General features: G+C 42.9%; 1 protein-coding gene across 1 annotated transcript; it reads left to right on the plus strand.

Moving 5' to 3' along the window:
• Positions 1-43,284: 43,284 nt before the first annotated feature.
• On the plus strand, positions 43,285-44,592 carry nkx2.4a (NK2 homeobox 4a; the record flags this gene model as incomplete). Its single annotated transcript, XM_079832739.1, has 2 exons — positions 43,285-43,654; positions 43,949-44,592. 2 exons carry the CDS (start codon positions 43,285-43,287, stop codon positions 44,590-44,592), a joined length of 1,014 nt encoding a protein of 337 aa, XP_079688865.1.
• Positions 44,593-67,611: the final 23,019 nt, after the last annotated feature.

Below are 67,611 nucleotides of genomic sequence, written 5' to 3' on the forward strand. Positions count from 1 at the left end.
CTTAGAAGCCTATCATCTTCGAGCTTAGAGAAAACGCCCAATGGCGTGCCAATGCCATGGGGCATGCGGAATTTGCATACGTAACTCCGCCTCACCGCTTGAGTATAAAAGGGAGTACGTGGCAATATCACATTATTTTTTCTGCTTTCAGAGCCAAGAGAACCTACCTCTTCACTCCTACAGCCTTCTGAGACTCTGTCAGCTTCTTCGAGACGAGCAGCTTTCCAGTCGGTGTTGGTGTTATGGTTCGTTTGACAGCTGGTGTGTGTTTCCCTGGGCGCTTCGGCATCGACTGCGAGGCTTCCTCTCACAAAAAGAGCTTGTGCGTGGCACGTCCTTTTCAGGATGTCTCGCCCGTGCACTTCTGGGTGCGGTAGATCTTTGCAGCCTTTCGACGGGCACGAGCGCTGTTTGACGTGTTTGGGCTTTCAGCACGCTCAGGCGGTCGCTCGTGGATGACTCATGTTCTCTCTGCGGGAAAATGGCCATCTCGGTGTTACGGTCGAGACTCCGTGCGGATGCCGGAGCGAGAGTCCCCTCTGCCACACCCCAATCTGCGGTCTCCACCGGAGGCTGCACTTTGGCTGGTGGCCAGGGTGACCTGAGGTTGACGGTGTGGAACAAAGCTCCGACACTCATGCCTCAGCCCACACCCCCCTCTCATGCACCTGACCTGACATGCACGCCGTCTCGACTGTGGCGTTTGGTGTGGCGGAGGATGAAGAGATGTCTATCGCCGCATCACAAGGTGGGCTGGAGTCATCTGAGGATGATGATTCGGCTGTGCTGCCACCTTCGGGTGCGCCAGCATTCCCCGAGTCGGACCCAGAATTGACAGCCATGCTGTCTCGGGCCGCCGCAGCACTTGGGTTGGAGTGGAACCCTCCGCCCCGACCTGAGCGTTCGCGGTTGGATGATTGGTTTTTGGGGGCGGTGCGCTCGGGCACCCGTCCGACCGCCCCTCCAATTCCTTTCTTCCCCGAGGTGCATGAAGAGATCGCGCGGTCCTGGAAGAACCCGTTGTCTTCCCGTGACCGTCCGGCGAACTCTTCCGCCTTCACCGCCCTCGATGGAGCCGAGGCTCGTGGGTACACTGGGGTCCCCCCAGTCGAACGCTCTGTTGCGATGCAACTGTGTCCGCAGAGTGCTTCGACCTGGCGCGGTGACCCAAAACACCCCTCCAAAGCCTGTAGGTTTTCGTCATCCCTGGTGGCGAAGACCTATAGAGCTGCGGGGCAGGCTGCCGCTTCTTTGCATGCCATGGCAACTCTTCAGGCTTACCAAGCCAAGTTGCTGTGTGACCTGCACGAGGGTGGGGCTGATCCAGGACTCAGCAATGAGTTGCGTGCCACCACGGACCTCGCTCTCCGGGCGACGAAGGTGGCCGCACGTTCCCTGGGTCAGGTGATGTCCACAAATGTGGTCCAAGAGAGACACCTATGGCTCACCCTGGCCGATATGCGCGATGGCGAGCAAACCCGGTTCCTTGACGCTCCCATATCCCAGGATGGGCTATTCGGTGGGGCGGTCGAGAGCTTCGCCCAACAGTTCTCGGCCGCTCAGAAGCAGACTGAGGCCATAAAACACATACTGCCCTGGCGGTCAGCTGCTGCCTCCACCCCACCGCCCGCGCAGTTGCCTCAGCCTGCTCGCCGCCGAGGGTGCCCTCCTGCGGCTCCCTCAACCTCTGCGCCACCCAAGCAGCAGCCTCCACCCGGGCCGCGCAGAGGTAGCCGCAGGAAGGCGTCCCAGTCCGCTTCAGCCCCGCAGCCCACGAAGAAACGCCAGGCTAAGCGGTGCTCCTGACGCGGACAGCTCAGGGATGGGCAGTTCTTTCCAGGAGACGGCAGCAGTCGGGGTTCTACAGCCCCTACTTCATTGTACCCAATAAAACCGGTGGGTTACGACCAATCCTGGACCTTCGCATCTTGAACCGATCCCTTCACCGGCTTCCATTCAAGATGTTGCCTGTGAAACGCCTTTTCGAATGCGTTCGTCCTCACGATTGGTTTGCAGCGATCGACCTGAAGGACGCCTACTTCCATGTCTCCATCCTTCCTCGACACAGACCGTTCCTGCGGTTAGCTTTCGAGGGGCGGGCATATCAGTACACGGTCCTCCCAATCGGGCTATCTCTGTCCCCTCGCGTCTTTACGAAGATTGCCGAGGCAGCCCTTCTGCCCTACGGCAGCACGGGGTTCGCATCCTGAACTATCTTGACGACTGGCTCATACTGGGCCACTCTCGGGAGCAGGTTTGCGGATACAGAGATCGGGTGCTCCAACACCTAGCCCGTCTGGGCCTTCGGGTCAACTGGGAGAAGAGCAAACTCTGCCCAGCGCAGAGGATCTCTTTTCTTGGTATGGACATCGACTCGGTCGCCATGTGCTCGCAGCTTTCGAGCGAGCGCGTGCAGTCTCTGCTGACTTGCCTCCGTCAAATCGAGAGCAAGAGTGCGGTTCCACTGAAACTATTTCAGAGGCTCCTGGGGCATATGGCATCTGCAGCCGCGGTGACGCCGCTCGGATTGCTTCATATGAGACCGCTTCAGCATTGGCTTCGCTATCGAGTCCCGAGATGGGCATGGCAGTCTGGCACGCTCCGGGTCCAAGTGACTCGGGCCTGCCTACAGACGCTCACCCCATGGTCGAACCTCAGTTTTCTACGGGCCGGTGTGCCCTTAGAACGTGTTTCCAGGCATGTTGTCGTATCGACGGATGCCTCTGCCACGGGTTGGAGTGCCATGTGCAATGGACAAGCAGCCGCGGGCTCCTGGACAGGACCCCAGTGCCTTCTGCATGTCAATTGTCTCGAGTTGCTGGCAGTACGGTTCGCCCTGCACCGCTTCCAAACGTTGCTGAAGGGTCAACATGTGCTTGTCCGGACAGACAACACGGCCGTAGTAGCGTACATCAACCACCAGGGCGGTCTACGCTCCCGCCATATGTCTACTCGCACAACTCCTGTGCAAGATCAGGGAGGACAAGGAGCAGGTCCTTCTGGTCGCCCCGTACTGGCACGGCCGGACCTGGTTCCCCGAACTCATACTCCTTGCGACAGCCCCTCCCTGGCCTATTCCTCTGAGACCGGACCTCCTCACTCAGAGACGGGGCACCCTATGGCACCCGCGTCCCGATCTGTGGAACCTTCACGTGTGGCTCCTGGATGGGACGCGGCAGGTTCGAGTGGCCTGCCACCTACGGTGGTCGCCACCATCACTTCCGCTAGGGCAGAGTCCACTCGGCATGCCTATGCATTGAAGTGGAACCTCTTCGTCACCTGGTTCTCTTCTCGCCAAGAAGACCCCTGGGAATGCCCGATCGGGTCCGTGCTCTCGTTTCTCCAAGAGGGGTTGGAGCGAAGGCTGTCTGTCTCCCACCCTCAAAGTTTATGTGGCCGCAATATCTGCCCACCACAATCTTTTGGAGAACAAAAAGGTAAGTCAGCACGACCTGATCATCAGGTTCCTGAGGGGGGCGAGGAGACTGAATCCTCCTCGCTCTCCTCTCGTACCCTCTTGGGACCTCTCAGTAGTTTTAAGTGCTCTGCAGAGGCCTCCCTTTGAGCCTTTGCGGTCGGTTTATATTAAGTTCCTGTAGATGAAGACGGCTCTGCTGACTGCATTGGCCTCCGTTAAGAGGGTCGGGGACCTGCAGGCATTTTCGGTTGACGAAGCGTGCCTAGAATTCGGGCCGGCTAACTCTCACGTGATCCTGAGACCCCGGCCTGGATATGTGCCCAAGGTTCCAACCACCCCTTTTAGAGATCAGGTGGTGAACCTGAAAGCGCTGCCTTTGGAGGAGGCAGACCCAGCCTTGGCATTGCTCTGTCCAGTACGCGCTCTCCGCGCTTACATAGACATGACGCAGTGTTTCAGGACCTCAGACCAGCTCTTTGTCTGTTATGGTGGAGAGCGGAAGGGAAGTGCTCTCTCAAAGCAAAGGCTGTCTCACTGGATAGTGGACACCATTGTTTTGGCTTACCAGCAGCAAGGCCGACCATGTCCCCTTGGGGTTTGGGCTCACTCAGAGTGTCACCTCCTCTTGGGCTTTAGCGCATGGCGCCTCGCTAACAGACATCTGCAGAGCTGCAGGCTGGGCGACACCTAACACATTCGCCAGATTCTATAATCTCCGAGTGGAGCCAGTGTCCGACTATGTGCCCGAGGGGCCGGTAATGGGCCAGGCTCAGGTGTCTTCGCTTGCTCGCCATTCCACTCCTCGGACTGGATACGTGCGATATTTTCCTCAGGTGAGCTCCCTGAGAGCCCTGAGTTCCTCCAGCTCTGCTTACGCCGATACGTCGTAGTGACTGAACGAAAGGGAACGTCTTGGTTACGGATGTAACCCTCATTCCCTGAGGAGGGAACGGAGACGTAACGTCCCGTTGCCACATCAGCTGTGCTACCTGGAACGCAGGAGTTCAGTCTTGGCTCCTCAAGCAGGTAACATAATGCGATATTGCCACATACTTCCTTTTATACTCACGCGGTGAGGCGGAGTTACGTATGCAAATTCCGCATGCCCCATGGCATTGGCACGCCATTGGGCGTTTTCTCTAAGCTCGAAGATGATAGGCTTCTAAGCGAAACCCCCATTCATTCGTTAGTTACTAACGTTACGTCTCCGTTCCCTCCTCAGGGAACGAGGGTTACATCCATAACCGAGACGTTTTATTGTTAGCTGTTTGAAACTGTTTTGTTAACTGTTAGTGCATACAACCTTACAAAAAGTTGTTTGTATGCATCTTGTGATTATTTGTCCACACAGCTACTACAGAGAAACTGCAAAAACTCTTGTCATTTTGCCATTCAAGAGCCTGCAGGTTAGAGTATGGAAGGGGAGATTTTTCAAAGCTTCAACCTGCAGCAGGACCCTGATGCTTTTTTCTTCTTTTTTTATTTTTATTGATTCACATATCTACAGTTCTTCCAGTAGACAACTGTTTCTTCCTTGCAGATAGGGGATTTATTAATCTGCTTAATTTAGGTTTGAGGTTTTAGCTGTCTACCATAAGTCATTTAAAATCTTGTACAAACACAGCATTGATTGTAAGGAGCCGTTCACATATCTGCATTTCTTTTTGTAGGCACCTGTTAGAAATGTTTCCTTGCACATAAGGGAGTTATTAATTTGAAACATTTACATTTGAGATTTTCAATGTTTACAATAAATCATTTAAAATTAACTACTTCAAGAAATAACATTTCACAATACATTTCTTGCTCTCCCAAAGTAGTTGTCTTTATTGTACATAATTCTCAAAATTCTTTACAGCAGTCTTAAATGGTCTTTGGATAGTTTTTACTTCATATACAACTATATACATATATACAAAAGTAGTACAATGGGTGTCTGGTCATTTACAACCTTGCTGTCTTCTGGTAAATCTATCTTCCGTCCTAAAGGACTCCGACACTGCTTTAACATTCATGATGAAGGAACAAAACAATTTGAACTGCAGAAAAACACTCAACCAAAGTCTGAACATACATGAGAGTCTGGAGGTATATGTCTACACCAAATGAATCAGACTCTTGCAATGGGTCAATTTGAGACAAGCTGCTCATTTGTGAGTTGTGGGCTCTGAATTGTAGGCACGTTGACCCCAAAGTGAACGTCTACAGCATCTCCCCTCTCTTGTGAAACTGCAGCAGAATCTGAATACTGCATCTAATTGTAAACAAAAAAATCATCATAAATGTGATTCTGTTCATCTTAAACCAGGGGTCCACAATCTTGTTCCTGGAGATGTACCTTTTTGCAGTGTTCAGTTCCAACACACTTATCTGTAACCATCAAGGGTTCCTGAAGGTCTTTATTAACTGGTTTAGGTGAGTTTGATTAGGGGTGGAACTTTGCAGGAAGGTAGATCTCCAGAAACAGGGTTGGGCACCCCTGTTTTAAACTTAACATTTCTACCAACAGAAGTCAGTAACAGACACAATTGTAGGGTTTCCCTCTGTACAGTAGGGGATAAAAGAATTAACAGATCAAAACCAAGAATGCACAGTAAGAGGAAATAATTACCTCAGTGTTACTTATTGGATTCTGATACTGGCCGGCCTCCCATAACTGATTTGGGGTTAGGTTTCTCTGTCCTCATGGAATGGTTATCCCATGCATCCCTGAAAGCATCAAGGCTGGCTTGTATGCGAGGTAAAAAAAAACATAATGACAGCAAGAGGTGGGTGAAGTTGCTTAGATGAAGAAGTCCACAGTCCACAAGTCAATGTAAAATTGTGTAGTACACAGTGGTGACACACATTCGAACATCCCGCCAGAGACGTTCAACCCTGATTAAAGAGCCCATATAAAAATAATGACTGACATGGTTCATGCTGTGTAGCAACTCGTAATGTTATAACTGCACTGTAATATTACATTACTATTGTAATGTTCATAATGTAATAATTCTCAATGTAATAACATCTTGTCATCATTTTTAATTTGTCAAATGTTATTATGGAAGAATATTTCAATCCGTTGCATTTCGCAGATAGCTGACGGCTGGACTTTATTAGAATTAGAATATACTTTACTTTTTTTTTTTTTTTTTTAGAATGTACTAAAAAAGGAAAACGTCTCGGTTACGGATGTAACCCTCGTTCCCTGAGTAGGAGTTCCCTGATAACGTTAGTGACTAACGAATGGGGGTTTCGCCTTGAAGCCAATCATCTTCGAGATCTTAGAAAACGCCCAATGCCACGTCAGTGCCAATGCCATGGGCATGCGGAATTTGCATACGTAACTCCGCCCCACCATGTGGGTATATAAGGAAGTACGTGGGCAATATCGCATTATGTTACCTGCTGAGGAGCCAAGACTGAACTCCCGGCCGTTCCAGCAGTACAGCAGATGTGGCAAAGGGACGTTACATCTCCGTTCCCTCCTCAGGGAACGAGGGTTACATCAGTAACCGAGACGTTCCCTTTCGTTCAGTCACTATGACGTAACGTTAGTGACTAACGAATGGGGGTCCCAATACAATCACGCCACTCGGCTGTCTTCCAGTGCCCTGCGTAAGTGCGAGTGCCCTGTCGTAAGACTAGTACGGACAAAGGACTCCCACTTATCACAGGAATACCAAGGTACACTGGGATGCATATTCCAGTGAGGAAATGCCAAGATGCCTACCCGTCGGGAGGACTTAGAGAGTACACACATGACCCGCTATTGGCTGCATATGGGAAAACTCTGGGGTACCAGCCGAAGGTGGATTTTTAACCCCAGGGGTGGCAGGGACTTGCCAAGGGAAAGACACCTGCTCACAGAGGAGGCTTACGGTGGAAATACACGTGTGGGGGTCGCCGGAGGGGAACTATGCACACAGGGCACCTGGCCGAACACGAGGGTCTGGGCTCGAGAGAGGGCAGACTGAACTGGTGTCAGCTTAAGACAGTGCTGGAGGAACTCAGGGCTTTCGGGAAGCTCACCTGAGGAATAATCGCACGTATCCAGTCCGTAGAATGGAATGGCGAGCAAGCGAAGACACCTGAGCCTGGTCCATTACCGGCCACTAGTAGAGGCGAGTACATAGTCGGACACTGGCTCCACTCGGAGATTGTAGAATCTGGCGAATGTGCTAGATGTCGCCCAGCCTGCAGCTCTGCAGATGTCTGTTAGCGAGGCGCCGTGCGCTAGAGCCCAAGAGGAGGCCACACTCAGAGTGGAGTGGGCCCTAACCCCAAGGGGACACGGTCAACCTTGCTGCTGGTAAGCCAAAACAATGGTGTCCACTATCCAGTGAGACAGCCTTTGCTTTGAGAGAGCTCTTCCCTTCCGCTCTCCACCATAACAGACAAAGAGCTGGTCTGAGGTCCTGAAACACTACGTAAGCGCGGAACGCGCGTACTGGACAGAGCAGTGCCAAGCCTGGGTCTGCCTCCACAGGCACGCTTCGTCAACCGAAAATGCTTGCAGGTCCCCTACCCTCTTGATGGAGGCCAATGCGGTCAGTAGCGCTGTATTCATAGACAAGAACTTAATATCGACCGACCGCAAAGGCTCAAGGGGGACCTCTGCAGAGCATCTAAGACTACTGAGAGGTCCCAAGAGGGTACGAAGGGAGAACGAGGCGGATTTAGTCTCCTCGCTCCCCTCAGGAACTGAATAACCAGGTCGTGCTGACTTACCTTTTTTTCCCCCAAGAGGTCGTGATGGGCAGATATTGCGGCCATGTAAACTTTAAGGATGGAGGGAGACAGTCTTCGCTCCAACCCTTCTTGGAGGAATGAGAGCACGGACCCGATCGAGCATTTCCAGGGGTCTTCTTGGCGGGAAGAACACCAGGTGACGAAGAGGTTCCACTTCAACGCATAGGCATGCCGAGTGGACTCTGCCCTAGCGGAAGTGATGGTAGCCACCACCGTAGGTGGTAGGGTACTCAAACCTGCCGCGTCCCGTCCAGGAGCCACACGTGGAGGTTCCACAGGTCATGACGCGGGTGCCAAAGTGTGCCCCGTCTCTGAGTAAGGAGGCCTCAGAGGAATAGGCCAGGGAGGGGCTGTCGCAAGGAGTAAGAGTTCGGGGAACCAGGTCCGGCCGTGCCAGAACGGGGCAACCAGAAGGACCTGCTCCTTGTCCTCCCTGATCTTGCACAAGAGCTGTGCGAGAAGGCTCACTGGGGGGAACGCATATTTGCGTAGGCCCCGTTGCCAGCTGTGCACCAGTGCATCCGTGCCGAGCGTGCCCTCGGTCAGGGAATAGAACAGGCTGCAATGGGAAGAGTCGTGGGAGGCAAACAAATCTACCTGTGCGTCGCCGAACTGTTCCCAAATCAGCTGGATCGTCTGGGGATGGAGTCTCCATTCTCCAGGAAGTGGCTGAAGCCGTGAGAGCTCGTCGGCTGCACGGTTCAGGACTCCCGGAATATGGACAGCACGAAGGGACCTCAGGCGCTTCTGACTCCATAGAACGAGATGGCGGGCGAGTTGAGACATACGGCGGGAGCGTAGACCAACCACCGCCCTGGTGGTTGATGTACGCTACAACGGCCGTATTGTCTGTCCTGACCAGTACATGTTGTCCCTTCAGCAACGCCCGGAAGTGGTGCAGGGCGAACCGTACTGCCAGCAACTCGAGGCAATTGACATGCAGAAGGCGCTGGGGTCCTGTCCAGGAGCCCGCGGCTGCTTGTCCATTGCACATGGCACCCCAACCCGTGGCAGAGGCATCCATCGATATGACAACATGCCTGGAAACTCGTTCTAAGGGCACACCGGCCCATAGAAGCTGAGGTTCGGCCACGGGGTGAGGGTCTGCAGGCAGGCCCGAGTCACTGGGACCCGGAGCGTGCCCGAATGCCATGCCCATCTCGGGACTCGATCGCAAAGCCAAAGCTGAAGCGGTCTCATATGAAGCAATCCGACCGGCGTTACCGCAGCTGCAGATGCCATATGCCCAAGGAGCCTCTGAAAAAACTTCAGTGGGACCACACTCTTGCTCTCGAATTAAAGGAAGGAAAGTCAGCAGTGACTGCGCGCGCTCGCTGGTAAGCAGCACGCATAAGGCGACCGAGTCAGAAACCATACTGAGAAAAGAGATCCTCTGAACTGGGCAGAGTCACTCTTCTCCCAGTTGACCCGAACGCCCAGACGGGCTAAGTGCCGGAGCACTTGAACTCTGTGTTCGTACACCTGCTCTCGAGAGTGACCCAGTACGAGCCAGTCGTCGAGGTAGTTCAGGATGCGAACCCCGTGCTGCCTGAGTGGCGCAAGGGCTGCCTCGATAGACTAGGTGGAGTCACGAGGGGACAGAGCTGGCCCGAATGGGAGGACTGCGTTACTGAATGTCCGCCCCTCGAAGCAAACCGTAGGAACGGTCTGCATCAAGGAAGGAGACATGGAAGTAAGCAGCCTTCAGGTCGATCGCTGCAATCTACCAGACGAACGCATCCGAGGAGGCGTTCGCTACCAACATCCTGAACAGAAGCCTGTGAAGGGATCGGTTCAGGACGGGCAGGTCCAGGATTGGCCGTAACCCACCGGTTTCCTAGGGTACAATGAAGTCATGGCTGAGGAAGCCGGACTTCATTTTGGCTGGAGGGACAGGCTCGATCGCACCCTTCGCCAGTAGTGTGGCAACTTCTGCACGCATAACTGGGGCTTTTTATTGGCTCCCACCATGGAGCGCAGACTCCCCGGAAGCGGGAAGGAGCCTGTGCGAACCGAATCGCGTAGCCGAGCCTGATGGTCTTCGCGACCCAGCAGACAGTCCCTGAAGCTGTAACCAGGCTCCCAGGAATTGACCAGCGGATTCACTCGAACCACAGACGTACCCACAGAGGTGGGGCAGTGAGGCAGCGTGACTGGCCCGGACATGGGAGGTGTAGTGTCCCGGTGTGGGGGCACAGTCAACAGCTGCGTCCTGACAGAGGAGACCAGGGAAGGACGCACGTTCCACTGGGGTCTGCTCTGAGAGGAGGCTGGCGACAGAGAGGGACGAGAGCGGCGCAGCCCGGGGGGCGGCACACACTGCCATCACCGGTCTCTGGGACCTCAGAGATGGGAAAACCAGTTCTTTCCAAGTGCCGCCAGCCCGGGGGCCAGCAGCAGAAGGATTTTCCCCCGGCCCTCCACCGGGGTAAGGAGAGGCCCTGCTACCATCCCCTGGAAAGAACTGGGACCCATCTCTGAGTTGTCCACCTCCAGCCTGGCGTTTAACCAGGCTGGGGAGCGGACTGGGCGTCATCCTGCAACCCCCTCCACGGAGCGGCCCAGGTGAAGGCTGCTGCTGGGGCCGGGCGGGAGGGGGGAAGGAGCCCTCGGCGGCGAGCGAACTGAGGCGACTGGGTGCAGCAGCTAGCCGCCGGGGCAGTACGTGTTACAGCCTCAGTCTACTCTGGGGCGGCTGAGAACCGTTGGGCGCAGTTCTCAGCCGCGCCGCCGAAGAGGCCAGCCTGGGATATGAGCGAGTTGAGGAGGCACATCACCAGGTAAGGCCAGGTGTTTCTCCCGGACCACAGCTGTGGACATCGCCCAACCAAGGGAGCGTGTGGTCTCCTTCTCCGCCCAGAGGGCGGGATCGGTGGCGGCACGCAGCTCATAGAAGAGCCCTGGGGCGGCGGCCTGCCCCGTAGCTCTGCAGGACCACGCCACAGAAGTAGACTAGCCCACAGGCTTTGGGAGGGTGCTTAGGACAGCGACGCCACGTCAAAGCCCTCTGTGGACACCGTAGTGCGCAACAGAGAGTTCAACAGTGGGGGGGGGCCCCATCAAGGGCAGAGAAGGCGGAGGTGGCCACCAAATGGTCGCGGGAAGCACGGGGACTTCCGGGACCGCGTGATCTCCTCATGCACCTCGGGAGTGAAAGGCATTGGGGGCGGGGCCCAACAGCTGTCGGGTGCCGCCCCCAAAAACCAATCGCGCAACCACGAGCACTTGCGACAGGGCGGAGTTCCACACCAGCGCGAGGCTTGCGGCTGCCCGAGATAACACGGCTGTCAACTCTAGGTCGGATCAGGCAGCGCTGGCACACCCGAAGGTGGAGCACAACCTAATCGTCATCCCCAAAGGACTCCAGCCCACCTTGGGATGCGGCGATCGTCATCACAGTGCTATCTGGAGTGTGAACGAAACGAGCGAGGCGTCAGAGACGGGCAGCTGCTTCAGTCCAGCACTCGCGGAAAGCATGGTGGGGCGGAGTTACGTATGCAAATTCCGCATGCCCATGGCATTGGCACTGCCTTTGGGCGTTTTCTAAGATCTCGAAGATGATTGGCTTCTAGGCGAAACCCCCATTCGTTAGTCACTAACGTTACGTCATAGTGACTGAACGAAAGGGAACTAATATTTTTTTTTACACTGCGTGCAAAATTGTTAGGCAGGTTGATTTTCTGATCATATTTTTTTTCCAGGCGCATTTTACCAATTCCAAACCACATTCATCTTAATAACTACTATTAATTTTGTATTTAATCATTTATAAGTGATTAAACTTACATGTGCTTTATCTATCATTCCAGTGTGTGTAAAATCAAAGAATTGGAAACAATGTGGTGATGACGTATGTTTTTCTTGATTCGGGAAGATCTGCTTCTTTCTGTAGTATCTCACTAGTATGTGTGCCAAAGGAGGATTTCATCTAATAAAATGGATGAGTGATAGCCGTGCTGTATTGGGTGCTATACCTGAAAAGGACAGAGAGAAGAAGGTAAAGGACCTGGACTTGGATTGTGACACTTTGCCACTTGAAAGGGCATTGGGAGTGCAATGGTATAATGAATCAAATGCCTTTAATTTCAAATTGGTTGTCAAAGATAGACCTCTTACCAGGAGAAGAATTCTCTCAGTGGTCAGCTCCATCTATGACCCTCTGGGGTTCTTGTCACCTGTGATTTTGTCTGCAAGATCTATGCAGAGAGGAAATAGGATGGGACAATGTTATTCCTCCAGTCTATGTTCAACGTTGGATGAACTGGCTGGATGATCTGCATCGCTTGGGGAGTTTTAAGGTCAGAAGATATTTGAAGCCTGATGGATTTGGAGAAGTTACAACTACTGAATGCAAGCAAGCAAGGATATTGTGTGGTATCATATCTGCTCCTTCGTAATGACCAACAACTAGTATATTCTACTCTTCTGGTAAGTAAGGCAAGAGGTACACCATTAAGACCCATTACAATCCCTCACCTGGAATTTACAGCTGCCACACTTGCTAGTCGTATCGACCAGATATGGACAAAAGAACTCAAGACGCCCTTTCAGGATTCTATTTTTTGGACGGAGCACTTCAGTACTCAAATATCTTCAAAATAAGACCTCAAGATTTAAGTGCTTTGTGGCTAATAGAGTGTCCGAAATTCTGAAGGTTTCTGACATAGCACAGTGGAGGTACGTGAATTCATCATGGATTTCTGGTCCAACATTTCTTGTCCGACCAAAAGAAGAGTGGCCAGTGGATCCCACCGATAGGGATGTAATACCGTCTCATGATCCTGAGATCAAAAGGAGATCAAAAGAATCTGACTCTCTATCATGCCTCCTCAATTACTTACCTTCGTGGATTCAACTAAAGATAGATGTAGCATGGATCCTTTGTCTGAAAATACCTTAGCAAGGAAAGGAAACAACTGCAGACTGCTCTTGTTTTCTCTGGTGCAGATCCATATCAACAAGGGATGACTATTATTAAGGAAAAGGAAAGTTCAAATCTACTGTGTGTAAGGACTTGCTTTCTTTGGGAGAATTAGAGAAGGCTGAAATGGAAATCATCCGACTTTCTCAAAGGAAGAGATTTCCTGAGGAACAGACCAGTCTACAACAGGATGGAGTAGTCAAGCAAAACAGTCCTCTCTATAGTCTTAATCCAATACTTCAGTCTGATATCATCAGGGTTGGATCAATCATATTGGCTAAAGACTTGCACATCTCTACCTTGATTCTGCGACAAATTCATGAAGTGGGACATGGTGGACGGAACTACATGTTGGCTACCCTTCGACAGCGATATTGGATACCTAGAGCGAGTGTAGCCATAAGAAGAGTTTTATCAAAATGTGTAGTGTGCAGAAGGTTCAATGGAATTGCAGTTCATCAACAGATGGCTGATCTGCCTCTAAATTGATTTTCACTGAACAAACCACCCTTTACTCATGTCGGAGTGGATTGTTTCTGCCCTTTTGAGGTAAAGCGAGAAAGAACCATCCTAAAGCACTACAGAGTCATCTTCACCTGCTCGGCCATTAGAGCTGTTAATTTTGAAATGATTGCATCACTGGACACTGACTCATTCATTCATGCTCTGAGATGTTTTATTGCTTGACGAGGACAAATGACTGAAATACGCTCAGATAATGGAACAAACTTTGTCGGGGCTGAGCGTGAATTACAAGAGGCGATCCAAAATTGGAACCACAGTCAGATCAATAATTTTCTTCTTCAAAATAAAATAAAATGGACTTTCAATCCTCCAACTGGCTCACACCATGGAGGGATCTGGCAAATTCTCATCAGATCAATAAAGAAAATACTGAATTCCATTCTTCGAGGGCAAAGTTTGGATGAAGAAGGTCTTCATACATTTTTGTGTAAAGTAGAATCAGTAAGTAAAATTATAACCATGCAGCCGTCTACTACAGTATCACATCAGACAGTGCATTGTAGTGTCACTGAGGAAAAAATCCACGCATTCACTGCAATAGGAGAGGAAGAATTGGCTAAACTCATTAAATCATCTAAGTCAACAACATCTATGCTCAACCCTATACTGACTAAGCTACTAAAAGAGATGCTTCCAGAGGTCATAGATCCTCTTCTGAATATCATTAATTCATCCTTGACATTAGGATATGTACCGAAAACTTTTAAGTTGGCTATTATTAAACCACTTGTTAAAAAAAAACAACCTGATCCTACAGAAATAGTTAATTACAGGCCATCTCAAATCTTCCCTTTCTGTCAAAAATACTAAAAAAGGCAATGTCCTCACAACTATGCTCCTTTTTTAGCAAGAAATAGTATCTTTGAGGATTTCCAGTCAGGATTTACACCGTATCATAGTATTGAGATATATATATATATCAGTATATCAGATATATATAGTATATCAGAGTTACAAAGGATTTGCTCTTTTCATCTGATTGTGGTTGTATCTCTCTATTAGTGTTACTCAATCTTAGCACTGCATTCGATACTATTGACCACAACATTCTTTTAAATAGACTTGAAAATGATGTTGGCATTAATGGAATTGCATTGGCATGGTTTAAATCTTCCTTATCTGACCATTATCAGTTTGTAGCAGTAAAGGAAGAGATGTCACACCAATCACAAGTTCAGTATGGAGTACCGCAAGCTGTACATGCTACCCCTAGGAGATATCATTAGGAAGCATGGCGTTAGTTTTCACTGTTATGCTGACGATACTCAGCTGTAACGTACGTCGTACGTGTTCGGAATGGGGTGTGTGTAGTTTTCGTGTGTGTGTGTCTCTTTTAGATTTGGGGAATCCCGGCATCAGTCGTCATGGTGGGAGATGACGTTTTGGTCATTCCATCCAATCAGATTTGGCCACCCACTTCAAAGGCCGGATCTTCCTCCATTAATTACTTTTGTTAATATTTATACCTCTGTGATTATGGTATCTGTCCTTAATCATCTGAAATATCTATGCGTTTATGCGGAGCACGTCTTGAATGCTTTCATTCATCCTATGTTTTTATTAATAAAATGGGTGCATTTTATTGTTAATTTTGTGTTTTTCAAAATAAATGAATTTAATTAATTTTAATTCCGCATTCATTTACAGCTGTCATTTACTCGCCCTCTATTGTATAGGACATAAATTAGGTTAAACTACTGCATGTCCGCCCACAGAAAAATAAATAAATATAAAAATTACCTACACAGAACTATTGATCCACGATACTAACATTACGAATCTGATGCGGCAGACAAACTGTGTGCCCATGTCACAAAATGATTCCGACTGAACGTCAGCACATGTAAACACCAGATCGGTTTAGATAACGTCTCATGTAAACAGTCCACCGAATCTTTCAATCGGAATGATTTTAATCGGAATGACAAAAAAGTGCGCATGTAAACGTGGCTATTGACTGCAAGCATTTGTACATTTTGATGGTTCTTTGGTGGTTGTAGGCTTTCTTGAATATGAGGGCCAGTGGTTACAACAAAATAATTGGGAGGCAATAATAAAGCATTCTATAGTCTGTTTAGCTTCGCTACATAATATGTGTATTTACAGAATATCAACCCTTTCATGTATGGATATTTGGAAGCCAATTTGAACCATTTAGTTAAGTTTTTAGTCCCAACCACCAAGTGGTGAACCCCCAAAGCGTTGTCTACGATTCCATTTAATTATTGTCTTTGTATATCTTTGTTGTTTTACATCTCCAAATTACATCATACATTCAAAATAGTGGAGGGAAGAGGAGATGCACCAAGTACCTCAGGAATAAGTGTTAAATCCTTCTCAGAAAACCAGACAGGAACAAAAAAATATTTTTCAGCTAAATAAGATACTTTTATCCAGATTTGAATAATATTTTTTGCGTACATTTTCTTCTCCGACAGGAAATACATCTGTCCACACGTCATGCGTCAAAGGGTATATTGTGCCTATTGGGCCTATATTTAGATCTATATTCTGTTTTAGGTAACATTTTGATATAATATACACTTGAATAGTTTTATCAAACTGCAATATTAAATCTTAATATTTTATAATTTATTTCAATGCTTACAGTCTATATTTTTTCATTAGGTCATATACAAGTGTAGGCATATACTTATTTTATATATTTAATAATTATTTTATTAATAGTTTTAATTGGTGGAAGAAGGTAAATCAACTGAGATTAATTATGATACTGGTTTTAATTGGTTTCAAATAAAATGAGTTCCCATTCAGTCAGTCACGTTCGACGTTACAAAAAAGCGAAAGGGAACTTGCACTGCGTCCTAGACCGCATATGGGGAAAACCTCCAGCGTGACAGGTGTCTGAATTACTATCGAATCACTGCAATCCTATTGACCGACAGCCCATGATGTCATCAACGTGTGACCAGGAAGTATATAAGGGCGCCTTGCAAACATGACACTATCTTTTCATCTTCAGGGACTGTTCTGTCTGAATGCTTCAAGTTAAGATAATGCAAATTCATTATTTTATGCACACGAGCCGTGTGTTTTCTGTCTGAGATCAAGAGCATACACAGTCAGCTCTTATGGAGTTGTTTGTGTGAAACGTGAGTGTTTTACAATCCGAGATCGCTCCGCTCTCGTCTGGCTCTCTTCTTGAGGGAAGAGGGTTTGGCATCTGGTGATGCGGTCCGCTCAAGCCGAGGCTGAGTGCTGACGCGCATCATGGGTTTCTTCAGATGGAGCTCGCCGATCGTCGCGAGAGGGTGTTTTTCCCTCAGACGAAAGGGATGCTCTTAGGGATGGCTGGTGAGAAGGGAAATGTATCTTCTCAACCACCCTGACCGTGTATGCCGAGCCGATGAATGTTATGGAACGCGCTGCAGGCAGGCTGCGGCTGCCATATTGGCGCGTTAGAGGAGAGATCGCTCATGATAGATTGAACGATCGATTTCTCCCCGGCCAGAAACCATCGGCTCAGTTGAGCTTTCATTCCTTCTTGATCTTCTTACAGAGATCAAGAGGGCATGGAAGAACCCATATTCAGCTTGTATTCACTGACATCAGCGGGATGTCGCTGATGTTGGGAGGATAGGGGAATATGGGTATGTGTCGTCGCCACCGATTGACGGGATGTTTGCAATCTCCTATCTGGGTAGATGAGGACACTGAGAGCTCCAACCCTGCCATCTAAGCCTTTCAAACGATGTTTCGCTTAAATGGTAGGGCATACATGACAGCAGGTCAGCCTGGTGCTACTTTGCACATGACAGCGTACTAGGCAAATCTGCTGAGGGATCTCGATCAGGGGATGGGTTTTGTCCCCTGATGCGGTGGTCGAACTGCGCCGCACCTAGCGGAGAGGGCCTGAGGGCCAGCATCGCAAAGGCACATTCGGCAGCATCTAAAGACCTGCATACCACTGAGATCCGGGTCCCAGGCAGGCGGGAGGCGTCACGGTCTGAGGACCAGAGACAGGGCCTGAGGGCCAGCATCGCCTCTCGTGCGCCCTGAATCGCTAGTAGAGACCTAGCCACCGCTCTGTTCACTGTGCGCAGTGAATAAGCCTCCTCTCAGTGTGAAAAAAGTATTGAGGCCACCGCTCATTCCTGCGGGTATGTAGCGCATTGCTAGGCGAGTGGATGTTCTCCTAGACTAATCTGGTAGGCATTATTTTGGGCTGGTAGCCACCTCAGGGTAGAGCGGTTAGCATCCCCTCTCAGTATAAGATTTCCGAGAGTGTAGGTTCAGACTATCGCACAAACTACATTAGATCTATGCTTGCAGGCCGGCCCTCACCGGGGCTGCCGCATTAGCTGGCCTAGGTTTCTTAGGGATGACGGAGGTGTTTCGCTAAAGCCCTGTTGCCCTGTAGCCCTGGGCCCTTCACTAAGTGAATGTAGGTTTTTAGCATCCCTAATGGCAGCCGCCCCCAAGCCCTGCCCCCTTCTCTGCGTTCTGTTTTTTTTTATTTAGTAATGCTGGTTGGTGCTGAGGCAGAATTGATAGCAACGAAGAGACTGGGGCTTTCTGGACCCCGCCTCCCAGAGCTAGCTTCTTGTCCGCCAGCTTTTGGCAGGCCCTGGCCTATATATATATATATATATATATATATATATATATATATATATATATATATATAAAACGGCCAGGTGGCAGTACTCCCCTGATAAGGCAGGGTATATTCGAGTACCCCACTCCTAGCTCTGTATCATTCTGCTCCACCCCCTATGGCTCGGGTTGAGCAGCACTTCGCAACTTTTGCTTTACGATGGTTTGGTTGTACGCTCCCTTGTAGCCAGAGCATTGCCATGGCTGATGCCCTTGCATGTGAATGGTAGGCCGCTGGATGCGGGGCCTCCATGAAGGCAGGTGGCGTAAGCTGTACTCCCCTCGCTTAGGGGGTTCAGGGCGGTTTTGCCGAGTACACTGCTGTTGGCAATGTAATCAGGTTCCAGGCTCATAGGCACTGCCGGTGAGACTGCGCCATCACACAGTAGGCCTCAGTAGGCCTCTGGGATGGACCAGCCCCAGGAGGGGCTTATTAAGGCCAGCTGGCTGTGAGCAGCCAGCTTAGGCAGTCTGGGTGGTAGTCTCCAGGACAGGTAATAGGCCTCAGCAGGCCTCCTTGCGAGAAAGTTCCGACGTTGCGGCCCCATGTGTGCTTTGGGGTGGCATGCTCCCCAATGATGTCAGCTTCGGTAGCATAAAACTGAATACCATCAACTAGTAGGCCCTACGCTGGCCTCCCTGGGGACGAGTCCCCAGGTAGTAACTAAATGTCCTTCTTCGTCAGCCAGCAGAGAAGCTACTGTCAGTCCGGGGTCGTAGCAGCCAGTTTTCTTAACCTGCCATCAGGAAGCCGCCCCTGCAGGCCTGCTATCAGGTAGTAGGCCCCACCAGGTTCCAGGCCTTTGAGCGGCCTGGGTAAGACTTCATGTAGTGTATGAAGGTTCCTACTGAGGCTTATAGCTTGGGCTATGACCGTAGGGAATGCTGTCACTGACAGCCTAGTGTGACCAGAGGGGGAGTGGTTCAGGCATTTCAGTAGAATTTGCTTGTTCTGACAGTTGTCACTGCCAGTGGGCATGCACTCCCCTCAGCATGGAGGCGTGGGTATATCGTTCCCCATATGCTTTCTAGGACGCAGTGCGAGTTCCCTTTCGAAAGGGAACGTCTCAGGTTACGTATGTAACCTCTGTTCCCTGAGAACGAGACACTGCGTCTCTTTTCCATGCCTCTGGGCCTGCCTGCCAAACAGTCCCTTCAGACGATAAGATAATGTCATGTTTGCAAGGCGCCCTTATATACTTCCTGGTCGCACGTTGATGACATAATGGGCTGTCGCCGGTCAATAGGATTGCCGTGATTCGATAGTAATTCAGACACCTGTCACGCTGGAGGCGTTCCCCATATTCGTTCTAGGACGCAGTGTCTCTTTCCCTGTTCTCAGGGAACAGAGGTTACATACGTAACCTGAGACATTTTCGAAAACTAGAATGACCTTGTAATGTTGTTATGGGAAGAAGGAGGTGGGAACCGGCGAACGTTTAAACAAGACTTTTAAATAAATAAACAAACTGAAAATGAAAGTAAAAGCAGCAGCCCCTCACAGACGACATAACACACATAACAAAACATAACATAAAATCCAGGCCTGGTCCTCTCTCGTCCTTCACTGTCGTTGGTCCTCGTTCCCTTTCAGTCGGTCACGTTCGACGTACGTCAGAATGTGAACCGACGACTTGGGATATCGCATGAGAGCCCAATCACCTTCAAGTGTGTACTAACCAGCCAATGAACATTGGCATGCAAATTTTGCATGCAGCACTCCACCCCCGCAGTGCAGTTATAAATAGGAAGTGCCAGCAAATGCACATTTGTCTTTCGTTTTGGAGCCGAGCAGTGTTGCTGTGTCATCCGTGTGTGACTTCAAAGCCAGTGTGTGGAGAAGAGTTCTGTGTTGGCGGAAAGGCACTTCAGCAGTGGCTGTGAGCCGGTCATGCTAAAATAGCTTTTTTCTAATTTCCTAAAAGAGCTTAACGGGCGGACACTGCATCTTTTTCAAGATGTCATTCCGCACGACCGTTTCTGGATGCGGTCATTCCTTATCGTTGGCTGACGGTCACGCGTCACGTGTTTTGGCATTCAGCATGCTGAAGCAGCATTCGTGGATAGTTCATGTTCTCACTGCGGGAACATGACTATCGCAGTGTTACGGTCCAGGCTTGTTTACCTCGGTTCTCACGGCCAAGCACCCACCCCTATGCCCCGCTCTCTCACTCCCTACGGTGGCAACGATAAGATGTCGATCGCAGCATCGGAAGGTGAGCTGTTGCGTGAGATGGCGGGGAGATGACGACTCGGCTGCGTTGCCTCCTTCTGGGAGAGTGGCGTTGCCCGTGACAGATCCCGAATTGGCAGCTATACTTTCCCGGGCCGCTGAGCGGGTCGGGCTCGACCGGGACGGGCTCCACCGTGTCCCGAGCCGTCTCGGTTGGATGATACATTTCTCGGGGCAGCCCACACTGGTTCTCAGCATCTCACCCCGGTTCGTTTCTTCCCAGAGGTGCATGAGGAGGTGATCCGGGAACGGGGTTTTCCATGAGGAACCGTGGCTCCTCCTCCACCTTCACCACCCTGGTGAGTTGAGCATTCCGTCGCGATGCTACGGTGTCCGGCGGCCACCAATTGGAGGAGTAGTCCGCACCACCCATGTAAGTTCTTGTCCAACTTAACAGACAAGGCTTACAGAGCCCATGGACAGTCCACCTCTGCTCTCCATGCCATAGTGTTGCTGCAGGTCTACCAGGCCAAGGCACTCATGGACATGGCCCAGGGTGGTCCTGACCAACCAATGATGGACAAGCTGCATACCGCCACTGACCTCGCCCTCCGGGTGATGAAGGGGACGGCGCACTTGGTTGGTCAGGCGATGGCCACACTTGTGGTCCAGGAGCGCCACCTATGGCTCAACCTGGCCGACATGAGGGAAGCCGACAAGTATCAGTTTCTGGACTCCCCCGTGTCGCCGGTGGGCCTATTTGCAGACGCAGTCGAAAACTTCGCCCAACAGTTGTCGGCCGCACAGAAGCAGACGGAGGTGATCCACATCCTATCCCGGCGGTCTGCTGCTGCGTCCACCCAGCCACCTGCACATCACTGAGGGCGCCCGCCCGCCCGCCCGCCTCATCCTCCACCCCTGTCAAGCCTGCAAAGCAGCAGCCTCCACCCAGCAGACAGCAGGGAGCCCTGAGACGGGCGGCCCGGAGGATCGGACTACTGCTCTTCGGGAGATGGTGAAGGCACCACTCCCTCCCCCGGAGGATCTTCTGTTCCCTTTTCTTTCTCTTCTCGCAAATTCTGACCAAAAGAGCAGTTTCCCATTCCTTTGGGTCCCAAGTAGGCGTGGCTGGCGGTGTGTGACGGTATGCCTTGCCACCCTCAACCCCCTCTCATATCGCCAGCTGGCAGCGCTGCATGTGTGCAGGCTGTGCTTAACGTGCCGTCTCACACACCACCTGCCTCACTGTGGAACCAAGGTGCTCCCAGCACACAGACCGCACTTTGCGCCGCTCCACCGTCCGAGTCAGGTTCTTGTGTTCCACCTTGCTGCCCCACTGCGGGTGCATCTGTTGTGCCATTGGTCCCAATGGTTCGGAGTCTGGGAGCTTGGCTAGTGCTTCCCAGCCCATCCCGCTGGCTCATGCGCACTATCAGACTCGGCTTCGCGATTCAGTTCACCCCGAGTACTGCCTGAGTACGCTCAGCAGCAGGACAGCGGCCCCACTGAAGTTATTTCAGAGGCTCCTGGGGCATATGGCAGCCGCAGTAATGCTGCTCGGATTGCTTCATATGAGGCCGCTTCAGCACTGGCTTCACAGCCGGGTCCCGAGATGGGTGTGGCAATGCGGAACGTTCTGTGTGGCTGTCACACCGAGCTGCCGTCGTACCCTCACTCAGTGGTCGGACCCTTCATTCCTGAGGGCGGGTGTTCCCTTGGAACAAGTGTCCAGGCATGCTGTGGTCTCCATGGATGCCTCCACCTCCGGTTTACTCCCTGACCAAGGGCACTCTCGGCATGGACAGACTGGCCCACAGCTGGCCCCGGGGCCTACGCAAGTATACGTTTCCCCCAGTGAGCATTCTCGCACAGACATTGTGCAAGGTCAGGGAGGACGAGGACGAGGACAAGAGGAATGGGCCAAGGAGGGGCTGTCGCGAGGAGCATGAGTTCCGGGAACCAGGTCCGGTTGGGCCAATAGGGCGAAACCAACAAGACCTGGTTCCCGGAACTCGTGCTCCTCGTGACAGACCCTCCTTGGCCCATTCCTCTGAGGAAGGACCTTCTGACTCAGAGACGGGGCACCCTCTGGCCCCCGCGTCTGGACAAGGTGTGGTAAACACCATCACTTCCGCTAGAGCTCCCTCTACGAGGTACCTCTATGCAGTGAAGTGGAACCTATTCTTCGAATGCTGTTCTTCTTGACTGGAGAACCCCTGAACGTGCTTGGTTAGATCGGTGCTTTCCTTCCTGCAAGAAGGGTTGGAGCGAAGGCTATCTCCCTCCACCCTCAAAGTGTATGTTGCCGCTATCGCCGCACATCAGGATGCAGTTGATGGGAAGTCCTTGGGGAAGCACCATCTAATTGTCAGGTTCCTGAGGGGGGCGAGGAGACTAAATCTGTGCTTACCACACTGCAGAGACCACCCTTTGAGCCCTTGCAATCAGCTGAGTTAAAAACTCTGTCGATGAAGACAGTTCTCCTGGTTGCATTAGCCTCTATTATCCAATTAATCTATTAGCATTTTCGGTCGATGAAGTGTGCCTAGAATTCGGCCCGGTTGACTCTCGGATATGTGCCCAAGGTTCCCACCACTCCCTTCCGGGACCAGGTGGTGAATCTGCAAGGACTGCCTATCCCTGCCCAGCCCTATCTTTGTTCTGTCCCGTCCACGCTCTGTGGGTATACGTGGACAGAACACAAAGCTTCAGGACCTCAGATCATCTCTTTGTCTGTTAGGCCTTTCCCTGGAAAGAGTCCGTTCTGTCGTCCCTGTCAGATGTTGTCTCCCTCCCATGGCCGGAGCCATCCCAGGGACATTCCGGGGACATTCCACCCCTGGCCAGACCATATGTGTTCTCCACATATACCTCCCTATGGGCAGGATGTGGTCTCCGCAGCGTTCCCCCTGGGCACACTTTCCCTGTGTTATCCAAGTCTGACTGTTTTGGGTCATGCGGAACAGCAGTCGGCTTTCCTGACGTAAGTTCTCCTGTCGCTGGAAAGATGTGAAGGTTGTGAAACTTATGCCAGGCACTGGAAGGGTCAGAAACTGTGGCGCTTTATTTGTGATCCCAATTCGTTGGTTCACATTCTGACATAGGCTACATCGAACGTGACAGACTGAAAGGGAACATCTCAGTTATGTTCGTAACCCTCGTTCCCTGAAGGAGGGAGCAAAGACGTATGTCCTGTCGCCACAGTTACTGTACCGCCGCTGAGCGCGGGCCACTTGCTCATCTTCTCAGCGAAAAACAAATGTGCGCTTGCTGGCACTTCCTATTTATACCCGCACTGCGGGGGCGGAGTGCTGCATGCAAAATTTGCACACCAATGTTCATTTGCCGGTTAGTACACACTCGAAGGTCATAAGGCTCTCATATTATATCCCAATTGCTATTTATAGTTTAATTAGAGCGGCGTTGGTGGCGTCTGCACTGTGGCAATGTTTTCTGCAATGTGGCAAAATGTTTGTCTTGTCTGGTGATTCCCATGCCCTCATGTGATCTGGTCATGTTCTGTCATTGGTTAATTGTCTAATCATTGTTCACAGGTGTCCCTTGTCTGGTCTTTAGTCCATGTGTATTTAAACCCTCATGTTTGTCATGTGTCTTTTTCTGTTACTGAATGTTGTAACCTGCTGTTGGTGAGTTTGGCTAAGTCTTTGTTTTATGTTTTGGACCTTGATTTATGTTTTGGATTTCCTTAAATAAAGCTGCACTTTGCTTCTCAACTTGCCTCCAGTGGATCTAACGTTACAGGCAAGTTCAAGTTCATTTTGTTCATTTTCAATTCCTTGTTCACTTGCCGTGGTATTTATTGTGTATTGCTCTCAGTATAGCGACAATAACAGGTGTATAAATGCTGGCCTATAGACTGAATCACGGTACCTGTTGTGAGTAACCATACAGCTTTGTGGCTGGTGTTTATTCAGCCCAAATCGTAAGTATGTCTCCATTTTTCACATTTGGGTCTCTGTGAATTTAGTTTAACATTATACCTGTTTGTTAAAGTTAGAAGAGGAATTTAACGTCAAGATATCTAATCCTTATTTCTTGCCGAAGACGCTACATGTGATGCCACTGCTGTTTCGCTTATGGTCCTCTTTATATTTTGTTATTTGTGCATCTGTGCTGTTGTGTACAGCTTTGCTGATCACGGTTTGCTTTGGCTGCCTGTGTACGAGCCTTGCGTCTGCGGCTGTTTCATTACTCTCAATATGGTTGCCTAAATGTGTAACTAGTTTTGTTCATTTATTTTCATTTTTGTTTGCGCTTGCCGTTTTTGCTTTTTTTGTAGTTTGCTTTCTTTTTGCTAATAGTTACATTTATTTTGTTGCCCTTCTGGTTTTTATTTTGATTAGTTTCAGATTATCCATTTATTTTCCTTTGCTGTGTATTATACTGCTCTGTCATAAGTGACTTTTCTTAAATTCATTCATTTTTCTGTTATCCTAGTGCCATTTAGGCACTGTCCATCTGCTTTTGCTGGAGGTGTCGCCAGGGAGCCTGCGCACAGTGTCTGTAAACTTTATTTTGGTTTTCTTTACTATTCAGTGTTATTTGTGTACATTTTCTTTTGTGATCTTGTTGTTAATGTGTGTTTCTTTTCTCTCCAGGAGCCGGTGTGGAACAGGGGAGGATAGCTGCTTCATTCGTGGTGTTTTTCACGGTGTGCTATGTGCGTATACAACTTCCTATTGTGTGCATGTGTGGTCTGATTTGGTGTGAATTTGAGGTGGGTTTGGACGACCTCCTGAGTTGCAGTCTGCCTGCCTTGTTCCCGCAAAACCTGGCTCTGGAGAATGATTATGATGAGCATGTCTCATGAGAATTTTAATGCTTTTATAATAAAGTATATTTTTGTAACGATACTCCCGTCTCACTACCTATTCCTTTGCCTTCAATTAGTAAAACTTACCTGTGTCCTTATTTGGAGTATATCCCTGGTCCTCCACCAGGGTGTTCATTTAATTGATTCGTGTTTCCCATCACTGGTGAATGCCACAAGAGTTTAGGGCCATTGGCCCTAAGAGGACCAATGGCCACCTACACACTGTAATTTGAGTAACAACTGCATTTAAATGAGGCACTAATCCACTTAATTATTGTTTTCACTGACAGACTGAAGGCCTGTACACAGCGGGACGAATATCGCACGTGCTTATCGCCAGCGTTTTTCGTCCCGGTGTGAACAGGCTTAAGTAGTGAATATCTCACAGAAAGCGACTAGGCCAGCAGTTTAAAAAACAAGTTCTTCTCCTCTTTTATCATGACATAATGTGATCTTCGCAAACTTTGGCAGTTCCGGTAACTATTTTTACTTTCTACTTTAGACCAGGGTAAGATGTAGGCTAAGAAGCTAAACATTTAAGCTGTTATTTGTTTCAAGATAGAAATGTTCAACGACCGACAGTAACATCCAGTGATACAAAATTCACACTTTGTAATCAAATTTAGCAGTTTTGATTTGAAAATATAATTTGCAGTTATTTGCCAATATTTTAAACTGATTACTACAAGACTTGTATTTTTCTATATTCCCTTAAATGGCTAATAAAGTTGTTTTATTCAATCATTTAAATAAAAATACCAATTACTGAATTTAGTCTGGCCCCGAATATCCTCTGACGCTAGAACCGCCCCTGAGTGCTAGGTTTCATAACCCTGGGTAAAAAGGTAGTTTGTTTGTGCTGCCACGCACTTTGCTCACACGATCAGCTGGTGATCTGGTGGGTTTTTTCCAAAATAAAAGCTCAAGGGTTTATCTCTTGCAAGTGAAGAAAATAGGATTAAATTATTGTAATTTCCCAATACTGTAGTATAAACTAAAATATACTTATGAAATATTAATTTTCTTTTATTTTACAGTGCATTGGTTTTACAATATATGGATATTACTGTCATAATTATATAAATCTTTATATTATTGTAATAATTGTTTGGCATCTTAAAACACCAGTGTTAATGTAATGTAGACTGAGACCGTATAAAACAACTAAAAAGATCTTTGAGCCCTCTTTTATGTCCAGGTACATTCAATGCTTTTTCTTTGATACATTTTTCAATGTTTACAATGTCTGGCTCCACCCCTGGACTACTATTAGGCTACTCCGGCTACTTACTAATTCACTACTCTGAGTTTCTTGTTAGCCGTGCGTTCTTCATTTGTTCCTGTGTAGTTATTCATTAATGACGGAACAGTAGGCTATTCTAAAGATTTACCGCCTAGGTCCGAATTTCAGTTATTATACCCACATTCCCACTATCTACCTTATTTAACGGAGAAGTAAGGTATTTTCTTTGAATGTGCGAGACTTCCGATTTATTAGCTGCTAGGGGTGTAACGGTACACATATTTGTACCGAACCGTTTCGTTACAGGGCTTTCGGTTCGGACGTCGGTCAACGTCCATGTGTACCGAACGGTTTCCGAATGCAATCTTTAACAGTTAACAGTAGGCTTGTTTTAAGCGCGGAACACACTTCAATCCTAGTTCCCACACGAACATATTAAGTATTCAGTCCATTTTATCACAAAATTCAAACGATAAATGCCGTTTTGACGCTCTTTAATGTGGTGTGACTGATCACTGATCACAGTTCAAGAGGCAGCGCGTGAACGCGATCATCTGTGAACGCAATCGATCATCTCTTCCTAAACAATGAACATCTGAAGGTATGTTGAGGATACATTACAACTCACGTATCATATGTGGTGTAATCGTTAAATCTGTGTTTCAACAGATGGAAAGACCTCAATATAACTGCTTGTAAACCAAACAATGTCATGTAGCATCACATTTACCTCAGGCAGTCATTCAGTGTCCACATAATTTTATTCACTAGAGAAATCAACTCTTTCACTAAATATATGCACTATTTTAGCCTGTATATTGTAATTATATTCTACTTAACCTGTTAATGATGCACGTCTTTATTATTTCATGTATGTTAAAATGAACCTGTCATGAAAATGACAACCACTTTGTATAAATGATTATATTTCAACGACGAATTGGAGAGAAAAATTGTTATAATTAGATTTAGAAGTCATTGCAAAAACTGCCTTATGTGAAGTTTACATGTTTGCACACAATGTGTTATTTGAGTGTTGATTGTTATACCTAAAAATAAATAGAAACTGAATTTAAGCTTATAGTTTGGGCTCTGTTGTTAACCTTTAATATCAATGTGCAAGTAAGGTCTACCTATATAGTTTACAGCAATATCTTCAATAAACTGTTATAATTTAATTCATTTACAATTCAGGACAGACACTTTTTTTTCAGTAAACCAGTGTTTAATAAAAATAAATAAAGCAATTTTTAAAACTGCTGTACCGAACACACAGCGAACCGTGAATTCAAAACCGAGGTACGTACCGAACCGTCAGTTTTGTGTACACCCCTATTAGCTGCTATAGGGAAATAACAATAAGAATATATCAAATTGCAGTAAACTGTTTGCGCTACAAATGTCTCAGTTTTCATATGTAACCTATGTTCCCTGAGAACAGGGAACAAGAAACTGCGTCCTAGAACGCTTTGGTGAGTGTCTCAGCGTGACAGGTGTCTGAAGCTTCTATTGAATCACTGCAATCATATTGACCGGCGACAGCCCTTGATGTCATTAATGTGTGACCCGGAAGTATATAAAGGCGCCTTGTAAACATGACATTCACCTTCTCGTCTGAAGGGACTGTTTGGTAGACAGGCATGGCAAAGAGATGCAGTGTCTCGTTCCCTGTTCTCAGGGAACATAGGTTACATACGTAGCCTGAGATGTTCCTTTTTCGAAAAGGAACTCGCACTGCGTCCTAGAACGCTTTGGGGAACGATATACCCACGCCGCCATGCTGAGGGGAGTGCATGCCCACTGGCAATGACAACTGTCAGAACAAGCAAATTCAAATGAAATGCCCGAACCAATCTCCCTCAGGTCACACTGGACTGTCAGTGGCTGCATTCCCTACAGTCATGGCCCAAGCTACAAGCCTCAAGAAGAAACCTTCATACACTACATGAAGTCCTACTCAGGCCACTCAAAGGCCTGGAACCAACCACTTCAACAGAAGGGCTTCCTTTAAGGGAATGTGGCTAGGGAACCCGAGGGAGCCCCAGCCAATCACTACTTGGGAAATAATCACTGAATACCACCAGGAAGGCCCGACCTGGTGTCACTCATATTGGATACTACAGACTGCCAACCCTGCCAGGAACAGAGCCTCTGGATACTTGCCTCTAGGTAAAGCATTCAGACAGACGAACTGCGAACTGGCAGTAACCAAGCCAAACCAGATCTCAGAGACGGATATCCTTGAGAGCAATACTCAGCGTAGAGCTTTACAATCCTTACTAGCCAGGGGAGTCTGCTTTGTTAGATCCTGGGATCGAGCAGATACTTATCTTTCAAAGCGCTAAGGAGGCCGGACAGGCCTACGGGCCTGATTTAACAGGGAGGCCTCACGAGAGGCCTGCGACCCTCAGTGAAAGGAGCACCAAGCCTGACCTGGTAGGTAGACCAGGCTGTAGGCTAAATACAAATAGGTTCCCTTCTGCAGGGAACCAGTAGCAGAAAGATGACTATCATGCTAGGGTGCAAACCCGCCTTCAGGTGCTGCCTGCTAAGGCCAGAACAACTGATAGTAAGCATCCACTAGCTGCCAGAGCATCCAGACTCTGGAACTCACCTTCAGTGAGGCCTGATGAGGCCTACTACTTGATAGCAATTCATGCTGGCTGCCAGCTTCATGCTCACCATCAGAGTAACCAAGCTCAGGAAGCTCGCCTTCAGGAAGGCCTGGTGGGGCATACTACCTGATAGCAAGTTAACAACTGGCTGCTATGAACCAGTGTTAATTTTGACAGCAAATTTTGATTTAGTTTTAGTCATAGTCTTTTGACTAAAATGCCATTTTAGTTTTAGTCATATTTTAGTCACCTGAATTGTTTTAAGTTTTAGTCTAGTTTTAGTCGACTAAATATCATAAGATTTTAGTCGACTAATCTACAGTAGATTTAGTCTCCTAAAATCTAATGAGTTTAGTTAAATTGTAATACATTAAGCATTTAAGCAATTACATAACCGACTGTCACTTGAACTGACATTTTGACATAATTTTGTTTTTGACATTAAAAATACACGAAAGAGAGCTCAATTCACTTTTTTGTCTGTTTTTTAAAAACACCTATATAGTTTTTATAACTTTGTATTTCTGTTTTAGTCAGTTGGCCATATCAGGTTAAGCTAAAGCTTCAAATAAGTTTGTTTATTTATTTATTTTTATTTCAGTTAACATTTATTTAATTTCAAGTAATGAAGTTTTTTTAAATGGTTGTAGTTCCTACTTTATTGAATATGTGTCAAATACTAGTCTTTCCTCCTGACTATAAATTAAATGGGAATGAAATTATATACAGTTTATTGTGTAACCAAAAAATGAATATATAATGCGTGACTTTTAATGATAAACAAGCTTGAAATACACCGAGACTCTTATTTTGAAATGTCTGCGCCTCTGTTGCAGTTGCAGCTGCTCATTCAAGTTCAGATGAGAAAAAATATGCATTGTTACAACCGTCTAAAACATATTACTATATAAACATCGTAAAGTAAACATTGTCATTATTCATCAGCATTAGTTCATAAACAATTGCATGGCATAAATGGCCACTATTCATTGATTGTGAGCCGTTCTGGAGCGCTGTATTGGGGATGCGTGAGCCTGTGTAGATCGTGCAACAGCGCCGTGTTTTCCAGCGGTTAGATCAGCTAATTCAAATCAAATGTGCGCATCTGTTACACAGGATATCAGTTCTGACTGGATCTCTTCCCTAATCGTCCCTCCCTAACATTTTCGTCTCGTTTTTATTTGTTGACGAAAATGACAGTTGATTTTCGTTATAGTTTTTGTCATCCAACAGTTTTTATTTAGTTATCATCTCGTTTTCGTCAGTGAAAAAAGGTTGTTGACGAAAATGATGACACAAATTATTCGTCAACGAAATTAACACTGCTATGAACCCAGACTTTCTGGGGCTCAGTCTCAAGACCTGTACACACCGGGACGAATATCGCGCGTGCTTATCGCCAGCGTTTTTCGTGATGTTTTTCGGCGCGTCTTGAGTGTTCACACCCAAGCGATTTTCACTGGCGATGCGCCGAGTGAACGTGCACATTCATTAGATAGCGCTCCCGGTACACAAGGTGGTGCTGCGGCACTTTACGCTTCTGACACTCGCTTGTCACACAGAAGTAGAAAAGAAACAGTTTTTACGTGCTTGCCAAAACCACAGATATATTATGTCTATGGCCAAAACCATTCACACACTTTTTGCTAACTGGCAAGCAGCATTAGCAGCTCATCTTCTTCTTTGTCTACTTACTACTTCTTCATCGTATCAATGTGTGCTCGGCAAGACCGTTTTGTGCTTGAGCGCCACCAAGTAGTGTTTTACTGTCACTTCAGCAGCTCCAGGCACGTGAACAAAAGCGCAGATCTCATTGGTCGGCCAGTTTTTAACGTGCCGCGTCAAAATAAAAAAACGAACCGAGGCGTTTTTTTAAAAATGACGCTTTTACGCCTGGCGTTTTGCGCGTCGGTGTGCACACTCACATTGGTGCCCTTTGTTTAGTCACGAGGCGTTAAACGTTGGCGATAAACGCTCGTGAAAATCGTTCCGGTGTGAACAGGCCTTCAGGATGGCCTGATAAGGCCAACCACCTGACAGTACATCTGCTGGCTGACGAATTTCAATACCCAAACTACTGGGGACCCATCCTCAGGGAGGCCTGTTAGGGCCTACTAGCTGATAACAGGTCTTCTGCTACAAATACCAACATCATTGGGAAGCATACCACACCAACAAATATATTGGGGCCGCCCACCGGAGGCTAGCTACATGGTTGCAGCTGCTTTGCATGTCCCCCCAAGCATCGGGACGCTCATCCAAGGAGGCCTGCTAAGGCCTACTACCTGTCCGGGAGTCTACTACCCAGACTGCCAAAGCCAACTGCTAGCTAGCCTAACAAGCCCTTCTGGAGCCCGCCTTCATGGGGGCCTGCTGAGGCCTACTACATGACGGCACAGTCTTCACTGGCAGATAAGCAGATTACACAGTGCCTACAAACCTGATACCTAACTACATTGCCAAAAGCAGTGTACTCAGCAAAAATGCAATAAACCCTTTAAGCAAGGGGAGTACAACTTATGCCACCCTGCCTCATAGAGGGCCCGGATTTAGTGGCCTTCCATTTGTGTGCATGGGTGTCAGCTCATGGCAATGCTCTGGCTTCAAGGGAGCGTACTTCCAGAACCAGCATGAAATGAAGGTTACAAATTCCCACTCAACCCAAGTCATAATGGTGGAAGCAGAATGATACAGAGCTGAAAGTGGAGTACTCAGATATACCCTGCTTTAGCAGGGGAGTACTAACCACATGAACCTGAAATTCACAGGATGAGGGCCTGCCAGTGCCTGGCGACCTATGTCCATGAAGCTAGCTCTAGGAGGCGGGGTCAAGCAAGCCCACAGTCTCTTCGTTATACGAAAGACAGCCTAACCCTGCCCAACGTCCACTGCTAGGTCACTATCAAATTCTGCCTCTGCATTACTCATATAACCCCAGAATGCAGAAAGGGGGCGGGCCTTGGCCGAACGACTCATACCATGAGAGGAGGCTGACATTAGGGATGCTAAAAACCTACATTCACATAGTGAAGGGCCAGAAGTGGCAATGCTTTAACAAATCGCCTCCATCATCCCTAGTATAGCATAGGCCAGCTACCGGGGCATTTTACATTACATTTTCAAACCTACTCTTAGTCTGGGAGGATGCCCATCTGCCGAGTATTGCGCTACATACCAGCAGGAATGAGCAGTGGCCTCAGAACTACTCTCACATTGAGAGGAAGCCTGCACAGTGAAACAGAGAATTCACTCAACCAATGAATTCACAAAGGAAAAGCCAACCCATACTCTCATATGAAGCCCATATAACTGGTGCTTCTATTTATATCTTTCTAGTCACCTAACAGGGGAACTTCACAGCCCTAATAGAGTGCCGAAGTAATGACGTCACTTTGTAGGCCAAAACGCGGAAGTGAGTTAGCATTTTAGCCCTATGGGTTCCCTCGCCCTAAAGTCTATGGGTTTTTTGAATGGGTTTTTGCTAAATCGCCTGAAATAAGGTCTGTGGTTAACAAAGCCTCTATATATTTTCACGTTTTAATCTATGACATAAAACACACTAGTTATAACCTGCTTGTGATTTTTTAAGACTTTATTGTGTCTTAAAAAACGATGGTTGCTAACAAGTTGCTAAAAGGGACTACATCCTTTGGCGGGGACTTTAGACGTCATCGTGACAAACAGGCAATCTCTCACTAGCCCGCGTTTTAGCCTAAGAATGAAGAACTTATGTGGCGTGAATAAATCGCGCTATTCGCGCAAAGTTGGATGCTTGAACATTTGGAGTTTACTCTCTTCCCATGTTTGTCTCATTGAGAAATGGCTGACATGGGCTGTGTTTACACGTCTTTTTGTGTTAAAATCTACTGTTAATGTGTGACAACTTAGTTTTAAGACTTTTTCAGTCGATAATGTAGTTGTTTAAAGCTCAAATCTGTGGTTTATTTATAAGAAGAGTGCCTATTTAAACATTTTATCTGGTGTTATCGGAGTTGTGAGCTCCAGTGAGTCAGCGGCGGTCAGCGCTTGTTTAGCCGGCGAGAGTTGACTTTCCTCGGCTAGTCCTTCTGACGTCTGCCGCTGGCGCTGATGTCTCTGTGGCGTCTCCAGCTATAATTAGTCTTGTGGAGATTTAACGGCCCATATTTGCTCTCATGGATCTATAATTTGTTCCCTGGCAAATCGTTTAGGCTAAGTGCAAAGATAAGTTTCATTTCTTGTTTATTTTTAGGCTATAACTGTACGTTACCGTTGTAAGTTAGCCGACTAGCACTGACTTTGAATGTTTGACTGAATTGTTTGCTTTATTTCATGTGTAGCTTATTATACGTTTTGTATTATTGATCATACATAAACTTGCATTTAACAAAAAGAGACTGGGTTGTGTTTCATGTCATTTAATGTTATCACAGTGATAATCATATTGTCTGAAAAAACATTAACAAAAGATAAATCTCAGAGAGGCACGCATAAACAAAATTAGTTTCTAACATTTTTGGAAAAAACGAATGGGCAATATTTCTCATGAAAAAGTGGATAAGTGTTCATACACAGCGCAGATCATAATGAGCGAGCGTGCTTTTAAATAAAGTTTGAGGAAGCTTGATGATGACGTTGATCCGCGACCATGGTGTGCTGTAGTCCGTTTATAGCCTACCGTTAGCATTTTATATCTGACGGCTTTATTTGGGCTTCAAAATGTATACATTTTGGATTAACTTGTAAAGATTATCTTGGTAGACAAAATGTATAAGGGTCATTACTCTTTGTTGAACACAGATCTTATTTTTAGCGATTTTCCAAAAGTCTATGGGGAAAATGAATGGCTTTTTGATCGAGGGAACCCATGCGCCGCTAACTTCCGGGTTGGCCTACAAAGTGACGTCATTACTTCGGCACTCTATAATCCTTCATCTTCTTACACTTCCTATACATTTTTACCACATAATCCCCTTAACTCTATACAGTCAACGGAGGTCTGCAGAAATACATTTTCTGTTTCTTTCTCTTTTTAAATTAAAAAAAGGAGACCTACCAGCTCGACCTGCCACGTGCAGAATGACGACTCATTTAAACGAATAGCGCTTCAAACAGAACAGTCCCTGTCATATGTCATATTTACAAGGCGCCCTTATATACTTCCAGGTCGCACATTGATGACATCATGGGCTGTCGCCAGTCAATAGGATTGCCGTGATTCGATAGTAGCTTCAGACACCTGTCTCGCTGAGACGTTCCCCAAAGCGTTCTAGGACGCAGTGCGAGTTCTCTTTCGAAAGGAAACCAGCGGGTTTATAACTAAGACTTTTAGATTAAAATAATGTGGTAAGAAATACCAGTTGTATTGTCAAGCAGCATAACGAGTTTTGTATAGCTAAAAATAACTGGAAACAAACGACCTCGGAAGCCATAATGACAAATGGCTGCGCCAGTTCTTACCTGAAAGATAAGTTGGATATACCTTTTAACCATAGCGAAGTAAATTCAAATGTAGCAGCTACCCACTCAGACAGTAGGCCTACGTGATTTCGGATGCAACAAATTTGTCTTTCGACCAATTCATATACGTAGGCTATTTTACGACCTCACTCATATGAATTTGAACGATTTGTCTAAACCCCAATGATGGGTAGGTTTAGGGGCGGAGTTAGGGGGAGGCCATTCATATGAATTCATACTAATTAGCCACCTCATAAAATAACTCACCTGAAAGAATGCGTAAGATGTAAGTAACTAAACATTTAGGCTGTTATTTGTTTCGCGATAAAAACGTTCAACGACCGACAGTAACATCCAGTGATACAAAATATTCACATTTTGTAATCAAATTTAGCAGTTCTGAGTTGAAAATATCATTTACAATATTATTTGCAAACAGTTTAAATTGATTACATCACAACTTGGCCTACAAGTGATTTATTTTTCTATATTATTATTGATTTTTAGTCAGGCCCTGAATATCCTCTGCCCCTAGAACCGCCCCTGGGGCTTTAGGTTTCATAACCCTGGGTAAAAAGCGCTGCTAACCCCATTTCTAAATTACAAGTGTGAAACATTCTTTTACCCGGAATTGAAAGCAGTGTTTAGAACGATGATTAACCGGGGTTCAGCTCATTGTGAAAAGCCGTACTATATTTTTAGACAAATAGGCCATAACATTTCTCACCAGCACATTCTGTTCTCACAGTAGGCTACTAAGAATTTTTTGGGAAAGTCATGGATTACTCACCTTCATAACCAAACAAATAAGAGTTCATTATAAATGTGGACGTTCAATACAACAAAGTACTGTAACTACACACACACAAACAACAGTTTTATGGCTGAGAACAAAAATGGTTTTATTTGAGCTCCTTTTAAAACAGTCATCCATACATCATTTTCAGTGGTCTCTCACAGATCATTTTACATTTTACATATTACACTTATGCAATAATAATTCAATAATGAGAAACTGAGACTTATAAGCTCAAACCGAAAAAGCTTTGCTGAAGCACAGGTTTATTTACACAGGAAGGTAATACAAATAGAGTAACAAAGGAGGGAAACAAAAGGGCACCATTAATATCATTAGAAAGGCAAAGCAGTTTTACAAGATGGTATGTAATATAAGAAAAAAAAGCTGTTTGTTGTCATCCTGGTGAAAGAACACTATGTAAAATGTTTTGATGTTTTTGAAGCTGACACTGCACTGACATTCCCTCAGCCGCCTTATAACTGTACATTTTGCACATAAAGTGATGCCGTGTAATTACATTATTTTATTGTATTGGGACATATAAGGATAATGGTATTAGGGACAGCATTTGTAAATTTAAAAGACCCTTTACATCATATTCATGATTCCATTACACAATTATAATAAACTCATACCTGCTCTACCAAAGGTAGTACTGGAACTGTGTAACCTATGTGCTTCCTCTTAGCACAAGTAAGCTGTATGTAATGAGAACTCATTAATGTAAATGACTTTGGTTTCAATTGCATCCAGTGATCTTTCTGAGCAACCTGCACATTGTCAGAATGCATTACAACACTGATTTCCCTTAAGCTCTTCCAGATGAAAGATTATGTTATGCAAAGGGAATATTTCACAATGTAATGGCTATATATTGCGCACACACACACACATACACATAAATGTCTGGTTTACTATCTTTGTGGGGACTCTCCATAGACATAATGGTTTTTATACTGTACAAACTGTATATTATCTCCCCTTACACTAAACCTCCCTACCCCTAAACCTACCCATCACACAAAACTTTTCAAAAAATATTTCACTGTATGAAAAAAACAAAGTTTGACACAAGTCCCTGTGAGCCTGCATTCAGGTTGAAGTCCCCACGAGACAGAAAAACATGTACACACATATGAGAGAGAGAGAGAGAGAGAGAGAGAGAGAGAGAGAGAGAGAGAGAGAGAGAGAGAGAGAGAGAGAGAGAGAGAGAGAGAGAGAGAGAGAGAGAGAGAGAGAGAGAGAGAGAGATAGAGAGATAGAGAGATAGAGATAATGAATAAAACTTCCATTGCTTGTTTTGTCGAGAATAGAGATGATAGGCTATAGTGCTTCTGCCCGAAAGAGGGAAACTCCAGACTTCAGATGCAGTTGAGATTCTAATTTGAATGTAAGAAAGTAGAAAATGAATTGAACTTCAAAGATATTTTTACTAGGAAAGCAGTTTATCAAGATAAATGAATATTAGCTTCACAAAGCCTTCTTTGTAAATTTTGAGATGATAGATAGATAGATAGATAGATAGATAGATAGATAGATAGATAGATAGATAGATAGATAGATAGATAGATAGATAGATAGATAGATAGATAGATAGATAGATAGATAGATAGATAGATAGATAGATAGATAGATAGATAGATAGATAGATAGATAGATTTTAGCAATTTCTTCATTTCTGAATTTGATTGCAAAATTACATTTGAATCTGTGTTCTATTTCAATTTTATTCAAATATATATTTATTATCCAGTTATGCACTTTACTAACTCCTTAAAGAATAATCAGTATCATAAAACATCCAAATCACCATCTTTAAAAACATTTTTTTTTTTAAATCCACTCCATAAAAGATGCAAAAGGACCGAAGGATGAATTGTTTTGTGATCACAGCAGTACCTCATCTCAAGGTCAATACACAAAGGCACTTCCTACATGCAAACAAGAGAGAATCATCTGCTTAAACTGAAATCATGCTAAACAATAGTCTTATCTTTTACACTGAGGTTCTGAGATTTCCAATACATTCTATATTTTTTATCAAATAAAAATGTTCTGTTTATACTGTCATTTTCATATGCTCTGTCAATCATTTTTTACACACTAAGGCATGGGCTAAGATTTTACAAAATATTATGCACATACACAAATATTATTCACATATTTAAAGACTATCTGCTTCAGTAATGACGCTTTAGTATTTGATTATTGTCAGATACTATCTTTATTACAAAGGTAATACATTAGAATAGATTGATGTTAAACGCTTGCATTGGCTTTAGCTTTTCTAGTTGGTTAGTGAAGTGGAGGTATTGCGTACACGTGCGCGTTTGTACTGAGAATGACAGGAAACAGACCTACGAGAACAATACATTAAGTTGTCTGTGTATGGTTCAGTAACTGAGGTAAAACGTTCAAATTTGTGTTCATAATATAAGCGCACAGCAGCAGATGTGAGGTCACTGAACTAGCGTTATATTTGAGTCTCTTGAGAGCCATTTCAGATTAAAGCTAGAGGTCTCCTCCATTAAAAATGCAAGCATGAAAGCCGCCTCTCTGTTTTGTTACCACTTTTAAAACTAAGCCTCTGATAGAAAAAAAAAATAGGCAGACCAAGTTGCAACAGTTTTAGTGTAAAATTATGTATTTCTTTGAACAAACTTGCCATTATGTATTGTTTTCTTCTTCCGCAGTGCTTATTTTAAGTTACTTATTGGCATCACAAGTTCAGCTATTTTATGCCATTATATTATATTATATTATATTATATTATATTAATTATATTATATTATATTATATTATATTATATTATATTATATTATATTATATTATATTATATTATATTATATTTGTTCTGTGTAATGTGTTCACTCTCATAAACGATTTCATACCATTTCAAAGTACTGCAAAAAATATGGGAGGGGGGGGGCTTATTACACTATTTCTTCTGCAGTGCTAGACAAAAATATTGATCACATGTATTTTTCCTACATGTTTCTTTTCTTTTCTTTTTTCTTTTTTGGAGTATTCACAATCTGTCCTTATGTCATTGCACCTCAAATCTAATTTTAAATATTAGTAAAATGCGTTGACCAGCTGTCCATTTTATTATCTTAAAGTCGGAACAACAAAAATACACAAACACAAAAGTCGCTAAAGTAAAATGCAATTATTAGTAATTCCACATTTTGAACACAGAAGCACACATCAGAAGGATCTGTATTTCACACATTTCCGTAAAAACTGAAAATATCAATTACTTTCCGAGTAGGCTATGACCTTTATTTATAATTAACATTTAATAGAATCGAATTACCTATTTACGCTGCAATATTCCATGATATAGGGAAAAGTGTTCCATCTTCCTGCTTTAAATGTAGGCTAAAAAATAACACAAACGAAAATCTAATGTTGTTGTTGTTGTTGTTGTTGTTTGAAGAACAGAGTACGATACCATGATAAATTGTAGCTAAACATAGCTACTCTGTATTACAGTGGTATTTATGTATCCTATTGCTTTATAAATGTTTAAAGATATATATAACATGTAAAGTGATGCCTTTTTTATTTGTATAATTCTGGAGATGGCATTGTCTCTACAGCGCGCGGTGTTCTGCAACCTATTAGCATCATTTCGTCCATCGAGTTCCATTAATTACATTTGAATGAAAACTTGCGGGGAAGAATAAGATTTTGGAGAGGCCTGCCAGATACTTGCTCCTCTTGGGAGGACCTTTAACCTTCTTAACGGTGGGTATGCAGTACTTAAAGGCTGCTTTTTACTACAACTGGGAAGCTGGGCCGTGCACCTGCCTGCTTGTACAAAATGGTCGACATCAGCGAAATGGTAATTGCTTCATGTGTAGAAGGATTCTTTGATTACTGTATGCTGATTAAAGGGCGAATTACAAAATTTGGTAATAGCAATCTTTTAATCTTTTATTTTAAAATATTATACATATTAAAATTGCTTTAATTGCACCGGGTGTCTGCGCATTGCATCTATCTTTGATGTTAGATATGCATAGCCTATCATAAGCAGATAAACAATAATACAATCCATTTCCTGATTATTGTGAGATCATTTTTATTCGTAACAATAAAAAAAATACTGAAAATGTCATATAGCCTACTTTAATGTTGCTTCTAGACTAGACAAGACAGAAACCCGTGATATAAAAGATTAGAAAGACATGAAAAGTGTTTTGAAGGCTGGTTTGGAGGATCAGATTTGCACTATCAACGACTTGTGAAAATGTAAATACAACTTTGCAAATACAGAAGAGCAACTAAAAATCTATCTGAAGCCTAAAAATGTTAAAATTTTAATAAGATATTTTGTTTGCTATAAAATGTTATATTTCTTGTAACAACACAAATATGTATATGCAAATTGGTGGCCAAATGAGAATGGAACGTCTTAGTTACCTTGGAATTGAAAATACTTAACATGTAGATCAAACTGTTCAATATTAGCTCCTTTATATGTTGCTAAAATGTAAACGTCTGCAAGCAGGCCTCGTTACACCTAATCGTGTTGGTTGGCGATGAAGGTTTGCAGTTAACACTTACCTTACATAAACACATGAGCGATCAGCCATGTAGAAACAACATTGCTGCCATTTGATTACGTTTTTTTTATCTTCTTTGAATTCTGCGTTTTTAACCATTGAAATGCAAAGACAATTTCCTTATATGCAACAGCAAATATCTCTATTTTGTCGAGTTATTTTCGCCTCAGAGCAAGTAGACGAATTCAACGAGCCCCAATCTTGTTCAAGCTGTAACAAATGCAATAAAAAAATGATCTTAATTAACATAATTGTACTCTAAATTGATTAAACAAATAGTCGCGCGCTGTGGAGTGTCATGATTCCATGTAGGCCTATCTTGATTCTTCCTTTTGACTTATTATAGGAAACTATACGGGCAACAACACAATTGTAAGTAAAACAAATATTGAAACTTGATATGCTATCTGTTGTCTTGATTTCTGTAGATGTTTTATTTATGCAGCGGGCTTGAAACACTGACCTGCCTTGTTGACCACAAATGTAGCCTATTCTTTGTAACGCAAAGGCCAGACCATAGTTTGTTCGTGAATTTTTATAACACATTTCGAGATGTTTAATATTACATTTCAAGTGCGTTATTTAATGTGATGCCCTTAAATTGTGTAGGTAGGCCTACACTAGGCTATACCGCTCCGAGCCTAGCAAAGTAGACATTAACTTATTTTGGACACTTTGTTCCCAAGTCGGATCTGTGAGATAATGGGTCAGGACCTCCACTCTTACTCCAGGCTCTCTTTCCCCTGACTGACCCTTGATCCATCAACCACTCCAGTGGACGCATGTGTTTGCCCATTCACTCCGAGGCTTAAATATACGCTCTGTTTTTAAACGAGAATGGTTGAAGGCAACGAACTGCAAGGTGTAAACCAAAAGTAAATGAAAATAAACTGCAGATAAAAGAATAACGTTCACAGGAATACTACGCGCCATGCCTTTTATTTTGATGGCAGGCCAATTACCAACAGCTCTTGTCACGCATTAAAGGAAAAGAAGGGTCATAGGTGACAGCTATCTCAATGTCAAACAGAAATAAAACTGCATAGATATGTCCTAGGAATTCTCGACATGCAACTTTCACATGCAGACACATAGACTCGCTTAGAAACGCGTAATCGGTTTAACTAAGAAATAACAGAATTCCGTTTCAGTCTAAGCGCGGTAGGCTATTAGGCTATTTGTTTGATAACGTTTGACACCATGATCAAGTTTTCCGCACATTCACCGATTAATGCATCTGAACGGGAAAACTATTTTATTAAAGTAAAAAGATATGCGTCAAAATAATTTATAATAGGCTATAGCCTACTGTAGGAAAAAAAATATATATACCATATGCATTCATTTTTCGGTTTCACCAGTGTAACAGGCACTTTTAGATTTTTCGATATTTTTTATGGTGTCTTCTTATTTTTCTTATTTTTTTCCCGAGACTACAGCACCCACCCACATATAGCTACGCACACTGCATTTATGAAACATATTTACAGAGAAATCCCGCGCGTTCCTAAACGTACAAGTATTAAAACAGAACAATCTATTTATAAAATAAAGGTAAACCCGGTTCCTTCAATGCAACGATATGCGATTAATTTCACACGGCAACCTGTTTCAGTACCTGAGCAAATGTTGTCCAGTATATCCCAGTCCCATTTCTGATGATAGATTTTGCATTTGTTCCTTCCCCATTGAAGTATAACCTACAAACAAAATATCTATAATTTGTTCTGTCTTTCTTGAGTTACTTGGTATACTTGATATGCTAAGCGGTCACCCGTCCAGTGGTTTCTCCAGCATCAGAGTGAGGCGGTTGCTTGGCCCTCGGTCATGCTCTCTGCCTTAATATTCCACAAGGTTGAGTGGCCCTCATTTACCTAATGGATCAGGCGCACAAAACCTTAGACGAGTTTCTCGCTCTGTGATTCACAAGCAAACTTTATGTGATGCTTCGATCAGAATTAACCCAAATACTGACAAGTAAACACTTAAAAATTATTTGCTGAACGTTTAGTAGTCAGAAGAGAATGCTGCATGTTAGAGTTTGTTTTGCCTGTAAGTTTACAAATATGGTGTAAATGTGCTATGTTACTAAAACCGAAAGTAGCCTACTTAACGAAATGGCTCCTTACTTGTACATTATATATATCCAAATGTGTGAGGTCAGCATCCACCACGTGGTCGTATTAGACAGAGGTGTTTTCAATATGATTGATGGATACAGGCATGGAAATATTTATTGTTCCTTGTAACTTAAAAACATCATAAGCGTATGTGCTTGGGTTATCGCACTTTAAACTTTTACATTTGTAGCCAAGACAAGCCTACTAATTTACATGAATATAGGTGCCAAAATTAGGCCAGGCATAACATGTGAACTTTAATTGCAATATTATAGACCTGCTCACATTCGGGAGGTTATTGACCCAGAAGGAGTAATATCGATTTGAAACAGGTCGGGTGAATTAAGCAGGTAAAATAAACCTATTATCATATTTACACTGTGATTATAACGGCTTAGTGCAGAACAAAAATACCGGGCAAAATTTTCGTTTTGTAGATTGAACTTTTTTTCTTTTCTTTTTTTCTTTTTTTTTTTACAATTTGATATCTATCATAAGCTTATATAGGCTATTTATGATTAAGACACGTTTCCCTTAATGTAAAGTCATAGTTGTATATAGGTAATAAAAAATGCGTTTGTTTAAAATCGATGTTCTTATGTGTATTTCTATTTTCCAATGTGTATTTTTTACTATGATCTAATCTGGGAGAGACCCTCACCGCTGGCACAAAATGATGCTTAAGACGCATAAATTAGGTCATAGACTGGAGGGGGTCTTCATTGTGCCACTCTGACAGTGCGCACTGGCGCTCATGACTCTCGGAGTGCTCTCAAAGTTGGAAAAAGTATGGAATTCCCTATTGACGCAGATTAGCAGTGCCTTAAAAAAAGAAGAAAAAGGAGAAAAAGTAGACTTCGGGCAAAAAGAGGCTCAATTCAATATGAATACGCTTTTTAGGGATGATGTTAGACTCGTGTATTGTCCGACAGAAAATTGAGAAATATGACCATTTAAAATGTTCAGTCGGCATGATGATAAATGTAATGTGAAACTAACAAAAAAATGTCTCAATTATCTTGCTGAGATGTCAATGACTATTGTTTGCTGGTCTAGGGAGTCGCTCCGCCCCTCATGTTTGTCGTAAATCTGGCGCCTGGCTACAATAAACCTGAGATAAGAGTGGCCAGGGCTCGCCTCCTTCTCCAAGGCGATCAATCGGATCTCAGGCATACTACAAGCACTCTCTTACGTCGACGTCCACGAGAACAGAGCTGATACAACAACACGGCTGAGCTCCAGCACCAAAAACTGCTTTCTGCTTTCTGAACCATGTCGCTGAGCCCAAAGCACACGACACCTTTTTCAGTGACAGATATTTTGAGCCCAATTGAGGAGACTTACAAGAAGTTTAGTGGCATGGAGAGCACTGGAAACCTCACATCTCCATTGGGAGCGTACCGGCAACCTCAGGTGTCCCAGACTGGCATGCAGCAACACTCTATGGGCCACAACGCCACTGTGGCGACCACCTACCACATGCCACACTCCGTTTCCCAGTTCTCGCACAGTGCAATGGGGGGCTATTGCAATGGCAGCATTGCCAACATGGGGGATCTACCCTCTTACCAAGAAACTATGAGAAACAGCGCAGCAGCAACAGGGTGGTACGGCGCCAATCCTGACCCTAGATACTCAACAAGTAAGTTCGATGCATTATTTTGACGTGTTGTTTGTTCTTTTTGTGTAGCCTACTTGTTAACTGAGTTTTCGGCGAGTTTGCCTTATCAGTAAAATAGCCTATTATAGCTATTGTCGCCTCTATAGTTACTGCTGATTTGTAAATTCCTGCTTATGTAAATGATCATTTATAGCTTAAATGCTGCATTTTCAAGACAAACATTATTCAAAACTTAGCCTAACACTGCTACTAATTGAATGGACGTACATCTGTATGCATATTTTGAAGTTTCTAGATTCATGGGACCTTCCACAGGTATGAACATGACAGGAATGGGCACGCTGACAGGCATGGCCGACACCACCAAATCCATCCCACCTCTGCACGCAGCGCCAAGGAGAAAACGACGGGTGCTCTTCTCTCAAGCACAAGTCTACGAGCTGGAAAGGAGATTTAAGCAACAGAAATACCTTTCAGCGCCCGAGAGGGAACACCTGGCTAGCATGATACATCTAACCCCGACGCAGGTCAAGATCTGGTTTCAGAATCACCGCTACAAGATGAAACGACAGGCCAAGGACAAAGCAGCGCAGCAGCTTCAACAGGAGGGCAACCTGTGTCAACAGCAGCAGTCGCCGAGGAGAGTGGCTGTCCCTGTCTTAGTGAAGGATGGCAAGCCTTGTCAAAACGGCTCCAACACACCGACGCCAAACCAACAGCAAATGCAGCAGCAGCAGCAAAACGGTTCCGGTGTCGTGCTTCCTACCTCGAGTAACTCTATGAACCAACACCAAACCCAGCAGGTCAACGCACTGGTTCAGGCCCAAGACCTGGAGGAAATGTCTCCCAGTCCCCCTTCACTTCACTCGCAGATGAACAGCATGGGACAGATGGACACTTCTGTAGATTACACGAATAACATGGTCACGTCGAATCTGCTTTATGGCAGAACGTGGTAAGACCGACCACCTTTTCTTCGTTTTGCCACAAACTTTAGCGTCCTCTGAATTAAGATCTGCGCGTGAGGCCAAAAGCAGACCGTGCACCCGTGTGAAGATTGGCGTCGGATCGATCTCAAAGGAGCACGTTTTTTGGGGAAATTTACCACATTTTTTTTTCTTCTTCTTCTTCTTCTTCTTCAAAAAAAAAAAACAATTTTCGTGGTCACAATTTTTTTTACAATGACCCTTCTACTTACTATGGACGAAATAACAATTTCTAGCCTCACGCTGTATGTTTTGGACTTCCTTTTGTTGTTCTAGTAGAAGGTTGTCTGTTGTTAAACAAAATTGCTGCTCCACATATATGGCAATGCCAGGACACGGGAAGCAATGTTTCATATTTCAGGTATGAACTTCTTGCAAGAACTGGAAAAAAGTTCCCAGATCTTAATAAAATGCCTGAACGTGCAACTGAAGCGACTATTGTAAAAACTAATGTATTCGTTTAGAGAAATGAAAAGTAGGGACTGTATATTTGGCTAACACTTAAGTTTCTGTTTACCTGTAATATAAATGTCTTTTCGTTGGTCATTTATTCTATTCATTTTTTTCTTTCTTTTTGTTTCCCTTTTTGGTAAGTTAAAACAAAGACACAAAGACGATGGCTGCTGTACTATATGTTTCAAACCAATTGAACGTTAACAATAAATCAATTAAACTGCACGCCATTGTTGGGGAATTAATGTTTGTAGAGAAATCTTTGTGAAGAGCGTTTTCATTAAATTAGTGTTTGAAAATCATTTTAATTAAAAAAAGTCGATGGTTGGAAACTTTTCACTGATTTTGAGAGGAGGAAACCCAGATACAAACAAATTTAAAGTCTAACCTTTACTACTAAATTTGCATCCATATTATTTGTTTGAATTAATTTGCCAGATAATTAAGTTGATCTGAAACGTACCTGAGACAAAAAGTAATAATAATTAATGAGTGATAATTAATAATAATAATTACAACGAAGGAACACACACAGAATACCCTGTGCCACCCACTTTTAAATTCTATCATTTTAGATTACGCAGAAGAGAGAACGATATTTTTGGTCATCATTTGGATCATTTTATTTAATGTGTATGAAATTTGAGTGTCTTGTCTGCATCTCATGTATATGTTCTATTTAAATCACGAAAATAAAACTGCATATACACGTGTAGAATTCTATATTATCCATGTTGTTGTATACTATTTCAATGTACTTATTAATGGAAGGGCAAAGTTTAGTTTTGCAATAAAAAGTTTAGTTTAATATTTTAATAAGCTCAAACATTTCTTATTCCTCTAATTTCTTTCCTATTTCCGATTTCCATTTTTAAACATTCAATACCGCGGATTTCAATCATAGTGTAAATTGACAGTAAACGTTAATGTAAGTTATAGCCTGAATTTGTTTAACGTGATTTACAATTATGTATTCATACAAAAAAATATATTTTGCGCTGTAAGCGAGGAACGCATGTTACATAGCCTATATTTAAGCATAAATAGTAAAAGCAAAATGCGAGTTTAATACTGACTCACATGCAGTAATTAATTCCTGCAATACATGAAATGATCCAATAAGTCTCAGAAACATCGGATAATGATTAAGGCACATCATATAAAATAACAAATAAAAGAAGAATAAATGAAAATAAATGAAAGTGCTACGCGTGTTGCAAAGTTATGTAAAGTGGTTCAATGACAAGAACGGAAGTTCGAAACGAAATTGTCTTTTACTATTTTGAACATAATTTATTTTATGGAGTTAGTTCGTAAAAATCCAAAGGAAGACAAAGCAATGCCAGAGGAAATTATATACTATTGTATATATATATTATATACTCAAATTATACAGACTGAATGAAATGTGAACGATGCCATGTTCAAATGGATATCTGCTGTTGGTGCAAGAGGGAACTGACAACTTTTTTTAACAGTTAAGACAAAGTTATTGCAATCTCCACCAAACCAACTTCACTGCCTGTTTTTCACAAGTACATAAACACCTTCCACGTGGATCTGGTCATGAATGGGGGTAAAATAAAGATATTTGGTCAAAATATTTGGTGGGTATTATAAAATGGCTATGACATTGGCCTAAGTGTTTCAAAACATGATTTGATTATGACACTCCTTTACTTGGCATTTGGAAATTGAATGCATCGGCAAATTGCATCCAAATAATATGATGTTAGCGGCAGAGGAAGGATTTAAATGATAGCCTCATCTCTGCCAGTGTCTAATGCTGAGAAGAGAGTTGTCTTCAAGCTCTCTATGCTGTAGCATTCACTATAACATCACACAGAGCATTTTGTTTCGATATTTTGACCAATAGGCTATAAAACTGAATTTCGTGTACACTTTAGAAGGTTTCAACAAATAATTAATTAAAGTTGAAAATATACTTTTCAATATCTATCTAAGAGATTTTAGTATTGCTTGTCTCAATCCTGCCATAGATTTCTTGGAGCTCAATTCTTCCCCACTAATTGCAGGATCTTAACAATTTCTTACCACTGAGTAATTTGAATCCAGCCCGAGGGCCTTGTCTGTATTTTCCCTGGCCATTATTCTACTTAATATGTCAGAACGTCTGATCGCAGAGAAACCTTTTCAAGTTCTATTGATGTGTCTTTCAATTGACCATGGTGACCTAGCAACCTGGACAGCACTAATTGGCATAGGCAGCCTGACGTCAGTATTACAGTTGATGTGGGAACAAATATGTCCTGGAACAGTTTACAAAAGTATATAAACAAATATTTTAGTCCATTCATTTTCAATATAAAGATGCATTGTTTCTCTCTCTCTCTCTCTCTCTCTCTCTCTCTCTCTCTCTCTCTCTCTCTCTCTCTCTCTCTCTCTCTCTCTCTCTCTCTCTCTCTCTCATATATACAGCAAAAAATTAAGAGACCACTTAACATTGATTTATCAATCGATTTGGATAGCACTAATGTATAGTGCTGTCAAATCGATTAATCGCAATTAATCGCATCTAACATAAAAGTTTCTAAATATATAATATATATATGTGTGTATACATGTGTGTATACATACATAGACACACACATACATATATATATATACAGTTATATATATATATATATATATATATATATATATATATATATATATATATATATATATATATATATATATATATATATATATATACAAACCTTTATGTAGATGCGATTAATCACAATTAATTTATGTGCATTTAACATAAATTAATCACGATTAATCGTTTTAACAGCACTAACACACACACACACACACACACACACACACATATATATATATATATATATATATATATATATATATATATATATATATATTAGTGCTGTTAAAACGATTAATTGTGATTAATTTATGTTAGATGCAAGTAAATGCATACTTTGGTCTATATATATATATATATTAATAGACTAAAACATCATTTTTATTTCGCAGTGAAGCACACTGAAATCATATTCATATATTGTATTTGAATCTGCGTGACGCCCTACCCCCAATCTGACACACACACACACACACTTCTGTCTCTGTTGTTTCCAAACAAAAGTAGACACTTGTGTGGTGCTTTGTGAATAGTTTACTTCATTGCATGGAAAAGATAATGGAGTAAACCTCTATGCATACGATATTCTAAGTAAGAATTTTGATTCATATGCCTGTTTGTTGCAGTCGAGGTGTTGAAATGCATTCATTGTACACTTTCCTCTCTAAACCTCACTTCACTATTTCATTGTTAGTAAGAGAGGAGGTAGTTTTCTGCTGTCAACCTGTTATAGTACAGGGTTGTTTAGTCTTGGTAGGGTGAGTTGAGGCATTGTGTTTATAAGAAACCATTAGCTTTGTAGTATCAAAGCAGACTGCGTCCTAGAAAATGCAAACTGTCCTAATCCGAGCCATTTCATACTGGAGGAAAATAGTGGGCAAATAGACATGCTCCAACACAATGAAAAATGTTTCAAGGAGGTCAAGGGACTCTGAAAGCAATTCTCTCTCTAATGGGTTTCCATAAAATTAAACAAATGACAGTGAATTTTGCCATTGTCTTTGAATCGATGTATAGCATTGATATATATGTACATACAGCAAGAAAATTATACCGTTCTCGGTCCTGAAATGTATAAACCCATTGCTTGCAATGAATAACATTCCACCAACATTGTGCAGGCAATTCGCCCCTCTAAATTCTGTTTCATTTCACTACGTGAGAGAGGGGAAGCAAATTAGAAAGAGAGAGAGAAAGAGAAGGAGATAGAAAAGTGAGTGAGGGAGAGAGAAAGTTGTATCCCTTATTATCAAACCATGTCACATTCCCCCCAATGCCTGTCTGTGCAGCTCTGGCCGGTCAGTAATCCCTCTTCCAAGTTCCCTATGCATCGTATTCAGGCTGCTTATAAGTTGTTAAAGAAACTGTTTTCAATCAGCACTAATAACTACTGACCTGGAGTGACACAGAGCCACAATAGCCCACCGAAGCCTGTGCAGTCCAACCAAAGAAGCTGATTAGTACTTCAAGAGGTCTAAAGTAAGAATCAATGGCTGGTCTGTCTCTCGCTGCCATGTCTCAGCACCGCTGTCATTATGGCTGTATGCCATTAGTTATGCCTCATTAATTTCAGCAAACACCACTCCAGAGAAATTTGTTTACCTTTAGACATCTAATATATGTGATATTATAGACCTTATTGGAATTGGATGGTTTCAAGATTTTGGCAGAGGACCCAAACTGGGCAGCAGGACGGTAAAGATTTGACGGGAACATGAAGGTTAAAAGGAAGCAAAACATTCTTTGATGTCTCCTGAATGATTTTCTTTTCTTTCTAATATATTTGTTAGCCCAGCATTAATGCAACTATGGCATTGTAATGTTTTTTCTAATTGAATTATTGGTAACAATTTAGGGTCCAATTCTCACTGTTGACTAGTTGTTTATTACTAGGATATTGGCTGTTTATTAGTGCTTATAAAGCACATATTAATGCCTTATTCTGCATGACCATATTCTACATCCATTAACCCTACCCAATACCTAAACATAACAACTACCTTACTAACTATTAATACGCAGTAATTAGGATTTCATTGAGGCAAAAGTCTTAGCTAATAGTGAGAATTGGACTCTAAAGTGTGACTGAATTATTATTATTATTATGTTTAAGTCAATAGTTTCTGAGCATATCCACACATTTTCCAAACTGTTGGGTTGTGTACTGACCATGCTGTCAAAGTGTGTTTAAATAATGAAAATATTCTTAATAAATTCTTAATGACTCAATGAATGCATTTTTGCTACTGCATGGAAATCCAGTCTGTTCAAGCAGCGCATCGCCCTATATCAGTTTTTAATGTATATGCTAAATAATTAATGAAATGTTTTACCATTAATCCACATCTGATCTTTCTTTAGCTTGAGCTTTGAATGAGACAATTGTGAAAATTTGTATGCCTTGATGAAAATGCTTCAGATGACAATGGGATTCTCAAGAGCCGAGAGTATCTGATTTGTATTCGGCTCCTAAAATTCAAATCAGGGTTGAATGGGCCACATTGTGAAGTGCTGAAGTATTCTAGGTCCCTGCAAGACTCTTACAATGCTACACTTTCTAACTAGCACACAGCTTCTTTCCAATCCACAGTTACCAAGGCGATGGCCAGCTGCAAGACTGGGTCTTGTTTGTTTATAAGGGCAGGGGTGGATGGTGGTTTAAATGCAGGCAGGCAATAGCATGAATTGTTTGCGTGCAACCACTTCAGAAGTGTGAAAGGGAGGATTGGTGTTGCATATGTTTATGTCCTGCTCTATTATGTGTATAACACTGCTGGATGGACGTAACCTGTAACATGTTCATGCTTATCGTATTCGCCTACTGGAGAACATACAACATGCTCTCACTGCCATTCATAACTATTGTACAATTTGGCGAGTTGATTTTGAATGATCTCATTGGTACGCCCCAGTGTGTTTGGGGGTGGGCCTTCTTGCTTTTTCAAGCAATCAGTGGTTTTTGTACTAATCAAATTTATTTGAATGCATAAGAAATCGCCACCTTCTAAAATGTTTGTGTTTTGAAATCCGGTTGCTACAAATACTATAAAAATCCAACATCCATGACAATACATGACAGTTTTTATTATTTGTTTTATTATTATACAACAATCCATCCATCAATCCATCCATCCATCCATCCTTCAATCTATCCATCCATCTATCATTCCATCCATCCATCAATTCATCCCTCAATTCATCCTTCATCCATCAATTAATTCATCCAACCATCCATCCATCCATCCATCCTTCAATTCATCCATCCATCTATCATTCCATCCATCCATCAATTCATCCCTCAATTCATCCTTCATCTATCCTTTCATCCATCAATCCATCCATCCAATTATCTAATTATCCATCCATTCATCCATCCATCCATCCATCCACCCATCCATCAATTCATCCATCCATCCATCAATTCATCCATCCATCCATCCGCCCATCCGTCCGTCCATCCATTCATCCATTCATCCATCAATTAATCCATCAATTCATCCATCAATTCATCCATCAATTCATCCATCATCTATCCTTCCATACATCTATCAATTCATCCATCATCTATCCTTCCTTCCATCCATCCATCCCTCAATTCATCCTTCATCTATCCTTTTATCCATCATCCATCCATCCATCCAATTATCCATCAATTCATCCTTTCACCCATCCATCCATCCATCAATTCATCCATCCACCCATCCATCCATCCTTCCATCTATCCATCAATCAATTCATCCATCCATCCATCCATGAATTCATCCATCCTTCAATCCATTCATACATCAATTAATCCATACTTTCATCCACCCATCCATCCATCAATTCATCAATTCATCCATCAATTCATCCATCCATCCATCCATCAATTCATCCCTCAATTAATCCATCCTTCCATCCTTCCATCCATCCATTCATCCATCAATTAATCCATCCTTCCATCCATCCATCCATCCATCCATTAATTCATCCATCCATCCATCCATCCATCCATCAATTCATCCCTCAATTCATCCATCAATTAATCCATCCTTCCATCCATCCATCCATCAATTCATTCATCCATCCATCCATCCATCCAATTATCCATCAATTCATCCTTTCACCCATCCATCCATCCATCAATTCATCCATCCACCCATCCATCCATCCTTCCATCTATCCATCAATCAATTCATCCATCCATCCATCCATCCATGAATTCATCCATCCTTCAATCCATTCATACATCAATTAATCCATACTTTCATCCACCCATCCATCCATCAATTCATCAATTCATCCATCAATTCATCCATCCATCCATCAATTCATCCCTCAATTAATCCATCCTTCCATCCTTCCATCCATCCATTCATCCATCAATTAATCCATCCTTCCATCCATCCATCCATCCATCCATCCATCCATCCATCCATCCATCCATTAATTCATCCATCCATCCATCCATCAATTCATCCCTCAATTCATCCATCAATTAATCCATCCTTCCATCCATCCATCCATCAATTCATTCATCCATCCATCCATCCATCCATCTATCCTTTCATCCATTCATCAATTCATCCATTAATTAATCCATCCTTCCTTCCATCCATCCATCCATCCATCCATCCATCCATCCATCCATCAATTCATCCCTCAATTCATCCATCCATCCATCAATTATCCTTCAATTAATCCATCCTTCCATCAATCCATCAATTCATTCATACATCCATCCAGCTTGTTTTGGTGGGCAAACATGTAAACTCCACACATAAAGGCCTCCTTGGCCTCCCTCAAGACTCAAATCTGGACCGTCTTGCCTTGAGGCACTAATATAATTTTTTTAGAAATACGTAGTAATTGCAGTTTATAAGACAATGACATCACATTTTTTATTATGAACATGTTTTGATGATATGTTTGAGGATAAATTCAAACACAGCTGGTGTAAACATGGTATTCCTCAAAAAGCTGAAAAAAACCCAGTTTGAATTATTTTGAATTGTTAAAATTATATTTTGTTGTCAAGTGAGAAGTAAAGCATAAAATATGAAATTATATTGCAGAAAAGACTTTCACGCTTGTGCATCAAGGTCTAAGCGTTTCATAAAAATATAAAATTTTAAATTTTATGACATGGCAAGGTTACTTCAAATGGAAGAACCTAATTTCACAATCATACACAAAGAGCAGCTTGTCACTGAGGTAATACCCTTAACCCCCTAATGTCTGAAATAATAGAGAAAAATCTAAAGTTTATATATAATTATATATGTAAAGTTTGCATTTGAGGGTTTTTTTTAAATCAAAGAAGGCATGTAGATAGATTGTGATTATAGATTGTGTGCAATACACTGTAAAAAATGAATCGGGTCTTGTAATCTTCACTAAATAAATTGTGTATATTTTCTTAATAAAATTGTGGTTCAGTGTTGTATAGAAAATATTGAGAGCATTTCACTAATAAAAACAAGAGATACATTTTCTTAATTTTTTAAAGGAAATTTAAACAATTTTGAGGCTTGAATTGAGAAACCGATTAAGCTGATAAAATTAAGGCGGAAAAAGGCTACCTATTTATTTGAAGAGAATTAGCTCAATTGTGCATATATTGTTTTATTTAGATTCACCATTGTTTGTTCCCAGCATGCTTAGCATATGCCTGGAAATGGAGAGTTAATACTGAAGTATTATTTTATGCATTTTTGAGTGAAGGGGAAACATCTGTTAATGTTTAATGTTCAGTTATGTTTGACATTTGAAAGAGTTTCTTTATGTTGAAGTTTTGATTACCGTTACCATTGTGCAGAAGAGTAGCTCTTATGGTTAGGTTGTGGATAACTGTATGTATACTAATATTATAAAGCATGTTACTGTGTTCAATGAGCAATGACTTTGCTAATGCCAGTGCAGTAACACGTTTCTTTCTACTTATAAGCACATGTCTCTAAAAATATTAAATGACTTGTTTCATAGACTAAATAATTAACGAGATTTTACATGATTAATTCAGGCAGATTCCATTAAAAACTACTCAAAAATATTATGTGTAATATTGTTACCATCATTTTTTAAGTAAATAGCACATAAAAATGTTTTACAGTGTAGGTTTTCACCTGGTGCACATTAGTACCTCAGAGTAGTAATATATACCCTTAAGGTACTACTCTGAACCCTTCAGGGGTAAATAAGGAACAAAGATGTCCTTTTGAAGGTAATGCCCTAGTGATAAGCTGTTGTACTCCTAAATGTAAAAGTTTTTGGTAACACTTTAGTTTAGGTATTCTTATAGTGAGTATTCTCACTACAGTATTAACTAGTTGCATATTAGCATGCATATTACTAGGATATTGGACCTTTATTAGTACTTATAAAGCACATATGAAAGCCTTATTCTGCATGATCATATTCTACATCCCTTAATCCGACCCAATACCTAACCTTAACAACTACCTTACTAACTATGAATAAGCAGCAATTAGGGGTTCATTGAGGGAAAAGTCGTAGTTAATAGTTAATAGTGGGAATTGAAGAATTGGAAAATCAAGACTTTTTCCCCCTTGAAATTTTTTTTGTAAAAAATATAATAAAGAACTACAAATATCAGTGTAAATTTACACTTACACAAAACAAGTATCTCCTAACTAACCCATGAGGGTGAGTCCATCACTCTGGGAGCATGGCTAATTCATTTAAAGACACTGTTTATCTGTTTGCACATGGCTTGTGTCCACTAATAAGCCTAATCAAGTTTAATTAAGTCTAACAAATTAAAAGACCACTGCTTGCTTCATTAAGTGGAGATGAACCTAAGAATGTTGGCACATTTGTTATTGTGTGAAATCCCCTCATACAAACAGAGCAAGACAGGCCTAATATGCTGCGTACACAAGGCCAAAGAGCAGCGCAGGACCACCCACTCTCTTTCCAATTATCATCTTGCGACAACCTGTCTACTCTTCACAATTCATCAATAGACGCACCACTCCAAAGAGGGCATTACAATTAGATGCCTGTTGTTCCCCTTAATAAATTTCTAGACTGTTGCTTGGAATCAATAGCTGGCAGTCCATGTGCCCCGGATGACAAACAGGATTACACCCTAAATCCCGCGTTCTGTCTCCTGCTCCTCCTCCTAAGTCACCCAGGACGTCAAATACTGAGAGCTGGCTAATCAGCAGAACACAGGATTGAGCTGCAGACGGAAGGAAATTAAGATTTCTCTCCGAGGCTCATGCAGTGCACTCACAGTGGCACGCTTTCTAACTCTTTCTGTCTATTTGTGGCCAAACTATTCGACAATTGTATTAACAGAAAGTGTCCGTCTGTATCGTATATGCAAATGTATCTGTGCGTCCTGCATCGCTTTTCAGGGCCATCCCCTGCTGCGTTTATCTATAACCTGCATAATAGTATGATGCACACGACACATGTACATTATGCAAAAAAAGCCAATTAGGCCAGGAAGTGCATGAGACAAAGGTGCGCTACAGCTGGCTAGCCTCTTGGCCACAGCAGACGGCGGAGTGTTTGCTTGCCCAGATTTAAGCAGATGGTCACAGAGGTTAGGCTTGGACACATTCACCCTGCTCCACGGGGGGTGCCGGCACACTCAAAGAGAAAGTTAAAGAAGTTTTAGCTCAGCATTCACTTTTGCTAGAGGGGGTCAGTGATGATAGGGAAAACAAAGATGACATGCAACACAGGTTTCCCACAAATCCTCGGTCTAGCCGCACTTAATGGCTAATTAGCCGAGCTTGGGCAGTTCCCTAATCATTACACAGCACATTAAACCTGTCCTAATCAGGCCTAATCCTGAATGTGTGCTCCTGGTCTTTCTCTTCGACTCTCAGCAGAGATGGACGCTCTCTAGTAGTATTGATTAAGCGATAAGTGCCTGCTAAGATGTGTACATCCTAATAATTAGATTCTATGTTGAGAACGGGACGTTTTTTTCCTGATCAATCACTGCTTTGGGCATCATCAGGATTTCGATTTTCTACGGCCGTTTTCATCTAAAGCAATTTGAGATACTATGGACGATCATTTTAGGAGATCATTTAGATGGGTTTGCATTTGCAAATAGACAGTAGGCTAATTCATTTTAACATGTTTAAACTTTTTTTCACCAACCCATTGGAAATACGTGACATTTCTTCAAAACTGGAATGGAGACAATGGAACGATATTTGTTCTTTTTCACTCAAATTATGATTTACGATTCAGATGAACGATTAATACAGACTTTTTCTATGTCATGATATCAAAACACTTTTACCACAGTGCTTGATTTTTAAATGAATGCATATTGATGTTTGTTTCACATAATTCACACCGTATGTCTTTTCTATCATAGTAAAGTTGCACGCTCTTTAGCGCCCGTCACTGGACACAAGAAGTGCAACATAATTTTTTTCCATGACACTGGGCTGTTTAATAAACCCGCATCTGCAATGGAGAAAAAAACATGATACTGCTTTTAGCGCCTTTTGTGGACGTGTCACCTCAAAAGTGCTGTGAATTGTACCCAAAGCAACGTATTTCCAATGAGCTTGGTTCTAACTGATACGCCACAGTTTCTTCCATGGGAAAGGCCGAATTTCATATATCTCCGGCTACTTTAACGGCACTCAATTACTTTGCTCCTCCAAAAAAGGCAAAATGAGCTGGTCAGAATTTTTCCAAGCGACCACATTTTATTCTGAGTGCTGTGCTGCAGAAAACAGATCAGGTAATTACTGTACTTTCCAGGACTATGAGGCCATACATTAAAATCTCCAACAACTTCTCAAGTGACAACTCATCTAATCACAAGGACAATCACAGAGAGGCTGTGCTGTTTACTGATTGCTCTAATCAAAAATAGCTTCTTCAAACACCGCTAATTGGTAAGGTTATTCAGCGAATCACATGGCAGACATGCAGGGGACACGGTCCTGATTTGCCGAACCCAAATATCCCATTTGCATTAAGTGCCACCAGAATGCTCTTGACTCCCACAAGTTATCAGCAAACCAGACAATTATTCATCAGCGGCAAATTGGCACATCAAAGTCAAATCAGAGAATTACGGAGAGGAACACCCAACACCGGGACTGAGAGATGTTAGGTGGCCTTTGATTGACCGCATTGCCCTTCCGGAGTCTTCACCGACATTACAACGCTTAAACCCCTACCGAGGCCCATTTGCCTGCTGGACAAGTGTTATATTCAGATAATGGCCATTTAGACGCCAAATGAAACCTGGCCCCGTTTTCCCTCATAAAATTAGGATATACCGCTCAGGGTTTGGACATTTCACGAAATTGATAACTCTAGCTGACTGAGAAAAAACATTCTGCACCATGACTAATATTAGTCTTCAAATCTCAGTTTTAAGTTACAAGAAGTTTTTAAAAGACCATGCGACAAGAGCAGTCCTGAAAAAAGGTGGTGTAATGCAACAGCATAAATCGAATTACTGACTGGAAGCTAAATACTGAATGTTACTTAGTTACAGTTCTTTAACACCATGAACAAAATGTTATTTTCCAACAGTGATGCTTAGAAAAGCATTCCAACTGAGAAAAACAAAAACAAAACAAGATACTAGAACTGAGATGTTTGCTCTCTACTTCAGTTCCACGACTGGCCTTCCCTTTCAGAGTCAAGCTCAAGAAGATATGTGGATGAAGAACAGTTTGGCAAACTGGAAACAAATGAACTTTAAAGATTAGGAGTCACATTAAATTCTGTTTAATGGAAATGAAATGAGTTTATAGAGAATGGTTGCAGTTGAAAGGTAGGTTCCCGAACAGTAGATAGTCAGCGCTTCAACTACATGAATGCGACTTGGTCTTCTTTTTGCTTCGGCATCAATTGGCGGTCTTTTATCATCAGCTGAATAGCATGTTTTCACTGGTCTTGTACGAGTCCGTCATTAATAAAAGACAGGGATGTGTGTATATGAACAGAACAGACAAGTGAAGCAAACCATACAAGCAGCTATCCAGTGGTGGTCGCAAAAGAAATGCTTCAAAACGCTGCACTTTAGGCCAGCCCACCTATTTCAATCATACGCTGTGAATCGAAAATGTGTGGCCTTGTTTCTGCTCGATGTTAAGTTGAATGCAAGGTGGAATATATTTTTGACGAATTGGAGCATCTTTTGCTGGTTCCTCTTATTTCAATAAAAATTGAACCTGCCGTATTCAATGGATAATGTGATAAGTTATATAAGTATTAATATTCAGACTGATCTCATGAAATGGCGTATGTATGACACGTCAATTCGCTATGCCATTTTGGCGTGCTATCAAGAAACCTACCCATCACTAAACCTACCCATCACTCACACACACACACACACACACACACACACACACACACACACACACACACACACACACACACACACACACACACACACACACACACACACACACACACACTGCCCCTGCCCCTAAACCTATCACAAGAAACATTCTGCATTTTTACATTTTCAAAAAAACATAATTTAGTATGTTTATAAATCCATTTACATTCACACGGAATTCTCACGGCGTAGACATACACGCGGAATCACGCGGCGTAAACATACACGCGACATACACGGCGTAGACATGCACGGCGTAGGATAGCTCAAAATGCATACAGATAACACGCCATTTGGCTTTAGAAAGTGCCATGTATGTTTACGCAAAGTCATGATGTCATGTTGCTCCTCCAAATCTTAAACACATTGCATCAGTCAAGTGTTAAGATTTCTTTGACTTGAGTAGGATGTGGATCCTTCGTAAGGAAATTGATAGTGCTCACATCTTATTCAAAGTATGTGATATTCACATAAACACAAATTCAACATTGGTGGCCTCTTAGTACATGGAAAGCAATGAAACTTGAGAGCACTTGTTCCCCTTTTCAAGTACAGTGCAGAACAGTTTGCTTCTGCAATGCTTCCCTTCTCTTCACACATGTACCTTAAGTCCGTTTATTCTGCTTTGAAAGGAGAACATGTTTTGAAGTCATATGGGTGATGTTTCAAAGTTTGGGGAACAACAGTATCCCAGGTGGATTTCCAAGAGAATGCAACCCCACTTGCATTTGCTTAAGCTTTTATGGGTACATTTCCTTCTCTTTGGGGGAATTCTGACCATCACTTAAAGGAACACACCGACTTTTGGGAATTTAGCTTATTCACCGTTTCCCCAGAGTTAGATAAATCCATATATACCATTCTCATCTGCATGCGTGCATTAACTCTGTGTGACGCACTCACTGCTAGCTTAGCACAAAGACTGGAGGTAAATGGCTCCAGCTAGCCTACTGCTCAGTAAGTGACAAAATAACACCAACATTTTCCTATTTACTTGTTGTGATGTTCATAGTTACATTGTGTGCTAAGACCGCCTGAAAACAGGCTAACTTCCGTCAACATAACCAACGTGACAACCTGCTTGCACAGAGAGCGTGCTGTGGATTTCCAGGCGCTGCGCAATATCATTGCGCCACTGCACCCATAGCAGAGCAGCAAAGTTCCTTGATTATTATGCAGGAATGAAAATATAGTTCATAGCACTTTTCATTTTCCATCAGGCTTAGTACACGATGTAACTATACACATCACAACATGTAAATAGGAAAATGTTGGCGTTATTTTGTGACTTATTGAGCAGTAGGCTAGCTGGAGCCATTTACCTCCAGTCTTTGTGCTAAGCTAGTCAAGTGGTGGGTGCGTCAGACAGAGTTATGGCACGCACGGAGATGAGAATGGTATGTACGGACTTATCTAACTCTGGGGGATACAGTGGATAAGCTAAAGTCCCAAAAAGTCGTCTTGTTCCTTTAAATGGCTATTTAATAATCTACCTAATACATGCACTTCCAGCTTCAGTAAGTATAATGAATTACTATATTAATACTATACTGAAAGATATATTTAAGTGTAGGCAAGGTTATCCAAATGTATTGTTTACCATATTGCTGCAGCACGTTCTCACCTCCAACTCGTCACAATGACTCTAACTCAATTTTGAACGCACAGGGTACCCCTTTAGCGTCATTTTTCAATGGGCAGGGTACTCCATTGATTTCAGTTGTTTGCTCAATGCGTCAGATCAAGACACATTTAATTCTTTGCCTTTGTAAAAGTTGACATGATTTTATAAATATGTATAGGCTACTTTTATATTTTAGAGCATAACGTTAACAGGCAAATAAAAGTACAGTCACAGGTATTTATTGCAACAACAAACAAAAAAAGTGTAAAAGTATCAACTCATGTTACATTCCAAGTCTTCTGAAGCCATACGATATCTTTATGTAAAGAACAGAGTTGATCTTAATGTTTTAATCGCTGAAATGATGAATCTGCCGCTCCGTGAACGCACGCACGTCATATCTCATTCAAAAGTTACACTGACTCTTAGTCTTTAGCATGACACAGTCAGTCACAAGACACACGACAGCCAACAGGTTTGTTCGACTTCATGCGGCGCCACAAAGATCGGCTGCAGTCTGACAAAAGCAATGCATTCTGGTTCGAAAATTTGTCTAACCAGCCACCTTATGTTCACGTTCCAAAACGAGACCAGCTGCCTAGGTCAGGCCTTGCAGTTGCTCAACATCAGCTGCGAAAGCCATAGACATCATAAATACATAGACGCCCCATTGGCTGCTTTAGGACAGGCTGCTTTGTAATATACCTATTGTCTATGGCTTTCGCAGCCGATTTTGAGCAAGGACAAGGACGACGCGTGTTGCATGTTTTTTTCTTAGACAATTTCCTGTATTTAACCAATCTTGATATTGAATATCTGATATTCAAACAAAACATACAATTACAATTATATTTGGAAAAAATCACGAGTTCTGCCAATAGACTATAAAAAAATATATATATGGGCGTAGTGTCCTTGACGTAAACCGGAGGTTTCTGAAGAGCAGTTTTGAAGTGTAAAGTCGGCCGTCGCCATCTTGGTTAACACTGCACATCACTCCCGGATAACTGACAATGGCCAAAGAGGGAGGATGTGGCTGGAGCTGAGGTGCCTGGTTGCTGAAACCATGCTCGCCTATAGCCGACCATAGTGGCTATCCACCTGTCACTCAAATGGCCACACACTTAATTATGCAGAACTTTAAAGGGTTACTTCAGCGATTAGCATTAAGCTTTGTATCAGTAGAAACCCGATAGTATATTCAAATTATCATACTTTCCCCCTTATTTCCCCCTGAGATGAGAGAATTAGGCATTTTATTTCACAAATATCTTCATTTTGTGTCATCAGAGGATTTTTTGGCCAGAGGCTAAAGACTACAACCAGTAGAAGGAGTTAGTTCTGCATGTTTTCAACCCGCCCATAGGGGTGGGATCTCACTCACAGAATGTAAATGTGCATGGCCGCTCGGCTTGGGCATTCATAACGGAGCGGTGCGGAGCAAAGTGAGTGTTTCAACTTTTCAATGAATTCCTAAGAAAGGTAAGCTTCCATAGGCATGATCTGAAAATGCGCCAGACTGGACACGCGTCGTGAATGACTGCCATGCTTACCTCAGCTCCTCGCTCTCGTGATGAATGAAATCTGACTCCTGCTGCGTTTGTGTCGTGACTTTCGTTCGGCTATATAATAATTATTTTATTACTATGAAAATCAAAACGACGGTGCGGGCGGAGTCATGGTGGGCAAGTGATAACCAGTGGCCATGGCTTTGGGAGTGGCCTCGTTGGGCAGCGAAGCAAGTGCATTCTGGGAGTTGTTGTCTTTCATCCACATGAGACAAAATAAATTTGTTTACCTTTTCTCAGTCTAGAAGGCACCAAATTCAAAAATAATTTCACATTTCTACTACATAAATGACCCAGTTTAAATACACATTCATCTTCCCAGTGCTGAAGTACCCCTTTAAGGCTCACAGTTGTCATGAAGGGCAAAATAGCTGAATAGACCAAAACCACAATTTATACAATTTATAAGAGATTCTGCTTCCTTCTGGAGCCTGTCTCTAGCGGCCAGTCGATGAATTGCAGTTTAAGTCACTTCCGTATTGGTTTCAAGAGAAACTGGGGGAGGTTGCCGCTTTGGTCTGCCATGAATGACGCTGGTTCAGCACACCACGGAAAGCACGAAGTGTCCGACCTAACAGCCGTCTCTGTACTCCTCCCCCGCCTGCAACCGGCAGATATCGCCAGCCGATGACAGGCTAGTGTAGTTCATCTCGAACAAGCCTACTGATGTTTATTTTTTATTGAACTTGAAACAAACAAAGTCAATGTACAGTCAGATCTGCAACGATACATATACACATAGCGAAACAGACCAGCCTACTGACATTTTACAATTAAAGCTGACGTAATGACGCAATTGGTCACGAGACATAGGAGAGCCAATCCAATTTCACTATCAAGGCTGGAACTTTCTTCGGGCGGTAATTTTTGAATGTGTGCATGATCTTTGGTGGATGGAGATGCTGATGGCTTTTGGGGATTTTCTTCACACAAATCAATTGTTTAGCCTAAGAACAATTAATTTAATTAATTGTGCCTGCAGTCGTATATGCCCGTTATTATAGCCTGTGTTTTATATCATATAATACACAAATGGTTTAAGTTTAGGGATGGGGTTGGGTTACGTGTTCAAACGTGTCTATATAAAAATTTAATAAATGTAAATAAAATTGCTGGCTGATTAAATTGAGAATCACACTCCAACTTGTCATAATGGCAAAATCAAACCCAATATATAAATTCATCATGACAATAACATTCCCATGCCCAAGAGGTTTATCATTGAAAGCAATGGAGTAACCTCTACATCGAAAAATTATGCTAAAGGGGTACCCTGTGCATTAAAAAGTGATGCAGAAGGGTCCTGACCATGTGACGAGTTGGGTGTGAGAACGTGTTTCAAATTTCTCATGCAGTTAACAGGCTGCATACTGTAAAACAACTGATTCTGATGCAGTTTGGGGAAGTTCTTACTAAAAGCAGCTAACTCACTTAACATTTTTCAGTAGCTCAGCAGTTTTTCAAAGTAGCATTTTCCAACATTAATGGTGTAGCGTGACTAATGCTTCATTGCTGTATTTTATGCCACATTTTAACAGCTTTAAAACAGAGAAATCTGAGATAATCGAAAGTTGTCTGCCTCTTTCAAATAGCATTGAAATGTCTGATTAATTTTAGCGATGGTCCATAGTATTAATGGAGACGTTAAAAAAGATACATTTATCTTCTTAAAGAAAAATAATGAGGTTAACTGGTATTTAATCTAATTGTATCTGTTCAGGATTTCATGATAATTTGACACTAATTAAGAGTGTTTTTAGAGTGTCCTTGTTATACACATGTACTTACTGGTAATAACAATATAGTATGCATAATTACAAGCAACCACCCCTAAACCAAACCATTAATTCTACAGAAATTACATGTTGTCAATTCATTTTACACGGTACTTACTACCAATGTAACAATGGCACATTATAAATAGTGCATCCTGTTTTTGTACAAGAGAAGCACTTTTTGGGTACAAAAAAAACATATTTAACCCTGTAAAGCCAAATTACATAATAATAGTCAGAAAAATCTAATTCTTTGAAATGGAACTGTTATTGAACCTGTGGACAAATACAGTATATTGGGCAAAGTTTCTTTTAAAAATAATGTATTACAATATTGCATTACTCTATAAAAAGTAACTAATTGCATTACTTGGTAAATTTTTATGTAAAGTAATGTGTTGCGTTACTTTTTCTCATGTTACCTGGGCTTGCTTGTTTGTTTGTTTTTGAAATCTATTTTGGCAAATGTAAAGACCCTTTCAGACTTAAAGTGAAATGAATAAGTTTCAGGCTGAAGGAAATAAAAATATACAGTAGAGGGCGCAGCTCAAACAAACCTTTCAGCTGTGCTGCCATTTTGGATCACAGAAGAACAGGAGAAAGTTTAACACTCTTGTTGTCACATCTGTTCTGTGTCTTGCACGTGCGGGACTTTTATGTTGAAAGAACCTAGGCACAAATAAACTGTGTTCTTTTCTGTGTCCTGTTCCAGTGGAGTTTTGTAGTTCTTTGTAGTTTTTCATGTTGATTGTCTCCCCAGATGTTCCCATTCACCACACCCCTTGTTATCGCGTTTAGCTAGTTTCCCTTTGTGTATATATAGCCCATGTCTTCTCTGGTTCTCTGTCGGTCGTTGTTTAATGTCAAGGTGTTTGTTGTCATGCAGGTGTATGCTGTTTCATGTTCTCTGATACCCGTGTTTTCTTTTGTGTTTTACCTCAGTGTTATTTTGTTCCTGGTTTTTGATTGTTTATTTTCATTAAAATCCCCTGCATTTGGATCCTACTTCTCTGCCTGCCCTCTGTGATTTTTCAGTCCCGTGACACTTGTGTGTTCGAAATCGCCCCCTATACCCTCATTCACTATTCCATACATTACTCCACTAAAACCCCGTTTCCACCGAAATTACCCGGAACAATTTGTACCAGGAACTTTTTTTACTGGAACTTTTTCCCCCCAGACCTGCTACTGTCTGCGTTTCCACTGCGGCTAAAAGTAACGTGAAGATTAGGCAAATTAGTCCGGTAATGTAGGACTGCGCGCGACTGCTCCTCCCAGTCAGCAACCGACAGTAATCATTTTTGCGCGACACTGTCTGCAACAATAACAAGTATGGAGGAGATTCAAGCAGCTGCTTTTGCTGGTTATGTATTGTTTACTAAATAAGTATTAAAATGAATTATTAAAATAAGACAACGTATGTTATTATCAGCTATTACGGACATTGACCGTGAGATGGCTGAGACGAACGCGTGCCATCGGACAGAAAGAGCAAGACTGATATTTACTGAACGCAGAACGAACCTCACAAAAGACTTTTAAAAATGCTGGTTGAAATAAAATGCTGCGTGAACTCAACCAATCAGCATGTTCAGCGCCCAAGTCCCACCCCCGAAAGTTCCTGAACATTGAAAAAGTACTACCTGGCGAGCAGGGCTGTTTGGAGGGGGAAATATTTACCCGGAACTTCATTTAGACCCTGGTTCCTGCGGTCGAAACACACTGAGTACCACCCCAAAGTTACTAGTTCCTGCAGTGGAAACGCGGCTTTATATAGTCCACTTGAAGGAGTGAAAGAAAAAGAGTGAGTGAATTCGGACACTGAGTGTGCTGGAAGGGCTGTCACTTTTGCTTAGTTTGTGCTGTTTAATAATTATTTAAAATGTAGCAAACTGGCAGCTCCAGTAGTAATGAAAACATTTATCTTGAAATCTTGTACCCACTTGGAGCAGCGGTTTGGAAAATGGATGGATGATTCTATGGACACCATCTTCTGGTCAGACGCAGGAATTAATTCGGCATGACCGCCACAGTGCAATATGGGTATTGTCTAGCCGTTGAACGTACATCAGGCCCCGTCCATACGAAGCCAGAGCTTTCCCGATCCAATCTTTTTCCCCCCTCGTTTCAAGAAATATCTGCATACACACGGAACCTCTGAAACCAACTCAAAATGATGTAGTATACATGCCAGGCCAGTATGTGGCACTGTAATTCTGCCACAGAAATACACTAAAAACGAAGAAGAAGAGTTGTGGCTAGAAGGGGTACAGCAATGGTAGGAAGTGAGGCAAAATCTCACAATAAAATATCAATAAATACATTTGCTACTTACCAGATGTGTTTTATTAACGCCTACACCTACCCCAACCCTAAACCTAGCCTTACAATAATGCAAATACAGTAATTAAATGACGCAATATTGACTATTTTTGTGGCAGGCGCATTATCCTGCTGAAAGAGCCACAGCCACCAGGGAATACCGTTCCCATGAAAGGGTGGTCATGGTCTGCAACAATGCTTACGTTGGTGGTACATGTCAAAGTAACATCCACAAGGACCCAAGGTTTCCCAGCAGAACATTGCCCAAAGCATCACACTGCCTCCTCTGGCTTTCCTTCTTCCAATAGTACATCCTGGTGCCATGTGTTCCCCAGGTAAGTGATTCACATGCATCCGGCCATCCATTTGTTGTAAAAGAAAATGTGATTCCAGACCAGGCCACCTTCTTCCATTGCTCTGTGGTCCAGTTCTGATGCTCACGTGATGCCAACTGTTGGCGTTTTGGGCGGTGGACAGGGGTCAGCATGGGCACCCTGACTGGTCTGCGGCTATTACAGTCCTAAATGCAACAAACTGTGATTCTCTGTGTATTCTGACACCTTTCTACCAGAACCAACATTAACTTCTTGAGCAATTTGAGCTACAGTAGCTCATCTGTTGGATCGGACCAAACAGGCCAGCCTTCGCTCCCCACGTGCATCAATGAGCCTTGGCCGCCCATGACCCTGTCGCCGGTTCACCACTGTTTCTTCCTTGGACCACTTTTGATACTGACCACTGCAGACCAGGAACACCCCACAAGAGCTGCAGTTTTGGGGATGCTCTGACTCAGTCATTAGATATAACTATATGTTCCAATAATATGTCTTAGTAAGATGATATTTAATGCTTAGTTTTATGATCGAAACTGAAGTTTTTATTATATTTTGGATAGGACTACATGAGGGCAAAACATATAATGCAATGCATTAGAATGATGACTGAAAGATGGGGAAAAAAACAACATTCCTCAAAAGCCTGATGAATCATACTTGATACATTTTACCATTTCTAAAAAATAATGTATGGATAATCAAGTAACCCTAAATTGCTTCAATCCAGTAATTTAAGAGTTATTTTCTGTTCGAAGTACTCTTATTTGGATATTTTGTTCTGTCTCGGTTTCCTTGGTTTCTGATAATGTCCTGTATCCCCAACTTTGTTTCATTTAGTTATCAGATTTATGCTCCCGGTTTGGTTATGTCTTTTGTAGGTTAACATCATAATTTAGTGTGTTTCCGATTATCATGTATTTCTCCTGTGTATTCTCCTGGTTAATTAAAGACTCCTTGATTTTGTATTTGCGTCAAGCATCTTGGATTGCAACAACACAACTTGTGATCAATGTTTCAATATTACTAATACACTATACACGTTGTTCTTATGATTACTTTTTGGTGTAAAAACCAGTAAAGATTTCACAGCAAAAAGGCTGAAGAGGGACATTTTTACAAATATAATAAAAGGCCTTTTACTTGCTAAGAAAGTAGGCTGTAGTTATCAATCAGATGATAGAAGGCATTTAGATTGTGTACAACAGGTTTTCAGCAAAGTTCTTTTGAGGCCTTTGAAATTTGCATATCAAATATGCAGTAGGCTTTATATGGTTAACAAGCTATTGTACCCTTAAATGGCTTCAGTGTATGTAGCTGTGTTGGTAACTAGCTATTTTTAAAAATAGAAGCTTCCCAGATTGTTAGCTTGTAGCTTGGGAAGCTACGGTTTGAAAGAAGCTTCCCCAATGGTGGTCCCTGATAGGCCAGTACATTCATGAAACATTTTCACTTCCTCAACTGATCTCGCTAGAAGCTCTCACTACGCATAGCTAGGACCGCTGCTGAGGAGCAGGTGTCTGAGGCTTTAAATTAGCATTTCCTATTCATGCTAATGGCTGAACCCTGTTCCCCCCGTGAGGAGAGTTGAGCGTGCTCTCTTCTCCAGAGCACAGTGAATGCTAATAAGAACACACTCCACAATCCCCGCTCTGTGTGTCTTGGCTAATCTTGTTTTATCACCTTTGTTAACATCTCCATGAACAACAGATTTAATCCAGGCAGAGATTACCGTAATGTGACTTCTGCTTTCCCAGATGGAGTCTGCACCCTTCAGTCTATAAACATTTGTATTCCCAGTGGTAGGACAGACAAAGAAGGATGAAGTGAAATGCTACCGATGTAACGGCAGGTTATGAACTGCGCCTGTATGCTTGAAGTGCAGAGGTTAAAAACACGATGTGAACACGATGTGATGGGTGAATGCGAGAGGTGACCCCTTTTGAGCCCTCGCCGCTGTTTGCGTGCCTT

The sequence above is a fragment of the Gobio gobio genome (genome assembly GCF_949357685.1).
Source record: "Gobio gobio genome assembly, chromosome: 13".
NCBI lineage: Eukaryota > Metazoa > Chordata > Actinopteri > Cypriniformes > Gobionidae > Gobio > Gobio gobio.